The sequence below is a fragment of the Fundulus heteroclitus genome, chromosome 19 (genome assembly GCF_011125445.2).
Source record: "Fundulus heteroclitus isolate FHET01 chromosome 19, MU-UCD_Fhet_4.1, whole genome shotgun sequence".
Taxonomy (NCBI): domain Eukaryota; kingdom Metazoa; phylum Chordata; class Actinopteri; order Cyprinodontiformes; family Fundulidae; genus Fundulus; species Fundulus heteroclitus.
This window is the reverse complement of record NC_046379.1, coordinates 11,850,736-11,922,824: the sequence shown is the minus strand read 5'-3', so window position 1 is coordinate 11,922,824 and position 72,089 is coordinate 11,850,736. Positions and strand designations below refer to the sequence as shown.

Below are 72,089 nucleotides of genomic sequence, written 5' to 3'. Positions count from 1 at the left end.
GACTTCCAGGTGCTGGATCCCTGATCATACAATCCACAGAGGAGTGAACATTGGTTACTATAGCATTGTGTTCATCTTCACGTTAACCATATTCATAGTGACTGTCGTGCAGATCACACACTTTACTTCCAAGAAAGGAAAAACCCAGGACAAAAGCTCCACCAAGAAAAGGTTTTTTTCTCTTTTGGGTCTTTTCAGCCTTTTGGGCATCACCTGGGGATTTGCATTTTTTAGCTACGGCCCCCTACTCCTTCCCTCCTACTACATCTTCACCATCCTCAACTCCTTTCAAGGTAAGACTGAAACCTGACTGTTTACATGTTGGATTTCAACATGGAAAAATAGAAAATAATCAACCAAGTCCATTTTGTGTTTTCAGGATTTTTCCTATTCGTCTACTACTACTTTTCAAGCAGGATAGTTGCTGAAGACAAAAAACAACCTGTAAACAGCAGCAGCAGCGGTACCACAGAGAATGTGTACACTTCATCTCCCTATGGATAAGTTACTTATTCCACATCCTCAGTTTGTCTCACCAACTTGGACTTGTTGCATATAGGGAATGTGAGATATAGTTAGAACATTTAAAGAGAGCTTGTTGAATCAGTGGGATTTAATCATCTCTAAAGTATAGAGGTAAAAGTAATGGTTGTGTAGGTTGAATTGATCGACTTAACTGAGACAGATGAGGACTAGGATTTAGATACCGTAGATGGCCAACAAATAAGTATCTGTACCATTCAATAAGAGCCAAATGCAATCAGCTTCAACATAAATAATAGACCTGATTAGTTTTTAAGAAGCCTTTCCCAGTATGCTGAAAAGAGGCTTAGCATGCCTCTAAGATTACATTAACAGCAGTTATTGAAATTAGCCAGGATTTAAAAGACATGGTTCACCGAGTTGATTTAGGCAAAAGAGAAGTTTTTTTCATAACAAAGTTATGAACCTACAATTTTGTTCACAAAAGATTTAGATTCCTTTGGGTATGAAAAGCCAACATACTATTGTTAAAAAGCCAAGACTGTGGTGTAAAAAACACTTTAATCTAACACATATTCTTTTCAGCTCAATTACAAATCTTTACAGAGAAAAACAAAACCCAAATAATATGGTTGTATAAATGTGTACACCCTTATATAACTGGGGCTGTGGCTGTGTTCAGAAATTACAAGCATATCCAAATTATTGTTAAGTAGGAGTCAATACACACCTGACTTTATTTACCACAGCAAAATGTTTTAGCTGTTCTACTTGACTTTTCATGGCATTTTCCTGCTATCATTTCTGTCCAGAACTTTGAAGCATAGTGGTGGCAGCGTCATGCTTTACCAAGAAACCTTTGAATATCCTTTTATAGCACAGCAATGACCACAGCATGTTTTCAAAAATAGCACAACACTAGGCTCAATAAAAGGAGGAGAAGGTTTTGGAATGGCCCAGGCCAGAACTACATCTGACAGAAAATGTATGGGTTGATCTGAAAAGAGTTGTGAGCAGGAGACGCTTTGAAAATTTGGCTGATTTAGGGCATTTTGGCAAAGAAGAACGAGCAAATATTTCCAATTCAAGATGTGCCATACTGATAGACTTATGCCTTAAAAGACCGCCAGATCTGCAAGCCATTCAAAGGTTTTCCCAGAAGGGTCTGGATCTGGAGCAAGCCCCGTCGCTCAGCTGCATAGCCATGCTGATGGCCCCACCTGTGTCCCTTAGCAGCCGGATCTGAGGAGCAAGTGGTCCAGTCAGGATTTGCTAACCTCCCTGGCACATGACAAAGCCAATTGGAGTCATAGCTCATTGCCCATCGGACAGCCTCCTGTCATCAGAACAGAGCACGTTATAGGATGAGGTTCGCCAGAAGTAGGGCAAGTTAGTTTGGGATGAAACAATTTGGGTATTGTTCATACTGTTGTGTTTTGATATGTTTTACTGTACTTTGGGTTAAATCTGAAACCTCGTTCTAACAGGTCACTGAGCTACTTGCTAGCAATCTTTTGAGCCTGATGTTAATGTGTGGTGGGTTGTGTGTATAATGTTACAACAATATTTAAATCAATAAGAGTTTAAACACTGATGGGACCTTAATGTAATGTGTTTTTCTGATACACTTATTACACACAAATTCTAAAATAGTCTACATAGTCCTGGGAACCTGCTCCGTCGTCTCTGTTAGCCACTATCGCTAAATAGCTTGCTATTAGTTAAACCTGTTACAACATAGCTTTTTTTTTTTTTTTTTTTCGGTCCGGTATACAAACGTCAGATTAGGCATGACTAGCAATTGTATAAATATCAATAGTAACATTAATGCTGAAGATTGGTATTTGAATAACTTAAAGGAAGTTATTAAGTTAATTGCTTTGTTGTTAGTTACCAGTAACCAAGAAGTGCTCCAACACACTTCCGGTTGTTGACCGTGGCGTGCGTCCCCTGGCGTATATAGAGGAGGTTTACCCTGCCATTTTCAGTTTTTGACTAAGTTTTGAATCAGTCATCTAAAGGCAATTTGAAAAATCATTCTTTAAAATATTATCTTTCAAAATAATGTTTTATCTACCTCTTTGATTTTCATTGTGAATGAATGTGCACACATACCAACTATTGTTCCAAATTAGTTTAAGTTAATTTGATCATTTTCCAAATTGTTCAAGTTAAAATTTGGTCTCAAACCTAAACATCCACACTGAACTGTGATATTTTTGCATATTTGTTTGGTAACAGTTTTCAAACATGTTTTGTGTTTTGTTCTTTCATGTGCAGTTTATTAGTTTTCTTTAATCATATTAATCTTGCTTAGTCCTTTTAGTTAAATTGCACTAGCCTATTCAAAAAGTTGTTGATTGAGATATGTTTAACTTGAAGTTAATTTATTTCTGTTAATAAAATCCAATATTTTGAAAAGAAGTTGTCACAATTTTTCCCATATGTGTTCAGTTTGCTGTTTGAGAATGCCGGATCTCAAATCATCTCTTTCACCTCTTGTCCAAATATCATCACCAAATTGTCCTGGTATTCACAGGACAGTACTTGACATACCAAAATTTATTTGATTAAATTTATTAAAGCAACACCGAGTAACTTCTAGCCACTAGTAGCGCTTGAGCTGTAACTTCCAGGTTTAGTCCCCCAAAAGGCCATTGTCGCAAATTTTAAAATTCTCTGTGTTTTGGAAGCTGATAGCAAACCACTTTAGACCAGCAGACTGAGAAGTCATCGAGTTACTTGTAAAGACAAGACCACGTTCACCCCTGTAGATTAAATCCTACATCTGAGAAGCAAAAATAGGTCTCATCAGGTAATTGACATATTTGTTTTGTTTTGTTTTGTTGTTATAGCAATATGAGCTCAGACTGCAATAACCCAGAATGGGTCATGTGACCTAGAGCACCGCTGTAGGTCACATGACCCATTCAGCAACAGATTTGACCCTTTCAAGTTACATTGTCGAGTTTTTCAGAAGGGCAGCCTGCACAGAGCATCGATATGCGGCAAGTGCTGTATACTGACATGAAAAATAATTTTATATATCTCAAATTAAGCCAGTACTTGGGTCAAAACCTATATGGCGCTGCTTTAAATAACTTAAATGCATTTAATTGCACAACTTGCTTAAATATCATTATTTTTTTGGTAAAATTCCTATTAAGTGTTATATTTCACTCTATGCCTCTGGAATGCTTAATATCACTCCAGAAATTTCTTTAATAGTATTTTTTTCTTTGTGCCCATTTTGATTTGCTCGCGTCCTGTCACAAAATGACCCAGACTTGCTGTGATAAGATTTTCTGACTCAGTTGGGCTGAGAAACCCAACATATTCCTTTGATAAAATAAGTTTATGGTTCTGGCAAAAACCCAGTATATGAAAATGTTTGCTCCCCCCTTTTAAATATTTTATATATATTTTTTTACATAAGTTAAACCTTTTCTCAGCTTAGAGAAGATCTTGAACGTCTATTTCTTCTTATTTGGTTGCAGATTGTTGAATTTGTGTTTTTGTTTTTCTTTCACTTAAATCAGTAGAAAATGTACTATGCGTAATTCATTTCATTGAAATAAATACATTTTGATTTTGATAAAGACCCAGAATCTTTTTGCTTCCTTTAAAATGAAAAGATAGATTGCTTGCTTGGGAAGAAGCATTTATCAATATTTTGCTATAAACTTTTTTTTAACAGATCATGAGACTAATTCTCTTCAAATCTAAAACAGGTGATGTTAAATGACAGGAAAAATCATAATTAAATAGTAAATTTCCTTTGATTGTGGTGCTTGTTATGTGCCTGTGATCCAGCCAATCTGCTCCAAGTCACCAATCAATCTCACCAATCATCCTTCAAGTCTTTACTTATAAAGCCCTCCATAAATGGACTCTCTTGATCTTGAGCTGAACTTTGACCCACCTCCACCGTATCTCCTACTTCACACTCACATACTTCACCTGGCTTCCTTATCTCCTCTGGCCACCACCACCACCAGTCTCCAGACTTCTGGCTGGTTTAATTGATGTGTGGATGAATTTTAACTCTTCCAGAAAACACTTTTGATTTTTCTCTTCCCTGCACATATTTCTTTCAAAGACTTATATTTTATGTTAAAATTTGAGACATATTGATTGCAATATTGGATCTTTCAGATGTACACTTAAAATTACACTTAGATATAAAGGTCTGGAAAATGTTGCCTAACAGTCTCCAGAATGACCAACAATGTGGAAAGTTGTTAGGAAAGAGTTGGATGACTTTTTGGAATAATATAAGAAGGTAAACATATCACAGAGTGTTTGATGGGATGCTGCAACACGAGCCTTAGGGGAAATTAAGAGACAAGGGGGAAACAGGAGAATATGGTAGATATTTAAAAGACAAATTACTTTCAGAAGGTCTGAGTTAATTAATAAATAGATGGAAGTGAAACTCAAATTTATCAAACAAAATTGTTATGAGATTGAACCTTGAGCAAAACTAAGATATTGGTGTAAAACCACAATAACAACATATCATAAAAGCAATCCAATAAAATATTAGCCTGAAAATATACAATAAGATCTACATTGGCTTTGTAAGAAGCTATATGCCCAAACATGCCAAATCACTGGCTTCTATGAAAATGGAAAGTTAGATTGTTACGTTGTCAGATCTGTCATCAAAAGGTGAGGAGCATATGAGGTATTACAAGAGAACAATGAAGATCCATAAATAGAAATATATCTTCCATGTATGTCCTGGAATACATGGGTTGGACAAAAAGGGCTAAGAAAAAGAAAAATCAAGAAAAAAAAAAGTCAAACTACTGCTGGTCGATGGATCTTCCTAATCAATGTAACATGATTTTGCTCTATATCCCCATTTTCCTTTTTATAAATATAGATGTGTAGTTCTGTCATGATATATGTCTGTCTAGTTTATTTTTCTTGGGGCCCAGGTGTCTTTTGTTGGTCTGGATGGTATTGTGGTTCTCCTTTAAATTAATCATTTGAAATATATAGTATTAAATGCTGGTAGATATATACTCTCTTCTACAGCCTTGTGTCTGTATGTTTTTCTGTATTTGTGGGGAGATTCCTACGGAAGCGTATTGCTGCCACTGGACAAAATATTTTTTTTGTTGCTTATCTTGTATAAACATGATAATTATCTTGTATAAACGTGATCTTATCTTGTATAAACATGATAATTATCTTGTATAAACATGATAATTATCTTGTATAAACGTGATAATTATCTTGTATAAACGTGATAATTATCTTGTATAAACGTGATAAATATCTTGTATAAACGTGATAATTATCTTGTATAAACGTGATAAATATCTTGTATAAACATGATAATTATCTTGTATAAACGTGAAAATTATCTTGTAAAAACGTGTTAATTTATCCAGATGGTGGCGCTAGTATGCTTTTAGTCTAACTCATTTAAGACGAAGAAAAAGCATGAGCGTCATCTACTCGAGAACTAAAATGGCAAATTTATGGGAATGGATCAAGTTTTACTTTATGCTCGCTGGTATCACCTTATTTTCAACAGAAATACGGAGACAGTGAGCGGCGGTTTTCCGTGCGAGACGTCCGATACGTCACTTCCTGTTACTGGCGAGTCAGCTGGACAGCGACTCGCGCAGTTACCAAATTACTCGTCTTTATGATTTCATGGAAGGCCGGGATCGTTTGTCCGGTTAGAGGCTGTCATAACGGGTGTAAACGAAAGGTTTATGTGGAGCAGGAGTGTTTTAATCATCGACCGCGTACAAGAGCTGTAGATACCAGGCGCCCTACTTTCTTCACCCCCAGCCGAAGAATGAGATATCCTTCCGCCTGTGGCTAAAAGTTGTAAATTTGAAGAAACCACCGAAACAATGGTATGTTTGTTCTTTTAATTTCGTGGACAAAAGACCGACAGAAGACTACACGGTGCCAGAAAAGTGGCCGGGCTACGAAGTTCCATTAAAATCTCCGTGGAGACGTCAAGAGGGCAGCAGACAGGTAAGCTTGGGAAGTGTACAGTGTTTACGTTTGTGTCACTCTTGATAAAACATATGCTTTCACATTAAGACAGCCGTGTTTTAGCTTTGTTTTGGCTGTCAATTATTATCTGAATATTTCTCATCTCTGCTCGAGGTTTTTGGGGTTCCGTTTGTAAAGTTATACAATGAGAGATTTACAGCAAAATATTTAGCCTGTCATATGACATAAAAGGCAGGGTTCATTATTCATATTTTTGTTATTCATAAATCTATAAATAAGTCACAGTTCCCAGTTTAATATTTAAATAACAAGCTTAATATTTAGCTCCAAAATAAACGTCTAGTTTGTAAGCTAAACATTTAATTTGGAGTTCAATATTTCATTTGAAAACTAAATGCTTGGTTTGCATCTTAATATATAGTTTACAATCTAAACATTTAGCTGTGTAATTAAATATTTAGTTTGGAACGGTGACATTTATAAAATGTATAAAACCCATTTTTTCCTCTTATAGAACCCAAACTATTGCTGTTATATCTTGACTGTGTAACCTTACCAATGGTATCTCAGGTACTAGCATAGGCTGTTTTTAAAAACTAGAAGGAATGTGTGATATGAATATTTGAATGAGTATGAGTTATGATGCAGGTGGTGCTCTATTAGCTTGGTGTTAACATTGTTTTAAGTAGTCTTGATATGTTTTATGCTGTTTGCTAAACTGATTGTGGTCTTGTTTTTAAAAGATGACTGCCGCTGTGATGAGGCTGACTGGACCGCTCTTAATCAGAGTCACCTTTGCAGAAAGATGCTGATACTACAGGCACCGAAGGATCACACCTAGGAGAAGAGAAGAACAGTGTATGTGTACTCCTCTGGCATACCAGAGGAGTGTCTCTGACACATGGAAGAACACATAATGTATTTGCCGGCCACTCATATTTCAGATATATTACCTGTCCAGGTGTACCCTGCCTCTTGCCATTGACTGCTGGAGATAGGCACCAGCACCCCTCGCCATCCCAACAAGGATAAGGGTGTAGGAAAATGGATGGTAATAAATTAGTACAAAAAGTATGAATAATGTTTTTATTTTTCTAATCAACAGATTGTGCAGCTTTGTAAGATAAAAGTCTGATCTTTTGTTCATTGATGCTGTTTAAGGTCATTCAAGTTTGGGTAATGTTCTGTCAAAACACCACCTCTTCCTGTCTGTGGATGTGAGCACACCATTCTATAACAGTCTAATCTTGAATGGCAAGTTGGATAAGTACATCAGGAAGATAAGTAGAAAAATATGGACGGTTTATAGTTGTCACTACAAACTATCCATATTTTATATAAATATGATGACACCAAGTACTGTAATATAAATAAAAAAATAACTGTTCCTTTAACTTTGTTAAAAGGTGCATTTTGCCGTGGCCAAAGGTCTGACTGGATTGTCCTGAACAGATGAGCTGTGCCGTCCCCAAAAGGCTGAATGATGGATGTTTCCTGCACCACAAGAATTAAACGGCCTACAAATATGCCATAAGTGAAATGTACTACATTTAATGTAAACAAGTTGCATTAATTAAATAAATGAAATACTCTTATCTTTTTGTCAGTTTATGTACATAAGATACACTTTAGTTCTTTACATATGCTTAGGACAACATCCACTTGATCTAAATATGAATGAATGCAAATTACATTAGCAAGTGAAATAGATTGGAAACTTTAATAATACACATTTAGTTGGACACAATTTATGTATATGTAAACATTTAAATGGTCTAAAACTAAGGATATACAATACTTGAAAAGTTTTGAAAAATTAAAAGTAATTCCAAAATGTAAAACCTCAAGGTGCTACACAAAGAAATATTTAAAAGCAGAAATCCAAAACACATTCTAGTGTATTATAATTGCACTGATTTACAGTAGAATATAACTAATCAGGATATTTTTGACATGTAAACTTCTCCGCTCAATCAGCATCCTCGTGGATGATCTCCTGCATGTTCTAAGGGGCTGCACGGATGAAAGATTTTGTCCATTTTATTTACCAAGTTGAGAGTTACAGTCTGGGGGATTATTGTCAAAACTCTGAACCCCCTGATAACTCTTTCCACATGTATGTGGACATCTGCAATCCTCCTTGCTGCAGTTACATCCTCATCAGACAACTGCCCTCCTTTTATGGGTGAATGCTGGTAGAACAAGGTTAAATCTCCTCTCAAACAGCAGGTAAAGCCTCTCTCTGCCATCACTTCATCACCAGGACAAAGGCACTCGAGAAGTCAGTGTTTTCCCTGCCACATGCACTGTTCTTCTCTTCTCCTAGGTGTGATCCTTTGGTGCCTGTAGTATCAGCATCTTTCTGCAAAGGTGACTCTGATTATGAGCGGTCCAGTCAGCCTCTGCATCACAGCGGCAGTCATCTGTCAAAAACAAGACCACAATCAGTTTAGCAAACAGCATAAAACATATCAAGACTACTTAAAACAATGTTAACACCAAGCTAATAGAGCACCACCTGCATCATTACTCATACTCATTCAAATATTCATATCACACATTCCTTCTAGTTTTTAAAAACAGCCTATGCTAGTACCTGAGATACCATTGGTAAGGTTACACAGTCAAGATATAACAGCAATAGTTTGGGTTCTATAAGAGGAAAAAATGGGTTTTATACATTTTATAAATGTCACCGTTCCAAACTAAATATTTAATTACACAGCTAAATGTTTAGATTGTAAACTATATATTAAGATGCAAACCAAGCATTTAGTTTTCAAATGAAATATTGAACTCCAAATTAAATGTTTAGCTTACAAACTAGACGTTTATTTTGGAACTAAATATTAAGCTTGTTATTTAAATATTAAACTGGGAACTGTGACTTATTTATAGATTTATGAATAACAAAAATATGAATAATGAACCCTGCCTTTTATGTCATATGACAGGCTAAATATTTTGCTGTAAATCTCTCATTGTATAACTTTACAAACGGAACCCCAAAAACCTCGAGCAGAGATGAGAAATATTCAGATAATAATTGACAGCCAGAACAAAGCTAAAACACGGCTGTCTTAATGTGAAAGCATATGTTTTATCAAGAGTGACACAAACGTAAACACTGTACACTTCCCATGCTTACCTGTCTGCTGCCCTCTTGACGTCTCCACGGAGATTTTAATGGAACTTCGTAGCCCGGCCACTTTTCTGGCACCATGTAGTCTTCTGTCGGTCTTTTGTCCACGAAATTAAAAGAACAAACATACCATTGTTTCGGTGGTTTCTTCAAATTTACAACTTTTAGCCACAGGCGGAGGGATATCTCATTCTTCGGCTGGGGGTGAAGAAAGTAGGGCGCCTGGTATCTACAGCTCTTGTACGCGGTCGATGATTAAAACACTCCTGCTCCACATAAACCTTTCGTTTACACCCGTTATGACAGCCTCTAACCGGACAAACGATCCCGGCCTTCCATGAAATCATAAAGACGAGTAATTTGGTAACTGCGCGAGTCGCTGTCCAGCTGACTCGCCAGTAACAGGAAGTGACTTATCCGGACGTCTCGCACAGAAAACCGCCGCTCACTGTCTCCGTATTTCTGTTGAAAATAAGGTGATACCAGCGAGCATAAAGTAAAACTTGATCCATTCCCATAAATTTGCCATTTTAGTTCTCGAGTAGATGACGCATATGCTTCTTCTTCGTCTTAAATGAGTCAGACTAAAAGCATACTAGCGCCACCATCTGGATAAGTTATCACGTTTTTACAAGATAATTTTCACGTTTATACATGATAATTATCATGTTTATACAAGATATTTATCACGTTTATACAAGATAATTTTCACGTTTATACAAGATAATTATCACGTTTATACAAGATATTTATCACGTTTTTACAAGATAATTATCATGTTTATACAAGATAATTATCACGTTTTTACAAGATAATTATCATGTTTATACAAGATAAGATCACGTTTATACAAGATAATTATCATGTTTATACAAGATAAGCAACAAAAAAAATATTTTGTCCAGTGGCAGCAATACTCTTCCGTAGATTCCTCCTGTTTCTATTCCAGTTACTGATTGGCTGGCTCCCTCTATTGGTGGACTCCCAGAAAGGCCTTCAGAGCCTATAGCCGTTTCTCAATTCACGAGAACGCGAGTCCGTACTCGCGTTCTCGTCAAGTCTGTTCTCGGTAAGAACACAGGAAGATCGGACTTGACGAGAACGCGAGCACGCAGCACGTATTGTGCATTGGAACAGAAGTATACTCGTGACGTCATCACACCCACAGCGCTTGAGCATTCCTTTAACGTTCAAAACTATTTATACACTACACCATCATATCTTATTAAAAACGTTTTTTATTTAAATTAATTTCTAAAAAGTATAAAAAATATCTAAAATAATTACAGAACTGTGGGTATAAAACCAGCAATAGCGGGAATTTCTTTGTGGGGAGTTGTAATTGTTCTAGTTATAGAGGCGATTGAATCTTCTTTAAAAATCAGCACTTTGTAGAAGCAAAATGAGCGATACGAGCAATGTTGCTGTTGCTTCGGTCGTTGGTCAGCTTTACCAGCAGGCTGAAGAGGAAGTGATGCAGTTGAGGAGGCAAATCCAAACAAGGAGAAGATTGATGCGGCAGAGGAGGCTCAGAAGGCAGGCTTTGCTCACCCATCTATTGCCAACTGGTAGGCATTTTAAGATTGACAGCCTATTTCCTACTTTTAAAAAACCCATTGATGATGATATTAAAAACGTGGTCAGTTTGAAATTGTGACTATTTTTCCTATATTAATAAAAATGAAGACCCAGTTTTAACATTAATAACAGTAGGGTTAAGCTACTTTATTGCACCTCCTGACCTTCACAGCATTGATCATTAAGAAAGGAAAAAAAACAACATTTTTATGTCTGTCCACCTTTACAGTGATTAATCTATAAATTATGTGCAGTTAGTTCAGCCCATTTTTTCAGTGAAATGGTAAAAATACCAGAGAAGGGAAGCCATTTGTTATATTTACTATACTTGACTAGTTTTACAACACTATGCATTTTATCTTTTCTTTCTTGAGAACTATAATAATCTGCATGTTAAACAGGTATAGTTTTATGCATAGAAAACGTGACAAAAAACAATTAACATTTGGCATTTTTTATTTACAGGAAGAAACAGAAACAGAATATGTGAGGATAAACACTTCTGTGCCAATCCTCCAAATATTTTTTAATGAAGGGGACCTGAAACCAGCCTTCAGGCTAAACAGGGCCACCATCGTCCTCCTCCTTCAGCTGCTGCCCATCCAGAAGGTCCATGGATGGCCACAGGAGATAGAGGTGCTGGTGACCCTCTACTGGCTGGCCTGTGGTGCATCCTATAGGGAAACAGCTTGCCAGTAAGATCTCTTACCTTCTTGTCCTTAAATAGAGCTAGCAATGACACACAATTGATAGATGATATTAATTGGATAGAAGATTAAGACAGATCAGCATATTACCTAAATTACAAGTTAATTTTATATTTGGTACAGGTCAAGTGGAGGCACGCTACAACAGGCACCAGGCCAAGGCTGATAAACATCATTGAGCGTGTCTTTGGTGGTCTGAAGACACGGTGGCTTTCCATCTTCTTCAGGGTGCTGGAGGTCCGCCTCACGTTTGCCCCAAAAGTAATCACCGCCTGCTGCATCCTTCACAATATTAGTATAGCAGCAGGTGACCAGCTGGACGTGGAGGATGAGGAGGTTGATCCAGAGGAGGACGAGGAGGTTGATCCAGAGGAGCATGACAATCCAGCGGCTGAAGACAAGGAGCTGCTCCAGCTGGATGCATGTTTAAGTGAACATGACTACACCTGACCTAATGTAGATCAGTTGGAGTCTTGTTCACATGCTGCTTCATTTCTTTTGTTTTCACCACCTGGAAAAATACATAAAATAATGCGTAAATTAATTTCCATTCCACCAACTATTTTTAATTGTAAGTTTATAGGCATTGTCTGTTTCATATACTATTATTACTATTATTTTCTTTCCCTCTTTCTCCTCTCAATTATTCGTGTCCTGACTCAGAATAAACTCACTTAGATAGGAAAAACATTTATAGAATGTATTTATTTATTTATTTTATATGCTGCTGCCGTCCTAGGGAGACATTTACAATTTATTCCAGCAAGTATTGAGTTAATAAAGCAACACACAGCAGTCAGATAAACACAAAACAAATAAATCATAACCAGCGGTATTATGCACACTACTTTTTTTAAATTACGCACTAACTCTGTAAACAGGCCACATAGAGAAAACTTAAAAGTATGATGTTCTCGCCTCAAACGATCTTAAAACGTACTTTTGAACAACAACAGCAGCAGAAAAGGGAATTTTTAACTTACCGCTCTGAGCTCTGTTTGCGCTGTCTCAAATCAAGCTGCGGCCGCGGTGCATTCTGGGCAAGCGGTCAGTCTGAAGAACGCACAAGTCTGCTCTGATGCATGCTCGATAAAGAGGGCGGGCGAGAACAACATCCGGGGAATTCGGCGCGTTCTCGATTTGGCGTTCTCAGCATTGGAACAGTGCTTGGGCTGAGGCTGATGACGTGTCACGAGCACACGAGCACACAAGAACGCTCAAGAACGCATATTGAGAAACGGCCTATATGTCCAAAGATGGTTGGCTAGAGGCTGGCTGGACTGTATCAGAGCGATATAGCTGGAATGTATCACTCACCCAGAAACAGCATCCAATGGTGGATGAGAAGGAGATTTAAAATCTGGCCTTACTCTTCAAACAGGACTGCTGTACTTGTGCAGTGAAGTATTGCTATTGTTTGCTTGTCTGCTTGGGGTTGCTTCACTTTAGTAACTTTGTGACTTTTGCAGTCAAGAGATCTGTTTGAGAAACTGTTACATTCTTGTGGTTTAAGCCACTGACTTCAGTTTCTGCTTTTTGCTACTTTGACTTTGCATATTGTGTTCTTTTGAATATTTTAATCAACCAGTCAGTTTACTCTCAAGAAGACAAATTTAGATTCTTTTTGAAGAAAACCTTGATTATTTCTGTATTTTGTTTTGTTGCTTTGCACATACACCCTGAAAATAAACAATAGTTAAATGTTTTCAAAACCAGTCTTTGGGATTTTGTCATTTATGTTGTGTCCATAGCGAGCTGAAACTTAACACCATTCATGACGACACTGCTGAAACTGCTGCCTGAATGTTTGGTCACTGACCACTAGGGGCTCTCCTAGAGCGCTCTTTTTTTCTTTCTTTGTTTCCCTTCTGCTTTGCTGCCACAGCTGACGTGTTACAGCTTGTCAGCCATAAAGAGTGCCCTATTCGTGCCCTCTTTCCAGGGCCTTGAACTGCTGTAATCTTGTCTGTAACTGTCCTACACTTGTGCGGCTTGGTGTGATTTCTGTGTGAGTAAATGTGTACATCTAAAAGGCAAGTGTTTTGGTTCCCAGTGAAAGCAGATACAGGTTCTCTGCCATTTTTGCTCCAGCCCTTCTCCTGTTTTGTGGGTATAAAGGGAGTTCAGTCAATGTACCCCTTTTCTATAGATAGAACTAGCATAGTTAGAAAGGCATAATTTGTTGTTTTGCCCCTGGTAACCCTGAAGCCTAATGCCAACTTATGTTTGTTTGTTTTTGTCCTGTAATTGGTTTGTTGACCTTTTTAAAACAAATACTTGTTTTCTTCTGACATTAACTATTCAGTGGTTAGCAGTTTTGTGTGTGTGTGTGTGTGTGTGTGTGTGTGTGTGTGTGTGTGTGTGTGTGTGGCACACCTTTTGCAAGGCAGCATCTTTGCTGTTTAGAGGGCTTTAATAGGTTAGTTGGACACTATAGGACAGAATGGCATTTTGTTCAAGTAGGTATCTAAAACAGTTTTTAAAAGTCTTCATTATTCCAGATTTTCAGACAAAAAGTTTTGGGTTCTGACATCATTAGCTTCCCTCCAATTAAATGTAACTCTCTCTTGAAAGTCAATAGAGTGGACAATTTGTATATATTTTTCCTAAAGGATGTTACTCTACACTTTGCATTCTTTTGCATGTCTTAAGCCTTGTGGATACATGGGGAGTAAGATACATTTCTAATAAAATATTATGACCAAAGAAGAAATTATATTTATTAAAATTACTTTTGGATCATAAAGTTGTAGGTGTATGCATACAAATGTGAAACAGGAACAGCAGACTAAACTAATAGATTGTGATACATATTAGAAATTGGTGTTATATTCAACCAGACTGTTAATCAGCTGACAACAGCTTAAAGCTATAGTTGGTAAGACCAACTATAGGGTAGTTCATTGTTATTGTTTTGATGCGGGTTTATCGCGCATGCGCGCCGGACTGGTAGGCAAAAGGTGAACACAATGGCGGACGCAAACAGAGAAACTGACGAGTTCTCCATGTATTCTTCTTCTTTAGATAACGTATTACAAGATCGTTTTAAGAGTAAGTTGATGGTTGATGGTGTCAGATTGCCAGATCCACACAGCAAAAGCCTGAAGGGACGGAGCGAGTCTTTGAAATGCTGGCCAAATGTTCCGTACTGCGACATACAACTGCCTTATAAACACAGCAGGCCAGTACACACGAGAGAGCATGAAAGCCATGAAACCACTGGACGGCTACAGTTATTTTATATCAGGAAAAAGGCGCCAGCAACGCCGGCGACGCCATGAGGGATTAAGAGGGTCAGAAAATGGATGGATGTTCAGACATGTTTGTGTAACAGCACAAAGCAGCGTCACACAGGCCGCGTCTCAGCAGAGAGGAAGACCCGCCCGGTAGGTTAAAAAAAACCCATTTTTCACTACAGATTATTTAGGTGTTTTTTTTGTCTTATTAAAATGGGTGGCGGTGTCGGCGACATTGCAGCGTAAACACAGAAGTACTAGCGCCCGTGAACGGGGGCGTAATAGCGGCAACAGATGCTGTAGCTGCTGCTAGTTGCTGTAGCCGCTGCTGCTGCTAGCTGCTGCTGCTAGCAACAGCATCTAGCAGCAGCAGCAGCGGCTTCTCCGGCCCGTGTAGTGTTTACGCAGCAGCCGCTGGCTTCTGCTGCCGCAGCCCGTGAACAGGCGGAGCAGGCTGCTGCTGCCGCTGTCTGAAGCAGCAGCAGTCGCTGCTGCTTCAGACAGCGGCTGCTGCTGCTACCGCTTCTCCGGCCCGTGTAGCGATTGCCACCTCCCCTCCGCCGCTATTTAAGTAGAACAATGACTAGAGCAGAATTAAGTTGTATTTACCGGAGATGAAGTGTAGACTGCAAATTCTGTCGTAGTGTGATGGCTCCCCCAGTTCATTGGGAGTGTCTGCCTGCGCTCTTTTCATTGAAAATATCCATTTCTTTCTTCGTCCTTCCTCCTTCGGTAAACGACAGAAACGTACATCCAACGATTTGGAATGCCTCTGTGTGCAACCGGGAGCACAACAAGTCGTAGGCATTGTTTAGATTCCAAAAATAAACTAACTAAAAGTACGCTCTAAATCACCCGTTTTGTCATGTAGTAGACGAGAACAGTACTGTTTTTGCCTACCCGCGGGACCTGGATGTAGCGCTGACGTCACGCGGGAACTACCCTATGCAAGACCGAATGGCTGGTATTTGTCAGAGTTTTGGTCCTACTCTCACCTGCCCCCTGTCCCTCACGTTCTGGGGGTATCGCCTCATCTGTTTGTCGTTCCACATGCCAATCATTCTGACGCGCTCACATAACGGCACTGTGCATGCTTGCTCCTTGTCAGCTTCTGCTTGCATGCGCACTTCTAGTGTTTATGTATCCAGTTATCTCAGCGGCTAAGTTAGTTGTTAGCTTAGTGGTTAGCCATTCATTGTAGCTCCGATGCTCTCACTGTAGACTTTGAACATGGCTGAGAGTCACAAGAAGCGACATGTTTATGTTTATGAGAAGCCTAGGAAAACCCCAGTAGAAAGAAATAGGATCAGAGAGATTTTTTTCACTTGATCCCCTTTAAGAGTGGAAGAGCAAGATAAGACGGTCTTGTACATGTGCAGTTAATTAAAAAGAGACTTGGGCAAACTTCGCAGACCCTAGTTTTAAGACCGCTATATCCTTAAAATGTTAAAGGTGTATGACTCTGGGTTTCATGTAATTTTCTTCTTAGGGATTCAGTTTCTCATCCCTTGATGGTAAGCGCACAAATTTTGTCTCTAAACATGGAAGGACTCCTGATATGCAAAACCAAGGCCTCTGCTCTGGTCCATTACTGCACAGATTTGAAGCAGAAAGAAATACATTCTAATGGTGTGTACACACAAAATGCAATTCCAGCGAAATTTCTGGCTGGTTTGCGTGCTGTCGGCAGTTTGACATTTTGCCAGCAATTCATGTGTCCAACAGGGACATCGCTCTATTTGCTTCAATTGTTTCACCGTGTCATCATACAGGAGGAGCTTATATCTTCTTGGCTGTTGTCTGATCGACTCAACAGGGTGGACTGGGATTTTCACAGTCACTGTGCTATATCTAATGTGGAAAGCCGAACAATGGTGCCAGTGTCCCTGGGTCAGATTATCCACAGATGCTCTAAGTTCAGGGAGTCCAGGAACTATGGCTGGATGAGAGTTGCTTTTTTAGGTACTTCCATCTGCCCAGGATCCAAAACTGTTATCCCCCTTTGGGGACAGATTACCCATACAACAGAGGTAAGACAAGAAGGTGTTCTGGAGCTTGGGGAGGACGGCGGGAGATCAGAGCAAGAGGCCAGGCAGAAGCGACGGCTGGGTGGGACCAACTCCGGAGCTACAAGAGGAGGCTGAATGATTCAACAGTCATTTTAAGGGCTAAATTAAAACAGATTTTTTTCAAAGCCACCCACAAACTTCTCTGCCTGTAGGTCAGAGCATTCCTTACTTCGTCCCATGTCAACATTAAGCTGTGTATCTGTGCTCCTTCACCATATGTCACAACCATTGCTTTGCATGATGCAAATTGACAAAAAAGTTCTGATAGTTGAACTCCTGCAAAAGTCATTGTGGGTTATGCTTCCCTCGTTTTGCCCTAATCACACTGATCATATATCGTGCCGCCGTCTTTTGCATAGGGATAATATGTATATCACCCGCTCAAGTTGCCTCATTCGCATTTGGTTTGAATGCACCACAAGTGTAATAAACATTCCTGAATGGGTTGGGGCAAAAGCATTCTAATTGTAGACAACAAATTATCTCCCCTGTGCTGGACCAGGTAATCTATTGGACTGTTCCTGAAAACACAGGCTGATCAATGACCCAAATTAAGGCCCTTGATGATGCTGACTGTACACTGTTTCAGAAAAGAAAAAAACCCTCCGACAAAATGAACTTGCCTGTTTGGTCTTTGCACAAGAGCAAAGAACATGAGACTCATAAAAGTGAAGGAAAGCTTTATTTTCACAAGGAAAAAAATCTAGATTATCCTGATTGCTTCCAATGTTACAAGCACGACAAGGAAATCTACTAGTGACATTGTTGACAAGCACCTTGAAGGTGGGGGTCCGTCAGGATACAAGGATTGTTTTTTCATTCAGTGGAGCAATGGAACTTCAGGTTGTGCAGAAGTGTGAAACCCGGCAGGCTACAAGTACATGTCAAAACTAGGCACTTATCCTGACTGACGACCCTTATCTGTGCTGTGAAACTGAGTTCTTAAACTGGACCAAGCTGGACACCAGTCTGACATAACTCCTTCAATGAGTTCTTTTCCTGAATGTTCTCCTAATATAAATCCCACTGAAAGCAGATTAAAAAAAAGCAGACATCAGTATTATTTAATACAAGATATATACAGGACTGTCTCAGAAAATTAGAATATTGTGATAAAGTGTTTTATTTTCTGTAATGCAATTAAAAAACATGAAATGTCATACATTCTGGATTCATTACAAATCAACTGAAATATCGCAAGCCTTTTATTGTTTTAATATCGCTGATTATGGCTTACAGCTTAAGAAACCCAAATATCCCATCTCAAAATATTAGAATATTGTGAAAAAGTATACTAGTAGGCTATTCAACTAATCACTTGAATCGTCTAATTAACTCGAAACACTGCAGGGTTTCCTGAGCCTTGAAAAAACTCAGCTTGGTTCAGTAAACTAAATCACAAGTATGGTAGTGGTTAAGAGACGACATAAGATTCTCACAGTAACTGGTGTACTGACCATGGCATTACTGTCCTTGATTGGCCTGCCAATTCCCCTGACCTGAACCCCATAGAGAATTTGTGGGGTATTGTGAAGAAGAAGCTGAAAGACACCAGACCCAACTGCAAATGAGCTAAAGGCCGCTATTGAAGCATCCTGGGCATCAATAACACCTCAGCAATGCCACAGGCTGATTGCCTCCATGCCACGCCGCATTGATGCAGTAATCTGTGCAAAAGGATTCCCAACCAAGTACTGAGTGCATTAATGGACATTTTCAAATGTTTGATTTTGTTTTGCTGTTATAAATTTTTTTTACTTGGTCTGAGGAAGTATTCTAATATTTTGAGATAGGATTTTTGAGTTTTCTTCAGCTGTAAGCCATAATCAGCGATATTAAAACAATAAAAGGCTTGCGATATTTCAGTTGATTTGTAATGAATCCAGAATGTAAGACATTTCATGTTTTTCAATTGCATTACAGAAAATAAAGAACTTTATCACAATATTCTAATTTTCTGAGACAGCCCTGTATATATCTTGTATTAAATAATACTGTATATTCTTCAGTGATGGTATCAAAGCCTTGGTATTTTTGTACCAGTAATCCTTTATCAGTTGGTTTTGCTGCTCTTTTTATATATTTCTTTGCAGGTGAAGAAGCAGACTAAGAGGATGTTATAGTGCTCTCTCTCTTTCCTCTCCCCTTTGTCTTTCTCCCTTTTAGCATTTTGTCTCATCTGTTTCTCTCCTTTTTTTTCCTCTTTTATCGTCCCATTTCAGTGTCAGTGTCCATTGAATATGAAATAGTCCTAGCATAAAATATAAGAATGTTTCTTGCATATATAAATCAAGCGGAGCACTATGGCGAAAGCAGTAAGGCTCCACTTGTGAAAGTAAAATCTGCTGGGATCTTTTTGGCATTAAGACAACAATTATTATTGCCACATTGCCAAACAGGACACACACACACAAATGCAATCTTTGTGAGTATACTATTTTGCGAATGCATCTTGCTGTATGCATTATAAATAACAAAACAGCCTTAAGAAACATTACTCATGCAAAAAGTCCACAGAAAGGAATTATGCTCCTGGGAACATTCCCTGTATATTGTATGTCAGTAGAATCAAATATGTGCTGGATATACTCTACACAGATGTACATGTAAAATGAGGCTTTCCGGATTGTATGATGTAGATAATAAAAGTGTCAGGATATAATTTTAATGACTTATGTAACTGAAAAAGCAGGAGTTCTTATGAAGCTTTTTTGTGCGATATCAAATGTCAACCACACAATTTAACCTACGATGAAGCATTTAACCTCCTTTGGCAGAGGTGCATTATTTATGAGACAATTTTAAAGGACTTTCACAGCAGTCCCCGTGTAGCACAAAACACAAACGGACAACTGTTGACGTCATGAATAAAGTCCTTTTATTCAGCGAGATCCAAATGCAAACAGGGTTTCTGAACTGTGGCAGCTATTTGTTTACTTCAGTTTTATCACACCACTGTTTAAGGAAGAAGGGAATGTCTGACCACGTCAGCCTTTAGCAAGTTTAAACATAACAGACATGAAACATTCCCACAGTCAAAATGGAATAAACTGGAAACTGTGGATCATACATAATTTGCTTAATTTTACAAATTTATGTAAACCAGTAGGCAGCGTGACTGTGTGGCTTTGAAAATGTAACTACATGCTGTTTTGACTATTTCAGGTCAGCCAGTCCTAAAAGAAACACTCAGCTGCCACTTTTTTAGGTGCACGTACATCACCGAAGTGTTGATTTTTTTATTCTTCTTGCCACTCTCTTAGGTTCCTGGGCCAGAACCTCCTGAAGCTCCCTAAGATGATGATGATGATGATAATAAAAATAATAATAATAATAAATTTTATTTAACAGCGCCTTTCTGGACACTCAAGGTCACATTACAGAGAATAAAAATGAAAATACAAAAAGGAACATAAAAACAGTTATGGGTAGGGACAAGAGCAGTGTATTTACAAATAAGCGAGCTGGAACAGATGGGTTTTGAGTTTGGTTTTAAACAAGGGGAGAGAGTCAATACTGCAGAGGTCAGGAGGGAGTGAGTTCCAGAGCTGGGGAGCAGAGCGGCTGAAGGTTCTGCTCCCCATGGTGACAAGTCGAGCTGGGGGTACACTGAGGTGGATGGTGGAGGAGGATCTAAGGGAGCGGGAGGAGGTGGCAATATGAATGAGGTCTGACAAATATGGAGGAGCAAGGTTATGGATGGCTTTGAAAGTATATAGAGGGATTTTAAATTGTATTCTGAATTGAACTGGGAGTCAATGGAGTTGGTGAAGGACAGGGGTTATATGATGAAAAGAGGGGGTTCTGGTGATGACACGAGCTGCTGAGCTCTGAAGAAGTTGGAGTTTATGGAGGGATTTGTGAGGGAGGCCGAAAAGAAGAGAATTACAATAATCATGTCTGGAGGTGATGAGGCTGTGGATAAGGACAGAGGCAGTGCGCGTGGTGAGGGAGGAAATGGAGGCGGTTAATGTTATTTATGTGTAACTGAAAGGATAGGGAGGAGTCGAGGATGACACCCAGACTCTTGACTTGAGGGGAGGGGGAGACCAAAGAGTTGTCAATGGGTAGTGAGTAACTATTGATTTTGGATAGGGTGGATTTGGTGGCGACCAGGAGGAGTTCGGTTTTATCACTGTTTAGTTTAGGGAAGATTGAGGTGAACCAGTCTTTAATTTCAAGTAAGCAGTTAGTAAGGGGCAAAGGGGGGAGTGAGGAAGTGGGTTTACTGGATAAGTAAAGCTGGGTGTCATCCGCGTAACAATGAAAATGAATGTTGAATTTGCGGAAAAATAGAGATCTGTTTGAAAACTCTGGGTTACCTGTGTTTTCCGGCTGTGGAACACCCTGCCCTTGTCTCTGATTGTGGCCAACTCTGTGGATTCCTTTAAAAAATATCTTAAGACTGGGAGAACCAGGCAAGTCAGTGTTTCCCGCAGGAATTAGCTTATGCGAGGCGGGTGGGGGGAGGTTGGGGGGGTGGACGACACGTTTTCCGCGGACAGACTCGCGGAGCGGGGGGGGGGGGGGAGGTGGGAGCTCGCGTCTTAACGTCACTTTTTTTTTTTTTTTTTTTTTTTTTTTTTTGGGAATGTTGGCGTGGCGGTAGCGTGACTTTGGCGTGGCGGCCGCCACGCCAAGATAGCGCTGCGGGAAACACTGCAAGTGAAGGGAGGTCACAGGCAGTAGCCCAGAATTCATAGATCAACAGGACCATCCTGCAAGCCCCCACTGTCCAAACATTATCAACCTAAATCCCTTAAATCCCAAACCCTCCCAAGAATTATGTCCCACCAATGCCCTCACTACTCCTGCTCACCAAGCCCTAGCCACCACGTCCTCCAGTCCACGCATCAGGCCAGGGATGCACCCCTCACACAGCACATAGGTGCATACTCCATTGGGAGCCAGCTCAGGGCCCAAGAGACCCAACACAGAACCTTCTGCCACCAGTCAGAAGCAACAGCAGGCCAGACAGGCAGACACAGCGGTCTATGGCCCAGCCCCACTTCAGTGCCGGCAGCCGCAGCAACCCTACCCCACCACAACACTTCCATGTCAGGTGCCTCCCCAGTGCTAGCATCCCCACAACCTTCGGCCCCTGAGGCCGAGCCGAGCAATGCTCAAACCCTCTATACCACTAAGTGATGTATTTGATTGCTAGAGACCAAACTAATTCAATTAAAACATGTTTGGTACTTTTAAGGCAGAGAATAAAACACTAACATACCATAGTGTGACATGAAGGGTAAGACAATATGGTAACAGACACTAACAACTGGTAATAACACACACAAAACAAAAAACATCAGATTTTATTTTTATTTTTTCTTTGTCCAGCCATCCATCCACTGTCTAGACCTGCTTATCGGTGCAGGGTTGCCAGGGGCTGGCGCCCATCTCTGGCTGTCATTGGATGAGAAGTGGGATACACACTGGACAGGTTACCATGCCATCGTAAGGTGTCCATAAATCCATACAGTATATATTTCTAATGAGGTAAATGTTGTCTTATTAATAAAAACAAATTAAGCTAATGATGTCCTTTGCATGCTAGGTTAAATGCTAAAAGATTAAAAGATAACCAATCAATGTTAATGTGTTAAATTGGGTCTACAGACAAATACTTCATGATTTGAACTGTGGTATTATTGCAAAAGCACGCAGCATGCTCTTCTTAGAGAAAAGTATATTTGAGTCATTAAAGTTCAGATATATTTTTGGAAAACTAACCTGCTAACATCACTAGTAAATAAACACAAGTCTGATTAATAATAATAATAATAATAATAATCTTTGAATAATTAATCTGATTGATAAAAAAAATTAAATATTTTTTATAGGATATATGAAGATTTAATGAGACTGATTGTTTACGTGCATAAGAATAGTTTAAAGCACACTATTAATCTGCTACAGTGTACAAGATTTAAGCACTGCGATGAGCATAACCCTCCAATTCGTAATAAAATACCACATGTTTTCTACGTATCTGATAATGTGTCACAACGAAGATAAAGATCTCTTCTGGAAGGTCTAATGCTGAACATTTCTCTAGCAACAACCTATTTGCTTAACATAAACTGGACTGCCTTCAGTATGCATCTGTTTCCTTTTAAAAGTGTTTTTTTCTTTACATGGTCAACAGACAAGTAAAACGAGAATAAACAGAACTACACACTTTCCATTATTTTTTAAGCATTAATTTGAAAAAAAAAAAATAGAATTTAATGATATATAAATTTAAACTTAAGTACTTAATGACTGTAAAAGTCAATAGGAATTGTATGGAGGAAGTAGACTTTATTCACTCTGTAACTAAAAGGCCTCTCTGTTAAATGGCTTCCACTGTGTGGTCTTATTTGCAAGTTAAATAAGGCAAAATGGTAATGATGCCACAGAAGATGTGTTGTGGTAAGGAGGAACAATTCAGAGTCCATCTGGAAGCAGATGCAAACCCAAGTGTGGCTCAAACATACCTTTTATTTCAAGGTGTGATCTATTTGAATTCTCCTGTCTTCTTACTCACGCCTTGGAAAATGCTACTGCCGCTAAGAAACCATCACTGGATGTTGATTTTGAAGATATGCGTTCTACTCTTTGGGGTTTTGCTTCTGAATAACGTTTGTGAAGCTTCAGGTAAGTAACAATTTTTTTTTTATGTTCATTTGTTCAGTATTTATTCATTTAAAACAATGAAAACCTTGTGTTTTTACAGGCACTCGGAAAAAACACAGGCTCAAAAACATTCTTTTTCTTAGTGCTCAAGAAACAATTGATCCTGTTTTTCCATCAGGTGAGCGTGGCTTCAATGTGAAAAATAACTTCTGTCATGAAAATGTATAAGTGAAAACAGAGTAAATCTAGTTCTTTTGGCATTTTTCTTTTCCCTGTTCACTGCTTTTCTGTTTCTGTTTATCTTTTGTTTATGGATTTCTATTTTTCAGATGTTGTCATTGAAGCAGAAAATGAAACTCGACTTTGTTTCAACACCCAGGCCAACATTAATGCGACCCTGTCAAATGCAGGTACTATTCTCTGATATCTGGCCTATGATCAGCTTCCTGGATGTAGCTCATTTTCCATTTTGACCACTGAATGATTATAACTTTTTTTTTTTCAAGCATGTTGCAATGGTGAAGATTTCTTCTGCACCAACAAAATAACCCAACTCAACAGCAGCACTTACAGCCTTACTGTGAACGAATGGATTCTACTCAAGCACGACATTGTGGTGTTATTAAACCCAATAATCAATTCATCATGCACACTATCCCAACTCCGCAACTCAGAAGGTACCAATGATGGCTCTACTATGAAAAGAAAGTAGACACTTGGTCCCCTATTGGTTAAAGTTTCACATATGCCTCATTTCCACATACACCAAATGCACAATCTTCTAATTTATTTTGTTTGCATGTTTTATTCTTTAGATTTTATACTTGACCTTCACAACTGCTTAAGGCCAGGTAACTAAATCCTCCCGCTACATCTGTAATTTTATGAAAGCATAGCTCTGAACAAGGTTCCTTGTTTTATTCTGTTTTCAGGTGGCAGGAATATTAGAATGAGCTTGGATTATCAATGTTCAACAAATTATGACGATGTACAGACTTATCAGGGTATTCTACATTTTAAATTTCAAATCAATATTTTTTTGACAAATTGTGTTCACTTATGTTCATGTTTGTGCTTTTATTCTAATTTGCAGGTCCAATTAAGTACACATTCAAGTTTGGATCTAAAATAACATCTTGTGTAAAAAATGCCAAATTGCTGACCCTAACTTTTCAGCGCTCAAGCAATGTGATGACTCTACAGGAAGCAGTGTAAATTATCTGTTATTATCGGAAAAATTGCAATGGTGACACAAGCACAAGGCCTCTTTGCATTGGTGCAGTGTGAGTAATGTGATTGTTTACTGAGTGCCGTCCTAATCAATTTAGTTTTTTATTACAGCAATATCATGAATAATATCAGTTTCTACAAGGACCAGATGGGACATTTTAAGAGAGCATTTATTAAAATGGGTGATGTCACTGGAGCGATCGCTAAACTGACACCAGAAGAGCCACACCAAATTAAATTGAACTTGGGCTTCACGCCCAGTGGAGATGTCAAAGTATGCAGCTTCTGTTGACTTGAAAACCAAGTAGGGATAATAAGAGTTAATATTTAGATGGAGTTTTTGTTGATACTGAGCTCTCCTTGTCCAATATTGTAAAGGAAAACAATAATACAGAGGTGGAAATTGTCCTACAAATTAAAATTTCCAAAATTGCCGGTGAAACGGTAGTAAACGGAAAGGACAAATACATTGGAGTTCTGCAATTTCCAGGAATGCCCAAAGTAGGAACAAATTTGATTTTAGATTTTTTTGTGAAGAGCAATGTAATAATTAAACATTAATCATGTTTCTATGTTGCCACAGTTAAAGTCAAATACCTACTTTTTGAACAATAAAATGCTGGGGATTGAAATGGAAGAAGGCATATCCAGTCTTTCACAAACCATAGACATTCAATACAATAATGTGAACATGGTAAATAAATGTTTTCCTAATAATGTAATTTAGACAGGAGACATGTGTCATTTGCTATTTATCTCATTCATTTTTCAAATTATTTATTCCAGAATGAAAGCAGTGCTTCCTGTATGTCATGGGATGGCAATGGTAAGAAACTCTGATTAGAAGTGTTTGAAAAACCTTTTTGAATTCAGGCTGAAGAAAAACATTGTAAAGTTGCTGTCACTCTGTTTCTTTTCTCACAATCTTACTTTCAAGCACTCTGCGTGCTGAGTTGAGTGAATCTTCATCAGTGTATTGACAATGTGGTTGCATCAATTTGGTAGCATTAAAGTATACGTGCAGTGTACCATGTATGAACGCTATGGTGGTCATGGGGGAGAGGTTTGGGCGTGTAAATCCGGCATTAAATTCTAACTTTGTGGCTGCTTCTAGGATACAAAAATCCACAAAACTATCTCAGGTGTAAAGAAATAATTTCTTTAGATGTGTTGTTTGCACTTAACAAAAGAAGCACTCAGATAGGCAGGACAAATCTTACTATATTTAAGAATGAATACAGAAATAAATGTGTAACTTCTGTGGCACCAAGACACTTGAACAACTGAGATTCTGGTTTCCTTTAAAGCTGCAGTAGGTAACTTCGTATACATTAATTTACGCATTTGTGAAAACTGTCACTATATCCTGACAATAAAATATTAGATAGATAATGTGAAAAAAAATAAGCTCCATTATTTTGAAACAATCCCAAAATAATATCCAATGAAGCTTTTTCAGTACGTATTGATCGGAGCACTATAGCCAAAGCAGTAATGTGCTACTTGTGAAAGTAAATCTGTTGGGGTCTCTTTGGCACCAAAAACAAACCAAAAAAAAAATTTGCCCTTAGTGTGTGTGTGTGTGTGTGTGTGTGTGCATAGTTGTTTATCCTGTGTGTCTCTGTGTTGCCCTGTGGTAAACTGGGGACCTGCCAGGATGTACCACAACTTCTGCCCTCCTTTACCCTGTAAGGATAAGCGTCACAGTCGATGTATGGGTTTATGTACTGACTTTAAATCAGCAGGTGTGTCTGATCTGCAGCAAAGTTCCCTTTTTGTCACATTTTATTGACAGTATAGGGAGGTTAGAGCAACAGCTAGTTAAATTGTCACGGTTCAAGAGTCATCCAAATCCCTATTTTACAGCTCTAGTAAGAGCCACCTGCTACTTTAAAGTTTCCTTTCCATATGATGCAAGTTGATCTTGAGAACAACTTTTAAACACTGATCGGCCATGTGTGTAGACCAACCACACAAGAAAAATGTGGTAAAGGTATTGCTTATATAACTATTTCTCACTAGTTTGATTCTGTGTCTAGTTTTATTGTATCATCTTCTGTTACTCCTGTCCACTAGGCGATAATCAAACCTGGACGTCAGATTATTGCCAAACAAATCAGACACATGGCCACCTTACCTGCCAATGCTCGAATCATACATTATTTGCAGTTGTCATGGTAAGGTCACTTTGGTTATTTTTTAATTATTAAGACCACTGGTGATATTTTGTGCAAGAGATCTAAATATACTATATTGTTTCAAACCAAAGACTCCGTTTAAACCAGAGCTGACTTTTGAAAACACCTCAAGCAGTCGTTTAAACCCAAAGCAAGCGGTGTAAGTATTTCATATTTAATATCTATCTTAAGAACTACGGTATATATGTCAATGATTGCTATGCTTTGTTTAATATATATGTCAGGAAATTTGAAGGCTTAAACTGATTTTTTTTTCTGCTGCAGAAATATCATGAGAGACCTGAGTTACTTTACTAAGAAGATGGACAGTGCTAACACAGCAGCCATAAAAATAGGCAATGTCACTGGAGTGATTGCTAAACTACATTCAAATTCTGCTGGCATGAACTTTGGCTTCACATCAAGCGGAGATGTAAATGTATGTAGCATCAGTTAATAAAAAGACAGATATAAAAAATTATTTTACACACGTTTTTTGACATTTTCTATTTGCACTAGGTTCTTGGGAATAACGGCAATAGTGAGCAGTCATTTGCCAGACAAATTCACCTTCCAAAAGAAGCCTTGAATATGGCACAAAAAAATAAACAAAATTACATCAAAGTTCTCATTTTTCCAGATATGCTTGAGGTAAGATTGAGTTAAAGTTGCTTTTAACGTTTATTTTTTTCTTGTTTTGGTGGAGGGGTGTTAACTGTTGTAAACATCACGATCATATTTTATTCTCAACAGAATGATTTGAATATTTCCCTTTTCAACAATGAAATGTTGGGAATTGAGATGGGAGCAAACATTTCTGGACTGAAGGACACCATTGACATTGAGTACAATGATTCTAAAATAGAAACGGTAAAGAGATGGTAACACATTTCATAAAAATTAGTTAGACAGAATAAGTATTAATATCGCTCTTTTTTATCCTAATACAGACTGAATCTACAGCCGAATGCGTATCATGGGATGGTACAGGTAAGTTGGTTTGGAGTGGCCAAAGGGGTCGGGTGCCTTGTGTAATGGGCGGCAGTCGAGGGCGGGGACCTTGGCGTTCGGATCCTCGGCTGAAGAAGCTGGCGTCCAAAACCCCTGCTGTCCCTGTGTTGTGCACACAGAAATAAGATGTGCTGTATGTTTTATTTATTTATACCAACAGGAGTAGATTAGAGTCGAGCCTTGTGGTAAGAAATAGGGTTGGGAAGATGTAAAACGGGCTTAGGGGATGTAACATCATCAGTTGCATGGTCTTCATTGCTCTTTCTCTGGAACCCGGATGAGTGGCAGGATATGAATACAACTTCTCTGCCTTTGTTTGACCACTGTCTTCTTGCCACCCACTAGATTGGTACTGTAGTTTTTTCTCCACACAACTTCCCCATACGTCATCAAGCTGTTTTAAATAAATGGCCCTTAGCAAATGGAAACATGACAGACCTTCCCTTAGGGAAAGGGGCTAATGACTTGGTCAAACGTCATAATTTGATTCACTGTGTTTCAGCAGTATATTTGACCAATTAGATGAACTCTAATTTCAATCAGTGTTATTGATATTACATATTTCCTGAAATGATACTGACTGCTTTAGAGACCAGCTGAGGGTACACAGCTGGTACACGAATGAGTCAATGAATGAAGCTCTGTCATTGTTAACTTTTGTCTAAGACCTTTGTACAGGTAAGTAGGCTACAGTCAATCTAACAGCACACAGGTCTTTAATTCACATGTTTTTTGTCAGCTGGTATCTTTTTAAAAAAAATGTGGATCTTTAATCAACAAGAAACACCAATCTAACAGTGCAGTCAGGGTGGCATGCTAAAAAGAGAAAAATGTATGAATAAAATCACTAAGCAAGTTTTCCATTAAAATTTTAGGCTCAGTTTGCTTTCCAACAGTGAAATGAACAACTTTCTGTTGCTAATTGGAAATCTTATTATGTGAAAATAACAACTCTTCTCAATTATGTTTCACTTATTAATGTGATTAATCTCATTTTCATCTTCTGGCTTTGTGTTTCTGCTGTGAACTAGGAACTCTTCCAAACTGGACCAGAGAGGGCTGCAAAACAACTCATACCAATCATAAAGTCACTTGTAAATGCTCTCATCTCACATTCTTTGGCGTTACGATTGTAAGATAAATTAAAAATTTATTGCACTATAATGCCCTACTATGCAACTGACATTTCATATTCTGAGCTAAAAAAACATCCTTTTTTGTTTAAACCAGTCAGTTAAACAACCTGGCAACAAGGATGAGCCAACACCCATACGTTTCCCAGATCCAGATCGTCCTCTGAACTCACAGCAAGCAGCGTAAATATCAAATATTTATGGCATTAATGACAAAAATGTCCTTGTAGTTTACTAAAATAACTTTCCATTGCAGAGATTTCATGAAGAATATGAGTTCCATATTAGAATTGATGGGCAATGCCAGCGTCGCTACCATCAAAATGGGCAACATTACTGGGGTCATTTCTAAACTGCCACAGCAAAATCAGACAATCATGGACTTTGGCTTTAAATCAAGCGGGAATGTACAGGTAGACAGGTTTATTGTAGACCAATAAAATCACATTAAAATAAATGTACATCACCTGAGTTTTCTAACTTTCTGATTTTGTAGATTCTCAAGGCAAACAAAAGTGTGATGACAGACATCAAGCAAACTATTCACTTTCCTAAAGAATCCAGTGAACTGGCTATAGAAAGAAATGGCACATATGCAGCGGTTTTGCTGTTTCCAGAAATTGAGAGGGTAAAGCCAGTATATTATTTCATTTTTTTTGCAAAACATAGAAATGATTAATAGTTTCCTTGCTCTTAACAGCTCAACAAAACCAGTTCCTTTTTCAACAATGAAATGCTGGGGATTGAAATGGGAGCAAAGATATCCAACCTCTCAGAAACCATCGACATTCACTTCAAGGACGTGAATACGGTAAAACAGATGCTAAATGCTTTTGTGATCACATTCAGTTTAAATTCTGTAATTGTGACGTTATCTTTTCCATCTCAATACAGACTGAAGTTAATGCCACTTGTGTATCATGGGATGGCACAAGTAAAGAAGGTAGTTTTTTTATATTTCTATTTACATTGTCCTTTTTTGAAAGACTTCTTTAGTCTAAATGCACAGTTAAGAATGTCACTGCAAGATATGAGCGGCTTTAATTAATTAGGGCAGTGTTTAGGAGGATAATTCTTCAATAAAACTGTGCTTTCTATTTAAAATGAAGATAAAACAAGGTTCTGCAAATTTGGGGAAACATAGTCTCCTCTAATAAATGAGCTCCTAGGATTTTCTTTCCTTCTTTCCCACACTGAAGTAAGAAAGTCATGTCTCAACGTTTTTGTGATATAACTGTCCACCAGGTGGCAAAGAAAAATGGATCCCAGATGGCTGCCTGACAAATGAAGCCAACGGCAGCATCACATGCCAATGCTCTCATCTTACATTTTTCGCTATTCTCATGGTAACAAACATTTATGCAGTTTTTTTAAACAACTTTTGAAAGGTTTATTAAATGCTTTCTTCCTGTTTGAAACCAGTCATCAGATGAAAAGATCAGCTCTTCTGACTTGAAAATCCTGACTCAAATCACAAAAGCTGGCTGTGGCATGTCCATGTTCTTCCTAGGTGTGGCCCTCTTCATGCATTTTCTCATGAGGTAAAAAAAACAAATGAAAAGGTTTACTTTTGATTTTAATATGTTTTCTCTGGGCAGCTTGAGATAGGCACCAGCAACCCTCGCAACCCCATCAGGGACAAGCGTGACGAAAAAAAGGATGAATGGATGTTTTCTCTGAAGCATTTTTGTTAACATAAACTAATTTTTCTTGCAGGAAAACTAAAGCCAGCCAAGCTGGAAAGATCCTGATGAATCTCTTCGTCGCCCTGTTTATCCTGAACTTTTGCTTCTTGATAAATGAGTCAATCGCTGACCTGAAGATCTTTGTAGCATGTGTGGCGATGGCAGCAGTTCTACACTACAGCATGCTGGCCACATTCACATGGTTCTTCATGCAGGCTTTGCACCTGTACTTCAATCTGCATAAAATCTCCACAGATGTTAAGTTTTACATGCACAAGATTTGCATCACAGGATGGGGTAAGAGAGCTAAGTCAAAAAATATGAATTAAATTTTCTTCAAACTAATGACTAAACAAAATGTTGTTCAGGTATTCCAATGGTGGTAGTTGTTGGACTTCTCGCTTCAAGCAAATATAATTACATTGAAGTCTCTGATGATAATGGAACCTCAGTAAATATGTAAGTAAATATTAAAGATATTTTTTATTTTAAATTTGATGGGCATTCTTTAAAATATCTGCATTATTGATGACTTTCAGGTGCTGGATCCCTGATTCTACAATCCACTTAGGAGTGAACATTGGTTACTATAGCATTGTGTTCATGTTCACTGTAACCATATTCATCGTAACCGTCGTGCAGATCACGCACTTTCCCTCCAAAAAAGCAAAAACCCAGGACTCCACCAAGAAGAGGGTTTTCTCTCTTCTGGGTCTTTTCAGCCTTCTGGGCATCACCTGGGGGTTTGCTTTTTTTAGCTACGGCCCTCTGCTCCTTCCTTCTTACTACATCTTCACCATCCTCAACTCCTTTCAAGGTAAGACTGAAACCTACAACAACTATCCTGTTGGATTTCAAACCAAAAGCCTGAAAAGTAACAGAAAAAAATAACCAATGCATTCTATGTTTGCAGGATTCTTCCTGTTCATTTACTACTACTTCTCCAGTAGGATCATTCCAGAGGACACAGATCAAACCAAGAGCAGCAGCCAAGACACAAAGAATGTGTGCACATCTCCTTATGGATAAGTTACTCATTACCTCCTCCCTATTTCATCCAACCAAAGTGGACTTACTTTAGGTTCAATAAATGAAGTGAAACAAGTTGGACAATAAATGGATTTAGTCATGTTCTGAAAAGAACCTGAAAAACCTTTGCTTGTGGAACTATATATCCTTTTCATGTCTAATGTAAGAGAGACTATTCTCTGAGACTGTATGGTCACTATATGACATAATTTAAATTCATTCTGAAGTTTCTATAATGTTCTAAAGAGTTTTCCCTCTCAGCTAGACTCCAAAAACTTTCCTGAATCCTCTGCTGCTCTTGACCTGAAATCTGGTTTATCTTCCCAAAGATGAGGAGATGGAGCCCTCTCTAGGAGGTTGTTATTGTATATAAGTATATATACATACAGGTATTTATAAAAAAGTAAAAAAAAAAAAGGTGTCACTCCTGTCAGTAGTGAAAATCTGATTTATTCCACATAGTGAAATATTTCAAGTCAATATAACTTATAGTTTGATTATTATGGCTTACAGATAGTGAAAATCCAAAATTCGGTCAGAATATTTGACTTACAACAAGATCAATAAAATTGTATATTTTAAGTACAAATATAAACTCGTCAAACGTATTTTTATTTCTATGCAGTCAGTACTTTGTCTCCTTTTGCATAAATGAGCATTCATCAATGCAACATCTGATGAAGGCAAACAGCCTGTGGCTAAGCTGAAGTGAATGGGAAGCCCCTGGCTTTAATAGCAGCCTTCAAGTCATTTGCATTTTTTGATCTGCCGTCTCTAATGTTCATTTTTGGAATACTCCATAGATTCTTTATGAAGTTGAGGTCAGATCAATTTGTTAGCCAGTCAAGCACAGTAACACCATTTGGAATCTTTGGCATTGCGGGAAGGTAGCAAGTTATACTTTAAAATGAAATCAGCATCAACCATAAAAGCTTACCTACAGAAGGAAGCATGAAGTGGTCTAAAATCTGCTGGTAGATGGCTGCGTTGACTGCGGACTTCAGAAAACACAGTGGCCTAATACCATCAGATGACATAACACCTAAACCACCAATGACTGTGGGAATGTCACACTGGACTTGAGACAGTATGGATTATGTGCCTCTCCACTCTTCCTCCAGACTCCGAGGCCCTGATATCCAGATGAAATGTAAATGTTACTTTCATCTGAAAGGAGAACTTTGGATCACTGAGCAACAGTCCATTTCTTTTTCTGCTTGGCCCAGGCAAGACGCTTGTAGCACATGTCACATATTTCTGTACGTGGTGCCTTCTGATGCTCTGACTACAACTTCAGTCCACTTCTTTTGAAGCACCCCCAAATTCTTCAGTTGATTTTGCTTGGGAGTCATTTTAAGGCTGTGGTCCCTGTTGCTTGTGCATATATTCCCACCATATATTTTCTATTAAAATGCTTGGATACAGCACTCTTAAGCAAACAGCCTCTTTAGCAGCCAGGCGGTGAATAACTGGGTGCTCACAGTAGCTGGTGACAGACAGGTTGGCAGAGGCTCAAGTCAGAACCTTGAGGCATTTGTGGGTCATTGAAAGGAGGACTGGCAGGCGGTCAGATTTGATGGGGTAGGTAAGATTCAAGGTAAAAAGTCAGTCCAGGTCGTGTACAGAAAACAGAAAACAAACAAGTCCTCTCTTGAACTAAATTAAGTTCAGGCTAAAGTTGAGAAGCCATTAATCAGGACACTAATGATGTGTTTTAAAAACTTAACTCCAAAGTGTTCACAAAAATCTTCATCAATTATTTCAGCCAGATGAGTTAAGATCATAACCACATGTTGGATGCGTTTATTTTTGCGACTGTGCTAGGAATTTCAAGCACAATGTAAAGACCGCATCAACCTTTCAATGTCAATTGAGTGAGTTTATCATAAATTGACCCTGCTGACCATATATTGATGGGTGTACTTTTCTTCAATTGATCATGTCTCTACTTATTTAAATGAAATTAAAAATTACCAAAACCGCAATAGCGTTGTGATTTTTCAAGCTGTTAAATTTTCAATTCCACATAGTTGATATATATATATATATATATATATATATATATATATATATATATATATATATATTTACAGATCTAAAATATAGTGAATATTGTATATATTCATCTATGTTGAATGGCGCCCTTGGGGATAAACCTCATTTCACACTCATGTCAAGCCTAATTGATTATACCTTATGTATGTAAACAACTGCAAGTAAGTTTAAATACCTGCTGTAGGCTGAGAGTCTTATTTTACTCCAGAAGATTAAATAGCATGGTGAAATTTTAAAATACACCTGTCTTGATTCTAATATTCCTTTGTTTAAACCATGTTAAATACAAATTCTGCCCAGAAACTGAAGAAATTGAGATCTCTGTTTTAGACATGCATTGTAAGATTGTAAAATTACTTGTTCTAATGTATTATTCCATATTCAACCAGCATAAAAAATAGAATAAAATAAACAAAAAATTTAAAAGAGCACAATTACTAAGGGGCAACACTACTGATTTTTTTTTTTTAAATGACAAAAACAACACAGTAGGAAGAAATGGGTGAACAGATTTCTTGTATTACGACTCTTGAAATTAAGTGCGAGCTGAACTGCTTTTACTATTGTTACTTGTGTTGATCCACATCATGATGTATGACAAACCTGCCACCATTAAAAAGTGTAAGGAGTAATTCAACATTTTGGAATGAGTGTGACTTAATGGTATGATACAAAAGACAGCTGCTGTGCAAGTCTGCAGGTTCCCACAGACCAGAGGCACAGCATAATCTTCCAGTATAAGTATGTTTGGATACAGACAATTACATGTTGAGAATGATGCAAAACAATGTTCCTGGTATTTATTGCACTTCATCTTGTTCATCTCATCTGCACTTGTTCATCTCACAGATTGTTCAGGATAACACTGCTAGTTGTAGGTCAAACACTTTTGGTTCTGTAATCACATAACTCTAAAAACACAGTGTTCATGATCTCAGCAGATCATTCTGTGTGATATGAAAGGAAAAGGTCGTCTGTAATGTGAGGCATTGTGTGTTTGTTACGCAATTATGATCTGAAAGAGTCTCTAGAGAGTAGACATCTATTTTCAAAACCCCTAGTTCTGCTCACATCCTGCCTTGTAGTGACATTGTCTGCATGTACTTTTATATTTTTATTTATTTACTGGTTTGAATAACTATCTTAATTATGCAGGGGTTTAGTGCATTAAATTATGAATTTACCATTCTGTCAAATGTAGCTGTTTTTTGTCATCAAATGTAAATTGCTGAGCTGCATTTTGTTTGTACCTTTGCATTCATTTTCATTCTTTCTAAGCAAATAAATGCATAATAAATTACAACTCATCTGCAACTTTTTAGATACAGGTGTTATATGGATAAATGTTTCTGTGGCATTGTCCTTAAAGGTGTGTTTTCTTATGATTTCCCTTTGGCTAAATGAGTAATTGGAAATTATGCTTTTAAAGGTAACAAAAAAGCGATCAGATCTGGCAACATCAGTTACAGCAAAATTATGTTATGTAGGTTAAAGCCAGGCTATAAGCGCTGAGCAGTTCTCTCCTCTTCTTTCTTTGCCATGTAAAGCGAGCCTGCTCTGCGTGCACTCACACAGGCAGACAGGCAGGCAGACAGACAGACAGACAGACAGACAGACAGACAGAGAGGGGCAAAACAGTTTAAAATTAACTCAAAATGGCGAAAACATCCAGCCAATGTAACAATAGGAACTATTGCTTTATGTGTGTTTCACCAAGACGTGTTACTGTGTAGGAATGGGGAATAGCAGTGGTATCCAGAACAAGAAACCCAGAGTATGTATCAATCCCATACCCTTGAACAACGCACTAAAGCGCAAAGCGAGGCAGACACTTTGCTTTTCTCTGCTCTCTTCATCTCTTTTTCCCCTCTCTCTCCCCCGTTTCCCTGCCTGCTTCTATCAATCTTTTTGTAGCCTCTTTTTACATATCTTCCAAACTATAAATTATGGATCTGGTCAGCTGGACTCTCAACGCAATTGATACAATTTTCTCAACAAGAAGACTGGGCGAAGGAGATTCCCTGTGCCCAATGAGACATGTGCTGGACACACAGTGAGGGGAAGATCGTGTGTCTGTCCATTTTGTCATCAAGGATGTTAAAAACCTGTTCAAAATTGGAATTATTTAAACGGATTTCTGCTTTTTGGAGCTGCCAGTTACCTGGATTATAGAGAAATTGTGAAAACGTCAGCAGCTGTTTTGTCCATGTCAAGGCTGCCTGAACACACTGAAATGCTGTGTAAGCAGACCTGCAGGTCAGCGCTGCAGTTTCTGAACTTGCTGGCAGGACGAGAACGATCTTGGGGAAAGCTGGAAGTTGGACCCTGGCAGAATGACCACAATTTTGGCTGTTTTGGAATCCCCATTGAGATGTACCAGTAAGACTTTATGGCTAGACAGAAAAAAAGTCTGCTTGCCCAAAACAAATGTTATCCAAATTGGCTTGCCTACAATCTTCATTTCTCCTGGATGTTATATAAACAAGACTGAACTGATGATGTTCAATTGTTGTGACACCCATGTATCACCCTGGGAGACACCGCCGCTCCCACACAGTGTGACCTGGCCAGCAATCAAAGAAGGGTCATCTACAGACACGCCGGCGACAGGCATCGAGCCAGGCAACCTCGGGAACGCTTTGAAGGCGTCTCTGATAAGTTCTTTTGGGCACTTGCCAGACTACATGGCAGGTGGAGGTGAATGAAAAAGTTGCCAAACAACAGGAGCGGTGAGGTGGAAAGATGGAAAGAATGCGAACCAGAACCGGGAGATATGCCAGCACTCGAAGCACAGCTGAAGCTCAGTCGAAGCTAAGCTGGGGAGCAGGAGAATCCATTGATGAAGCGCCTTATAAACAGATCTCGTGCGATGATAAGATGAGGATCTGACGCAGATTGGCTGACCCATGGCCAGGTGATCAGTGGAAACAGGTACACAAGGGCTGTGTCTTCCAGCTTGAACTTTCACCTAAACTCCATTTTATAAAGCTGCATAGAAAATTGCAGCGGTAGGTGGGGTTTCAAATTCAGCAACATTGATAAACATTATAGAATTAACAGGGTTAGAACACAGAAAAAACAACTCAAGGAAAGTGTTACATGCACAAACAGTAAGTGAATTGACCAAATTATTTGTATTTTGTTTTCTTACAGAACAGGAATACAGGGTGTATATTTATTCAAATAATATCATTTTAACTTTGAACACGGAATCTCTCCTGAAATGTTTTATTTTGCAATAAAGAAATGTGTGTCTTTTTTGGTCAGCCTGTATTGATTGACATGAAGTTTAGTTGATAAAGCAGATTCATTATTTATACACGTATTGCGTAACATGGCTAATAGGCTGCCTTTAATGCTCTATGTGCCCTGAACACATCCAAAACATAAACATACTATATGCCAACTCTGGGAAAGGATGATAGGTCCATATAGGGAGGGTTTGCTAATCTGCTGTAGCCATGCTGCTGTCATCACTTGGCTGGCTGACTCCAGTTACACTGACCTTGGCCCCTCCAAGAAAACGTTGGTTAATTTTGAGCAGTGGCTGCACCCTGCACATACTTTCTCTACACCACCATCTCTTTTCTGCTTTCTTTTTAGCATCTTTGCTAATTTAACCCACTCCTGTTTCTTTCTTTCCTACTTGTTCAATTTGGGAGGGTGGTTAATATCGTCCCTCAGTATGAAAATATCAGACTGAAACTGTCTGATGGTTTTCTGTGCCCACTGTGGCTGCGAGGGTGGTTACATGTGTGCAGGGTAGAAAAAAAAAACAGACCAGTCTGGCCTGAAACAGAAAAAAAATATATAATTTTAAACATTTCTGGACTGTGCACAAGATTCCTGTGCAAGAGTGTTTAGAAATCTAAGGCTAGTGCAGATAAATTGCCAAAGGCTTATTTTTATTGCTTACTTTTGCAAAACATTTTTTTAGAATTGGCTAATATGACAGACGGACGACAAACATGCAAAACTGATATTTTCATATGGGGAGATCTCAGGTTTCAAGGGGTGAAGAGGGTAAACGAAGTACACTTTTGCTGTAACCTTTTTTTTTATTGGTGTGTTAATATTGTTTCTCTCCAAGAACTAAACCACAGAGAAAAACATTCAAAACAAGACATTCACACAGGCTGGGTGCACTCCCACAGCACGCTCTCAATCCAACCTGTCCCTGGCTGTGATTCACTTGTCAGGCCGTATGTGTCTGGTTTTAAAATATTTTATGTTTTGTTGTAAATTTGTGTTCATATACTGCAATTTGGCAATGCTGTATTGTCAACAAAATAACTTTTAATTGAACATTGTATTGAGAAATGTTCTAATGTGCGTCTGTACGCTGGACGCTTTCAGGAGAAATCTAACAATGTAGAGGTTCGTTCTGATGAACCCGAACTCAGCCACACACAGAGCTTAGTGTTGAGAGTTTTATTGTAGGTAGATGGGTCGTTGAAGATGAAACCAACAGTCTTTACCAGGCAGGAGGAGATGATGGAGATGGTGGCACGGGTGAACTGGGGAGCGCTGGAGGACTGTGGGTGCATGTACTGAGAATCACAGGCAGGCAGGCAGGCTGACACAGAGGAAGCTCGAGGGCAGCAGGCTTGAGGCGGCGAGAACAATGACGAGGGCGGGAGGCTGGTGCATGCAGGAAGTGACATGAGGAGCTCTAGGGTGATTGTGAGCAGACAATCCGGCGGGGAAGAGCTGACTGAGGTGAGTCTTTATAGTAGTGCTGACAGGTGGATTGAGTCCCGGTTGATTAGTGAGAGCAGGTGGCAGGAATCAACGGTGAGTGGAGAAATGGGCTAGATGAATGATGGAAGGATCTAGAATAGTCCAGGTAAAGGCAGATAAAACTGAACCCTGACAAATAATGGAACATCCCTTTTGTTAATGTGTAAACACTGCAATAACAATGCACTCACAGTGTAGTCCATCCCACAGAGAAATTAACCCTTTTAAGACAAACTCTTCCAGGTAATACTACAAAAGAGAGCATTTATTTTCCAGAATTACACAGTAAATGTCATGTGGGTGAAATCTTACAGATGCTATTCTAAAGTCCCGTTCTCCTGAAGGCAACACAAAGCTGTGCCACAAGAAGCTGACTGAAACCTTGAAGAGAAGAGTTAGATCGATACAGTTGCAATGCCATGCATGTTTTAATGTTGCAAACCATAATTTTTCTCATGTAGTTCAATGTTTAAATTGATATTGTTGTGATCTTTATTGTAACTTCACCTTCAAGGTAAAGCCCCCACCATGAATCCCAACGACCCCCTTTCATAAATATTGCCCCCACCACCCACTGTCATGTTTAGACAGAGCTTTACACAAAAATTAAATCAGTCAAAAAAAAAAAACACAAAAAAAACCTGTATACTTGTCCAAGCAATGTAGTAGCTCAGCAGCGGTGTATAGACAAGCAAATGTGTTGTTCAACACTGTTACAAAGACCACTTTTTGATCTGGGGTTTAGCTTTTCAGTTGTGTCCCTCACTTTCCTCTAAGAGAAACACATACTATTTGCCCCAACATCAAAACAATTTGAGCATATCTAAAGATATCAGGTATGTTGCTTGATATCACATTGTCGTATCTCATTTCCTCAAATGCAATGATCAACTTGACAGGCACAAAGCATGGTGACAAGATTCAGGTATAACAGGTAGGGTTGAAATAGGCCTAAAGGTGAAGTGGTTGCACTGAGAAACATCAGTGCAAAATTCGTCAGTTTTTTTAAACATGTTTTGTAGCCTTCAAATGATGAAAACACATAGGGAATGTAGATCACACCACTCATATCAAAAAAGTTACCCAGGTGATTTTTTATAAACTCAGTACAACAGGTTGTGAAAAATAACACTGTTGTTCTAAGGCACTTGGAGATGTTACAGTTGCAGAAACCATTATCCCCTCAGTCTAAAGAGAGAAAACAGCACATGAGTGCCTTTATCTACATGACTCATCCAAAGGACACTACTTTGTAAGCCCTGTGAAAAGGAAATGGTAGCTCTGCCACAACAGGAAATGTAGGATTAGGAATTTGTTTGCATGTCAAACAAGGTTTTTGTGTGTTGTGAGGAAATGCAAATTAAGCAGCCATATTTTGTTTTTAGTTTACAGTTTCTGCCCTTGCATGTATTGGCAAGGGCAGAAACTGTGGCAGTTGCAAAAAATTCCAAAAACATTCAGATAAAGTCCTGTAATATATTATATTGTGGTGAGCTATACCAGATTCTTCTGCTTTTAATTTATTTATTTTTGTCGCAATTGAACGAAGTAAAACAGAATTATCAGGAAACATTCTAAACATAAAAATCAGTTTTTAAATAATGAAACAAATAAAAGTATAAGAAATGAAGAATAACCAAAGTTTTTTGGAAAGCCAAGTTCAAATTATGAGTCCAGATACTTTCTGATAAACTTGTAGAACTCAAATAGAAGCTCCATGACAACATAGGGTTTGCTAAAAGATCTGAAGAAGCAATGCTGTCATGCAAAAACAAATATTAGTCTAGGAAGAGTTACACAGCTTTTAAGGCTTTGGGACTCCACCAAACTACCAAATGAAACCAAAAGTAGAACAGTGGTGAACCTATCTAGTAGTGGCTGCCTTACAACAAAATGTATGATGCCATATGGTTGCTTTGATGCTTCAAGACACGGACGACTTGCTAAAATTGATGGAAGCATGAACTCTCCTCTTTACCAGGAAATCCTGAATGAAAAAGTCCAGCCAACATTTAATAACCTTAAACCTGAGTGCACTTGGGTTAATCTGAAGCCCATCAGTAAAGTCCATCTCTGAATGGCCCAGAATAGAAAAACAAAATTAAAGTTTTGTTGTTCTACCAAAGTCAGATCTTAAATCCTTTGGTATGCTGTGGCATGACCTTAAAAACAACATGCATCTTTAAAAAACCTAAAATATGGCTGAATCAAAACTGCCTTCAAGAATGGGACAAAATTAATGAACTGCACAATACTGACTGCCTCCATTTATCACCAATGCTTGATGGCAACTGTTGCTGCCTAGAATGGCACAACCATGGGGCCACTATCATTTTCCACATAGACCCAGTTAGGATTGGATAGTTTTACACTCTGAACGAATGCAACCATAATTTCAAACCTTTCATTTTATTTACTCATAGTCCTCTGTTCCTAATATAAAACTTTTTCTGATGATATGACCAAAACACAAAATTGTAATGAAACAAAAATCTGTATAAAACTACTTATTCATGGCCAAGTTGATTATATAATTATTATAAAGTTATGTGATGACTTCTCACACCTTTGAAGTATTTACCATGTTATTTAGCTGAAGAAAAATGTTTGGAAAATGTTTTGCTTTTTCTAAACACTTTTGTAAGCATTTTGAAGATTCCATGGTAACGCAGAGCTCAACATGGAAAACTGCCACCATGTTCAGTCATGAATTAAGCCTCTCTCTTCAGTGAGAGCCAGCATTATTAATTACATCATTTGCATTGCCCCACTTTCTTAGAAACACTGAATATTTTATTATGTAAAGCTTAAAGGCATACTATGCAACATTTTTCAGTTAATTAATATGTTCCATACTGTTTTGGATGATTAAATGAGTCATTTCAGGTTGAACTAAGGTTTTCTCGGCCGCCCTGGTGGTCTGTGGGGGAAATACCGCACTTGCAATTGCAGGAGCAGTCGGCCCGCACTCACAGGCTCAGTAGTCTCGTGTGCATCGCGAGAGTCGGTCTTGCTTTACGGCGAGAACTGCTACACGCCCGCAGTGAAAGGTGTGCTCGTTGGTAGCGCAGTGGCGATATTTGTGCAGTTATCATGGCGGAACCAGTGAGAAAACAGCGAAAGCCCATGTTGGAGCAGGCAAGAAAGAGGAAAAGGGTTCTGGACAGAGAGAGGAGTCGTACACGGGTGAACATAGAAGGCTGCAAGGCTGACGCGGACCTCGCGTTTCTGCTGATGCGATTGTAAGTAACATTGTAGGGTTTCCCTCACGCTACCGCCTCGCCGACATTCCAAAAAAATAATAATAAAAAAATAAAACTAACTCGATATGCGCGCCGCTCCGCTCAGCCGGTCAGTGGTGCAAAGTTTGTCTCCCCCCCGCTCCGCCGGTCGTCCCAAATTCCTAGGGGAAACACTGCATTGGAATGGTTTCTCTCTCTCTTTGTGTGCATGTTCATACTTTCACTGTGTTAGTCATTGTTTGTACTGCCGTTTTTTCGACTTTTGTATTCGTTGTGTTCGCCTGTCTGCTATGCTAAGCTCAAAACAACCGCGCCTGGCTTGACGGACAAACCAGGAGAACAGCTGAGCATATTTACGACAGTGCACTTTTACTTTCGCCCTCTGGGGGGAGCCTCGCTGGAAAATCAACCCCGGTTGCATAGTATACCTTTAAGCATGACACAGATATGTCTATCTATCTATCTATCTATCTATCTATCTATCTATCTCTCTCTCTCTCTCTCTCTCTCTCTCTCTCTCTCTCTCTATATATATATATATATATATATATATATATATATATATATTGTGGATGTTCAGAAAATATATATGGACCTTGGCCATGGTTTCCCTGATCTGGCTTTAAAACATTAGAAATGCATCTAGATTGAGATTGCTGGTTTTAGTCTTTGTTTAAAAATAAACCTTTATGGAATTATAAAATGTAAAATTAGTAGGTTGGACAAATGTTTTAGTTGCATCACCTCTTTTGTTTGGCAAACCTTTCTCTTTTAAAATCTTAAAAGCTGTGTGGCCTGCAGAAAAACAAATCTAATACAATCAATATAGTGACCACTACCGTAAAAACATTTATTTGATCTTTAGGAAAACATATTTGTTTTCAAAGAATAATTGCCTAATAGTTTGTTTTAGACACATATTTCAGGTGACCAGCATGGATGACAGTTTGCAAAAGATCTGGGAGATGGTTTGTACAACTTGTGGCTGGTGCACCACTGCAAACCAAATTTTAGAGACCAGAATGCAATCTGGTAAAAAATAAAAGGAAACATATTTTCCTGTTAACTTTATTGTTTTTACAGCAAAAGATCCATGAATATTCACACAGAGCTTCTGCCTCAATGGTCTGCCTACACTGTAATTCTAATGGTTGAAACGACACGTTTGATGACTAAAAGACTTGCAAAATCCTCCTCCTCCTCTCAGCTGAAACGCGAAAAAAAAAAAACCCAGAAAAACCCAGACGTACTCTGTAGTCATGCTATATTTGCTAGTTAAATCAGACATTAGAATTGATACCAGATAATGGGAACTGCAAATAATTCGTATCTGATCTGAACCATGTAACAGAAGCAGCGGCACACTGCAGTGACACTTCAAACTCATAGATGCTCAAGTTGTGATCAAGCTATTTGCTCTTGTGATCTTCCTAACTACTTTTAATGATGACACGGCCAGCTGTAAACTGGATGTTTGCTGTGGTGAAATATATTTTGCTGTATGCAATGTTGCTCCTGAACCACTTTTGTGAAGCATCAAGTGAGTAATATAAATTTTTATTTTATTATGCATTTTTCAAAATATTGTAAAAAAAAAAAAAAAAAAATAATCTATCGGCACTTTTTATCTATTTGGTAAATTATATTTGTCTTTGATGTTTCTTAACAGACACATGGGAAGCGGTCAAAGTTAAAACTATACTGTGTATTACCTCTCAAGAAAATTTACAAAACACTTTAACAGGTGAGCTTGAATTTGCAGAGACTACAGTGTCTTACAAGAATGGATACAATGAAAAACTGGGACTTTTCTATATTGCAGGACATGGAGATAAGTGTTGCTTCAACATTCCTGCAGAAAATCCAGGTACAGTAGATGAGCACAATCCGTTCCTCAGATACTATCAGAACGTTTCTGTAGTCCTACGTAAAGGATTGTGTTTGCTGGTGTTGGATCTGAACATGTCATTAAGTGGAGCTCAATTTTTTTGAGAACTTTTAACTGACTGCTGTTTTTAAGATGTTTAACTTGAATTGAGGGACCTGTTATTTGTTGTTCCCTTGCTTTAAACTTGAATGTCCAGACTCGATTTGAAAATAATATTTACTGAGGGCTTATACCTAAGCCATCATAAATAATAGATTTAAACAAGATGTTAAGCACCCCAGTCTTATTGTTTATGGGTGGGTGAAACAGTAAACATAAGAATAAAGAAGCTACATACCGCTTTCTTTTGTACTTATAATTAAAATGTCTTCACTGAGAACAAAGTAAAACTGATGTCAGATTTCTTGCTTGTATCAGAAACGTTGAGATTAGAGCTGATTTTGATTCTGAGGCTGGACTGGCACAGCACTGGTGACTTTATTGTTGTTATTATGCTTTCAGGGCATTGCAATGCTAACAATTTTGACAGCAACACCAAATTCAATTTGGTTGAGGATTTTCACAGCCTGACTGCAAATGAAATGGGTCTTTGCAAGAAGGACATTCTTGTGTTGCTGAACCCATCGTATAATTCATCATGTTTGCTATCAAAGTTTGACAACCCATCAGGTACTGCCAATTATGCTGTTTTGATCTAAAGCATAGAGAGTTTGTCAAAATAATTTAAAGCCTATCCTCTCCTCACACTGTCAATGTTTTCTGCTTTATCCAAAGTTTCTGTCAATCTGTTGCTTTGTTTCAGGTTTAATCCGAAAAGTCTACAGCTGCTTGGAAATAGGTAAATTCACTACTAACAAACTGCCATAAATATTGCATAAAAAGTATTCATACCTCTTGAATGGTTTCACATTTCTTTCATGTTACAAACATAAACTTGAGAGTATCTGATAGGCTGATTAAAAATAAAGCAGAAAACTGTGGGATTAAAGTGATGCATGGTAATTACTTTTTTTAAATACAAGTGTTACGTTCAGGGCAATTAGAGCAAAAAAACACTTTAGGTATATCAACTTTGTTTAACTTGATACTGATGTTTTGACTAATATTATTATTATTTGGCACACTTTAAATCCTTAATTTTCCTCAAAAATTGATGGTGCGCCTCATAACCGGTCTGCCTTATATATATGATTACTCACCAATTTTATGTGGTACAATGCACTCAAAAATCTTTTAAAATGTGTAAGTACGACTTTAGTAAGCAATGAAGTCGCTCCATTCAATGGATATTCGGAGCATTATGGCGCACTGTGTCACTACCTGATTGGACCCCTGAGAAGTTTACAAGACTGCCTGACTGTAATGTCAAAACTAGAAGTGCATTCATGTAAAGGCCCCCACATACTCAGGTGTACTTCACACCGTGGAGGTCTGCGTGTACTCAATGCAGACCCTGCGCGGACTCCGCTCATACAGATACATGCAGAGCTCAATTTTTATGACCACGTACGCGGTATCACACTATAAACTTCTCGGCCACAAGAATTCTTTACATCAAACTGTTTTATATGTGACACCGAGCTTGATACACTGAGCTGCTCCAAGCAGGCGGTCGCAAGGATGGGCGACGTCACAGTCCCTCTCTGTTCTCACTGACAGGTGTGCGGTGGGAGCCTGCTAGAAAAGAAACGGCTCTAGGTGCTCAGCTAGCTAATCACATGTTTTACCATCTGTTAGCTCACAGTATGCGCACAGTACACCCAAGTATGTGGGAGCAGGCCAGCTGGCAGCTTTGCTAGGGCCCGGGACAACGCAGTCTTTTTGCCCCCCCCCCCCCCCCCTCCCTACACCTGCCGCCGCCACACACACACACACACCAAAAAAAAGTCAACTTAACTGTATACTTCATGCCCTGGAAATCTCTGTATTTTATATTGGATATATTTTCAACCCATCTATTGAATTTAGTGCAGTAGTTGATCTTTTCTTCATAAGAGAACAGCATGCACAGCAGCCAAAATATGGCCTTTTTTGACCTGCTGTATATTAGCCAGTCCCTAAAAAAATTTTTCCCTTCCATTGCAGGAAGTAGAATATGTTAGATACTTTGGGAATTCTCTGCCCACTGAAAAGCTGAGAAAGGCTTCCTTTTTGGCATTAAACGCACAACATTCACGGATACTTTTGACATTTAAGCTTGATGTATCATGAAACTGTTGACCTTTCGGGTTTTGTGATTTTTATTTTAATATTACAATTATATAATAACAATGATTTTATGTTCTGGTTTTTTTCTTCCTAATCCATCTCTTATATCTTTCAATCCCTATGTAATTTTGTCTGTATTGTGTGCACCTGCCTGTTGCTTTAATCCTATAAATTTCCCCGTCGTGAGATAAATAAAGGATTAGCTAAATAGCGGTTTTTAATAGGATATATGTGCTGGGTTCTTTCAAGGTCTTAATTACATTTTCTGTGTGGGCTCCAGTAACATGATAGATAACATCTACTTTGAAAGTTAACATGAACTGCTGCTCTTATCTACCTGGATGTTCTCTGGAGGACTGAAACGCCTCAGTCTGTGACATCAGTCTGTGGGTCTGGTCTGTCGGGGCAATGAGAGAAGTTTCGTCTCCTTTTGATAAATTTGTTGTGTTTCCACTGAATTTAACTGGCTTATTTTTTTACAAAACATACAGCTTGGTTTAATTTACGTTATTAAAATAAAGCCAAACGGCGTTCTTTCTCTCTTCATGTTTTTCCGCTTCAGCGGGCTCCCTCTCTTCGAGTCTGAGCAGCAGCCACGTGGTTGTTTGTGTTGAGTGAAGAGAAGCTGAGTGGGTGGGGCAGGCTGAGCCTGCGTGCTGATTGACTGGCGCCGCTGAGCCATGTACGGGAGGGGAGGGGGAGCAGTAAAGTGCCGTGACACATACTGCTGCTGCAGTTAGCGCACGCTCTGACTGACACTAACCATTTTAATGATCAGAGTGTCAGTTCTGGGCCCCCCCCCCCCCCCCCCCTCTGTCCTGGGCCCGGGACAACTGATCCGTTTGTCCCCCCCTGTCGGCGGGCGAGTGTGGGAGCCTTAAGGCAGCCCCGCGCACGGAGTACGTGCTAGCAACAACAGACCAAGTAAGTTAGTTCAATATAAAATTTACGTTTATTTTGGCCTTATGTTAGAAACAGGGCAGTGTAGTCCAACTATTATAACCGTAAAAACACATCAGCAAAGCTTGGTTTTCATAATGCTAGCAGAAGCTTTGTCTGTTAGCTCCAGGGCTTTTTACTAAGTAAAACCTTAAAACAAAACAGTATAAAGAATTTTAAATAAACCATTTGACTTTCCCTGCCTAACTCTGCCAAACCTTTGTGCCTCTGTGTCAGTTTGGTTCACTTTGGGGCATCCAGTTGGAAGCAGTTGAAGCGGGGTGGCTTGCTCAAAGCAGGGCTGTGAGGAGATGGCTTCGGGTCTCAGGCCGTATGAAGCTCAGTGCTGCAGGGCTGCAGCATGTGGATCTCTGCATGGCAGAGGTGTGACTCGCTCCCGGGTCAGCTTTTCTTCTGCACAGTTTAGAAAGATCATAAACAGTCTGTTTCATGGCAGCTGTCTGTTCAATTTCTGATGTTGGGAAAGGGCAGGGATGTACTCAGCTTGACTGACCTTGCATGTTTACATGTCTCTCCAGTGTGAATGTCCCTCCAATGCTGCTGTTGAAGAACAGCATGCGAAGAGCGTTTGTCCGTGGACTGGAGGGTTTATACAATTTATACAAAGTTGTTTGTAACTCAGTCTGATTTTATTACACATGGCTTGACTACACAAGAGTGTGGGCAAAGATACACATTCGTTTAATTCATGGTGTGCCTTTTAATCTGGTACACCTTTATGATCTGAAAAAAATACGATAAATACAAGCTTGCGCTTAGTCAGATGAAACACATCATTCTTGTTTTAGATTCTAAATTACATTTTGGATTACAGTGTGGATTTTGACTGAGATATTCCTATAGATGAATATGCTTTAAACAAAACCATTCCATTGTAACCCCAACCTCTATTTTTACGGTTATTGCTCTGTTGAAAGGTGAACTATTATCACAGTTTTAAGTCTTTTCCAACTTCTAAAATGTTTTCTTCCAGGATTACCCTGTATTTAGATTGTGCAAGTCCACAGGGTGTGTTTGTGTTTGGTGTATGTGTGTGTAAGGGGTAGGGGGCAATGACCACAGTATACTTTTCACCTGCTCTGTCTGTCTGTAATACTGACAGCAACTTGGCAAGATCCCATTACGGCTGTTGTTGCGCAACATGTAGGCATAGTTTACATTCTTAAAATGGTAAAATTGGGGACATATCTGGGTAGATTTTAAATGGAGACAGATCTTTCAAAACTAGAACTGTCCCCATTAATTGGGGACGTGTAGTCATGCTAGAATAGCAGCTCCACAAGTTATCCATAAGTCCAAGAGAGATTTTTTCTCTCCATCCCTCATTGTTCCAATATGGGCGCCCTAACTTATCCGTCCATTCATGTACCTGCTTGTCTGTGCAGGTTTGCACATGGGCTGGTGCATATGTCCAACTCTCCAAGCACTGTTATTTGTTATTATTTTGTTTTGGGGCTCTCTTGGTTTGCATGTTTTGGCTCATGTGGCTGTTGTGAAGTGTTAGAGAAGGTAAATCCAGTAGTTTAGAGATTAATCTAGCTGTAAGTCTGACCAAACAATTTTTTTGTTAACACTTTAAGACACTTAAAGTATACTATAAAAAATATTGTCAATTGTTATTAATGTTATTCCATCCAGCCATCCATCCATTTGTTTTCTCTACCTGCTTAAGCCTGCAGGGTTGCGGAAGGGCTGGTGCCTACCTCCAGCGGTGACTGTGCGAAAGGCGGTGTCCACCCTGGACAGATCTATTTATGTTATTATGTTTTTTTAAAGAATAGTTATATTACATACAAGAATCTGAGGAAGGTTTTCAATCAGTGGGGGCTGGAGAAGCTCCGCTCTGCTGTCAACATTTTACATGGCCACCGTCACTGATACACGTAGCAGTAGAATAATGATAAACGGGGACAAATCTGATTTGTCATAATATTTTCTTATTTAACTCAGACATAAAATACAAGTTTTTTACTTTTATGTTATTTTTTAGTTTTTCAGTTTTGTGCATCCTGGGTGTCTGGAGAGATAATGCAAAGAATTTGATCTTCCTCTTTCTTTTTCAGCAACTCCAAAACTGCCAGTAGTGCACACAATTTACTAATTTAAATAGGGCGGACCAAATCCGTTTTGCACATTTTACGCTCACTCGTTGCTTTTTTTTTTTCTGCCCAAAGCACTTTAGCAGGCCTTATTAGGAATCTTTGTTGATCAGGCCTGTCACTTTGTAGCAGGACAATGTTCAAGGGGGATCCTCTTGCAAGGCACTGTCTCCATTTAAATTTGCATGCTAATCCTTTTGCATGGTTGTAATTTTATTTTTTTAAGGTGGAGAGAGCCTTATGCTGAGCGAAAGTGGAGAAACTCTACTGAATGAGGAAAAGATATGTAAAGGTATTTTATACCAGTGCCATCAAAGAATGTCCTGGTAAAATTGTATCAATGAAAATGTTTTGACTTGCATATATATTTGTGTTTTCATATAAATAGATGCATGGCCAGATATTATTATTTGTTATACATCGTCTGGAAACAATAACGAAACCACTTCATCAGCTTTCTACAACTCAGGTTGTTTTGTTTCTCAAACAAGAAACACGGTAAGGTGATTTCTATTTTTTTTGCTTTTGAAGGACAACTAAGATTTCACTCAACAAAGATAAATGTAATCTTTTATAAACTAGACACAACAACCTACAAACAGCACGTCAGCAGAGACTGCAGGGCCAGAAAGTCCATTTCTAACCTCAACTTTCAGCACTTCAAACATTTCAGTTTCTCAAACAACTGATGTGGTAGGATAATTTGTGTAATTTATTTTAAGATACAGATGACAATTCACACATGTAAACAAAATACAAACTTTTGTTTCAAACCAGACATCTCAGCCTGTGAAAACAAATACTACATCGGAGACTACAACTCAAGATGCAGAAACTGCAACACAAACTTCTGCTGCATCAATTCATTCTATTTCTCAAACAAAAAATGAGGTAGGGTGATTCTTAATTTTTGCTTTTAGAAGACAACTAATATTTCATTCATCAAAAATAAATTCAAGCGTTTATAAATTAGACATCCCGGCCTACAAACAACAGTATGTCAACAGGGACAGCAGGACCAAAAAGTCAAGTTACAACCTCGACTTTCAGCACCCGATGTAGTTCTGTATCCCAAACAAATAATTTGGTAGGAATATTTGTGTAATTTATTTTAAGATAGAACTGACATTTCACACTATCCATCTGTAGTCATCCAAATATCTGAGACCATGTGTCGAGGGCAACAGGTCCAACAGAGAAACCCAGACATTCCTCTCCCCAGCGACGTCCTCCAGCTCATTCTGGGGGGACCCCAAGGCATTCCTTTGCCAGATGGGATATGTAGTCCCTCCCAGGGTCACATACCAATGGGACATGCTTCGAAACCCCAAAATGGATGCACCCAGGGGGCATCCTGATCAGAAGCCCAAACCACTTCAACTAGCTTCATTCGATGCGGAGAAGCGGTGGCTCTCTAAGGCTGAGCCTGCGTACTCTCCGGAGGAAGCTCATTTTGTCAGTTTGTACCTGGGATCTCATTCTTTAAGTCATGATCCATACCATAGTTGAGGGTCGGAACAAAGATGTTATGTTTTACTTCAGGTGAAACCGATATTCAGCCGGACACAGAGATATCTTCAAAAAAGGTTTATTGGAAGGGTGAAGCATGCAAGCAGTGACAGTCTTACTGTAACTGATGAGTCGTGGTTAAATTTAGGCAAGCAGTGACAGTCTTAGTAGATGAGTCTTGGCTTGGTAGGAGAGTGTAGGCAGACGGTACAGGCAGGAAGAGGTGAGGAGAAGACCAGATGAGATAGGTAGGGAGAGACCAGACAGAGCGATGTAGGCCGGAAAAACACCAGAACTGGCAGAACAAAGCACTGGAACTCACAGGAAACAGGCAGAACTGCAGCCGGCAGACACAGGCAACCTTAGCAGGAGAGTCCAGCTGGCAGAGCGCACATGGGGCGGTCTGACATGTGAAGAGAGGGAGACGTTCTGGCAAGGGTGAGTAGGCTGAGGCAGGTAAATATGGGCTGGTGAACAGGTGACGAGAGTTGCATCTAATTGCTGTCAGCAGGTGGAGAGAAGTGGGCTAATTGACTTGGGCAAAGCTGACAGCATAGTGGCTGATAAGTGACAGTAAAAGTCCGGAGAGGTCCAAAAGCAAAGTAAACCAAAACCTAAATCATAACAGAACCCCCCGCCCCCTCAAGGGCGGGGACCTCCAGATCAATACGCGCTCCCAACACAGGGGCTGTAGTTTCTTGTCGGGAGAACTGACACGACACCTGCTGACATCTGGGTTCATGTGAGCCGCTTAATTAAACACACGTTCAGTCAGACCATCCACAGCAAAGCTCATAAAGTCTGGAATTACATCAATGTTTTCAAATCAAGTTGCTAAATGCCTGAGCTCAATGATAACCTGGGTAGCCGCTGTGACAGTGGTCGGAAGCGGCAGCCTTTGACGGCAGCAGGGTGTTCCATCTAGGGAAGATGGATGCTAATCAACCAATAGGTTAAGACTGCCCCCTCCTCATTCTAACAATGAGGCAGATGTGCATACAGAAATTAAAAAAGGACAGGCATGAATAATTAGTGTTGAAGAAATAAATGGGGTAAAAATATAGAAAGAACGAATTAAACAGAAAAAAAATAAAAACAGACAGAGATAAATACATTTAAAACTAAGTAATTAATAAATAAAGTTTACAATTATAATGAAAAATAAACAAATTAGATGATTATTAAAAAGAGGAATAAATAAATAGGCAAATTATTACAAATATTTACATTTATGTCTCATTCTATAATTTAATTACAGCTTACATTTATGACTTTGGGACACAACTAATGTTTCACTCACTAAAAATAAATGATGTCTTTTGTAAACTAGGCATCCCATCCAGCAAACAGCCCAGCAACAACAACTGCGGAGCCAAAAAGCCCATTTCCAACTTTGACTTTGAGCACCTCAAGTAGTTCTGTTTCTCAAACAAGTTATTTGGTAAAAGGAAGTCAGAAATGTATTTTAACATACAACTGTCATTTCACTATTGTAAACTAAATGAAAACCTTTGTTTTAAACCAGACATCTCAACCTGCGAGATCAAATACTTCATCAGGGACTACAACCCAAAAAGCAGAAACCACAATCCAACCTTCTGCTGCATCAAGCAATACTGTTTCTCAAACAAGTTATTTGGTAAAGTGATTTTTTATTGTTACTTCATGGAGAAAACTAATATTTCGTACATCAATACAATAACTACAATATTTTATAAACTAGACATCCCAAACTACAAGCAACAGGCACAGCACATCAACAAGGACTGCAGTGCCAGAAAGTGAATATCCAACCTCGACTTTTAGCATATCAAGCAATCCTGTTTCTCAAACAAGTAATGTGGTAAGGTGACTTGTGTAATTTATTTTGACATACAACTGACATTTCACACTTGTAAACAAAAATAAAAACATTTGTTTTAAACCAGACATCGCTACCTGTGAAAACAAATACTACATCTGGGACTACAACTCAGAAAGCAGAAACCACATCTCGAACTTCTGCTGCATCAAGAAATCCTGATTCTCAAACAACAAATGTGGTAAGGTGACTATAATTTAAGATTTTGGGACACAACTAATATTTCACTCACTAAAAATAAATTATTTCTTTTGTAAACTAGGCATCCCAACCAACATCGGGGACTTTTCAAACAACTACATCGGGTTTCATACAGCCAGATAAATCTCTCATCTTTACTTCTGTTGGACCTGCAAGCACAGAGAATTCAGCGTAAGTTACTCTGTCATTAAATTCAATGATCCAAACACACCACGAATGTTAGTTAATGCTTGTGAAGTTACTTTGCGAGGATTGTGAAATTGTCAGAAAATTGGATTTTAGCTCGTTTAAAATGTTCATGTTCACTTTACAGAAATATCATGAATAACGTTAGCCATATCTTGGGATTGATGGGTAATGCAAGCACAGCCAGCATCAAAATTGGCCAAATCAATGGAGTGATTGCTAAACTGCCACAACAAAATCAGAGGAGCAGCATCTTTGCCTTCACATCAAATATGGAATTAGAGGTATATTACTTTACTGACATGAGGAAAAAACAGATCATTAAAAATTCCGTATCACATTTGTGTTTCAAATGTCTGTTTTTAATAGATTATCAAGGAAAGCACCTATTTGGCAAAAGACTACGCTCTAACAGTTCACCTTCCTAAAGAAGCCAGTGAAATGGCTGTGAAAAGAAACGCCTCATATGTTGGAATTCTACTTTTTCCAGGAATCCATCGGGTAAAAAAAACACAAAAGATTATCTTTTTTTAAAAACATGATTATCATTCCTAACATTATTTCACTCTTAACAGATTAACGCAACTAGTTTCCTTTTTAACAATCAAATTCTGGGGATTGAAATGGGAGTCAACATAGCAAACCTGTCAGAAACCATCAACATTAACTTCAGAAAAGTGAATAGGGTAAAATAAATCCTAATAACTTTCATAATAACTGTAACATTAACTAAATCCTTTTGGACATAATAGGTATTCAGTTTGTCTGTCCCACTACAGGCTGGATTTAATGTTTCTTGCGTATCATGGGATGGGAGAACTAAACACGGTAGGTCGGTTCTGATATTTTCTTTAAGTAGGCTTAAAAATGTGTGTAGCTACTAAGATGGTGTTTGGAAATTCAAATGTAACATTTCAGTGAAAGCTTGCCATTATATTGTAATGAGATTTTTGATGTTAGTGTGATATTTAATTCTTATATTTAAGTAATTTTATTCATTAAGATGCCTTCAATTTTTCTGGTTGGAAGACTGAGGTCAGATCTATGAGGGGCAGAGCAGAACTCTTCATGTTTTTACAGACTTGACTAGGATTTTTTATTTATTTTTTTACAATATTACATTTAGATTTGTGAGATTCTAAAAAACATACACTTTTTAACCTATATCCAGCCATCCATTTTCCCAAAAAATACTTTTTCATAAAAGTGTAAACATAAAAAACAAGAGTAACATAAACTGTTATCATTAAAAATACTTCATTTAATTTCAAACATAGTTTCAACAACCTAAAACCTTACCATAAAGTTTTTTTTTCCTTTAAATTGGATGTGTTATGTCATATGCATGAGTTCACAGTATAAGATTATGTGAGATCTATTTTACATGTGCATGGTCCTCGTTCAGTGCACTGGTTCCACACCCTTCTGCACTGTGGGATCAAGAAACACTCCCTGGTTATTCTGCAGGACCCTGGCTCTTCTTGCTCTCCCTCCTTCAGAAACATTTGGTGACGTTGCAATGAGAGATAAGAGAGAGAGGAGCGAGCAGCTGGTGGATTACCCACAAGATCTAAAGATAGTTTTGCCATAGCCTGATTTTGTATTGTTGTACAGAGCCAACTTTGTAAACTGCAGACTTATTCCACCACACAAGAGATGGCATTTTGAAGTTGGTCATATCAACTTGTCTAGTAATCGTAATCTGGGCTTTGTGCTTCTTCTTTCTGCTTCTAACACATCCACTTTGATGACACATTTTTTCACTTACTGCTTAATACATCCTACTCACATTAGGTGCAGTGAGAAAAAGGTGTTGTTCATAATGTTATGCTTGCTTTTTATTACTGAATGGCCACTGTCAGACAGCACTGAGTTTTCTTCTATTAAAAACAGTTTAGTTCAACTGTTTTTAATGTTCTATTTTCGTTTCTACATTTTATTCCTACTTGCTTTTATTCTTTTTTTTATTTTTCCTATATTTTAATCATGTAAAGCACTTTGCTTTGTCTCTGTACTGAATTGTGCTATACAAATAAATTTGCCTTGCCTTGCCATGTCTTTCTCAGTCATTTATATGAGAAAGTTCAGTCTCATCTCATCGCTTTTGTTCCTACTGACCACCAGATGGCGCAGACAACTGGATCACAGATGGCTGCAAAACAAAAGAGGACAATGGCAGCATCATATGCCAATGCTCTCACCTTACTTTTTTTGCGGTTCTCATGGTAAGACGTTTTTATGCAGTTTTGAAAACCATTGTGATATTTTTCATGTTTACTAAACACATGTTCCTGTTTAAACCAGACATCATCCGGAACTACAGATATCAGCTCATCTGACTTGAAAACCCTGACCGAAATCACAAAAGCCGGCTGTGGCATGTCCTTGTTCTTCTTGGGTGTGGCTCTCTTCATGCATTTTCTCATAAGGTATCAAAAAGGTCTGTTTTTGATATTAATCATTGTTCCCCATAGAGATTTGCTAACACAAACCAAACAAATTTTCCTTATAGGAAAAATAAAGCAAGTGAAGCTGTAAAGATCCTGATGAATCTCTTCATCGCCCTGTTCATCCTGAACCTTTGCTTCTTGATAAATGAGTCAGTCGCTAACCTGAAGATCTTTGCAGCATGTGTGGCGATAGCAGCGGCTCTGCACTACAGCATGCTGGCCACATTCACATGGTTCTTCATGCAGGCTTTACACCTGTATTTTAATCTGTACAAAATCCGCACAGATATCAAATATTATTTGTGCAAGATTTGCATCACCGGATGGGGTAAGAGATCTGAATCAACGACTTCTGTGATCTATTTGGCTACAGACCATAACCAATAAAGAAAAATATAAATTTTCTCTGTTCAGTCATTCCAGCTGTGGTGGTAGTTGGACTTCTTGCCTCCAATAAATATGGTGACATGGAAATTTCTGCCGATAATGTGACTTCAGGAAATATGTAAGGAGCCAATGAATCAAATTCAAAATCAGAATATTTGAACTACAGGCAATGAAACAATAACATTTCTTTCATGACTTTCAGGTGCTGGATCCCTGATTATTCATTGCACTTAGGGGTGAACACTGGTTATTATGGCATTGTGTTCATCTTTACTTTAACCATATTTATTGCAACTGTAGTGCAGATCACTCAGTTTTCATCTAAAGCAAAGAAGAACGAAATGTCTACCAAGAAAAGGCTTTTCTCTCTCTTGGGGCTTTTCAGTCTTCTGGGCATCACCTGGGGATTTGCTTTTTTTAGCTACGGCCCTCTGCTCCTTCCCTCCTACTACATCTTCACCATCCTCAACTCCTTTCAAGGTAAGTTTAAAACTGACAACCAGTTGGATTTCAGACTGAATGTAACTGAAAAATTAACCAATGCATTCTCTGTTTTTAGGATTCTTCCTGTTCGTTTACTACTACTTCTCCAGCAGGATCATTCCAGAGGACAAAAATCAACTCAAGAGCAACAGCCACTCCACAGAGCATGTGTGCACCACATCTTCCTATGCATAAGTTCCTCATTCCTCCATCTTTAGTTTCTTATACCAATGTGGGTATGCAGGATATGGAAATGTAAGTTGTGGCAAAACTGAAAACTAATACCAGAAACACTCCAATTTAAGACTTTGGGATTCCAATCTGATCGAAAAGCTGATTTTATTTTCTGCTGATACCAATACTTTTCCTTTACCAAAACCAGATGTTTTACTCCTTCTGATTATAAATGAACCACGTGCAGAATTTCACACAAAATGCTGCATTTAAGATACATTTCCATAAGTTATATTCATGCTTAAGATATATGATTGATGATTACATATTAGGCCTTAAAATGATACTTACATACTTATATTTCTATACTTGCCAACTAAGCCTTCTATGTTCCCTATTTGGTGCTTTCACATTGTCTTTATTCATAGGAGCCATCAACATCAACCATCATTTTGATGGTGGTTTTCAGCTATTTTATTTTGTCCTTTTGTTCTTCGGTGTATACATAGTTCCTTCGCTTCTTTTTATCCTAATTTTGCTCAGTGGTTTTAGTTAAGTCTCACTAGCCTAGTATTGAGAATTTGTTGATTGACATATAGTGTTAATTCAGATAAACAGCATTCTATAGTAATGTTCTCTGGATGTTCATTTATTTCTGTTAATAAATTCTTGTAGAAAAGTTGTCACTCCTTTATTCTAAATGCATGCAGTTTGCTGTTAGAAGAATGCCAATGCTCAAATCACCCCTTCAGCTATTGTCCTAATATCAGCTCTTTGGGCTGATTCCCTCGGACAATACCCGATGGACCGAGAGTCATTTATTAAACATTGAATAACTTAAAAACATGCATAATATCACGTCCCCATAGCTGCCTGTTGCCAGATTATTTGAAAGCCCAATAATGAGAAGATGTCCATCATTCTTCTTGTCTTGCCTATTTTCGACCTAGTTCTCATCTCTGTGTTTGTCCTGTCTCGCCTTGCCCTTGCTTGGACACCTCATTGGCTTCTGTTCTCTGGGCACAACCTGGACTGTTTCTTGACCACGGCTCTTGCTAAGTGACTATGGATCTGTCAGCTATCTTCTGCCTTCTTCGCTGTGCATGTCAATGTCTCTCTGTCAACAGTCAGCCCTGCCAGATCCTGCTTTTGTGTTGCAGATTTACCTGCACCAGTTTCTGTTTAATTGTTCAATAAACCTTTTTAAACAGAACACTGTCTTCAGCTTGAATATCTGGTTCTCTAATTTCCTGAGCATTAGAGAGACAATATGCTGCAGCAATCTGTTGACACATGGAGCCAGTTCTTAAAGATCTCAAGATGAAATATCCACAGGGTAGTATTGTCCTCTTTTGGACTGATGGCAATATAAGAACAAGAAGATTTTTTTTCTCATGTCTCACCTACACTGGGTTTTGAAAAACCAACATGCAACTTATTACCATTTTCCATGGCAAGGGTGTCCCAGATAGGATTGGGGGAACAGTGGTAAGAACAGCTGACAACCTGGTTTTGAGAGAAATTTATGTGGCAGATGGAAACAATTTGTTTGTAAAGGTCTCTGACAGATTAAAGGGTGTTCAGCTGTTCAGCATCGCAGAGGAAGAAATGGAAATATTTGACACCCTAATCACACAACTTCTACAACGGGCTCCCTCAACAAGGAAAATAATTGAATAAATCATCCCATGTGAGAGCAGGATTTACATCAGACAACTTTTTTTGCTTTTGCAGCAAGATGTTGGTTTACCAGTTCTGAAACCATCTTTTTACAGGGCTGCCCAGAACAACAGCATAGTAATGCAAAAAGGGCAAGGAAGAAAAGACATTTTGCTATGTTGTTCAAGGAGATGGAAAATGAATGGATACAGGAAGAGTTGGTTGAGGAGCCCCAAAAAGGTCCCGAGGGTACCATAAAAGCCATTCCTCTTAGCAGCCTTAAAAATGAAGATAGAAGAAAAAAAGGGGAAAAAAAAGGCTAGCAGAGGACTATGATGACCACTGGGGGCTAGCTAAGACCATTGCTGTGGACACTGGGCACCAAGATGTGAAAGTGAAATTTCTGCATTACCATGGTCAGTTAAACCTAAATAGAACAGGAAACAAAATCTTAATTTCAATTTAAAAATAAAAAAAACTGAAAATGCAAGCATTTTCAAAACTGGGTTTTCAGAATTGTGGTAAATCATGAAATATTCTTTTTATTTTGTATTTCATTACATGCTACAGAAAGCCAAAGTTAAACCATCATATTTCAGGACTTTAAATTCATGCTGGACTGAAAAAAATTAAACTGAAAATGTGTCACTTTATTTTTATTGTGTCCATCAGACACAATAAAAATAAACCTGCTTCTTTACAGTGGCACTTCTAGACCAAATTTACCAGGGGGGCAGGGCAGATCAAGTGTTTTTGTCAAGGGGCACAGAGCAAAAAAAAAATAAACAAAGGAAACAGAGCAATATTCCATCCATCCATCCATTTTCTGTCACACTTATCCCTCATGGGGTCGCGAGGGGTGCTGGTGCCTATCCAGGGCAATATTTAATCATTTAATATATTTAGTTAGCCACAGAACCAAAGAGCCACTTACAGCTCTGGAATTGCAGGTTGCAGACCCCTGATCTAGTAGATAAAAACTGATGTTACGTATTATGAGATTATAGTGGCTGGGGCTGCAAAGAGCAGTTACCAGGGAAATAGCAGATAACGCACAAAGCACAGGACCTGTGGTATGTATAAACAAATCTTTTATAACAGGGCAAAATGGACACGTGGATATCCCTGGAGCCAATCTCTTTCATTCTAATGGTGAAATGGATCCCGGAAGACAACATGGGGAGAATTGACCAATCCTAAGCAGGTTTTTGCAGATCTATATAAGCTGACATAACCAAGAGGTGGACGCTCTCTCTCTCACGTGTCCGGAAATCTACCCGTCTCACATTATTTTGTGTATGAGAGTCCAGCACTGAAGCTGTAAACCTCCCTATGTCTTTTTAGATTACATATGTTAAAGTATAGTTTCTATTTCAGGAAGCCTACGACTCCAGAAGTCTACAATAGAGGACGCCACATCTTTCAGGCAAATAACCTGGGGGGACTGCAACTAGGTGCAGTTGAAGCTGAAAGTGCACCTTCATTTTTAAATTATTGTTCATGTAAAACTGTAAAGGAAAAAACTTTAATTGGTCCAAGGGATCAATCAGTTACGGCTTGTGTGCCAGAGCAAATCATCATAAGAAATTGATTACTGTTATGTTTTCAGTACAGGGGCCATAACAGGGACCAGGTCAAGTTCTACAGGAGCACTGGCCTTGTTGGCCCCTGTCTAAAACTGCCCATGTACTGTTACATGGTTAGTCATATCTTTACACACACATTTTATGTGTCGAAGCATTGTTTAAAAATATATAAACATTGATGCGTCTCTTAATATTCACTCAGTGGTAGACAGTTTAAAATCACATGCAGTTCACTAAAGCAGCTGCAGAGGGCATAGCACCAGTTCCCCGTTGAGCTAAAGGCACCCCATCACATGACTGCAGCTCCAAGCAGTAATGGCTGAAAACAGAGGCAGAGAGATTACACTTTCTTTGATACAACATGAACTTTTAGAATGATGTTAATCGAGAATGGCTGGGTAAAGCTGAGATATCTGCTTGCTTTATCAAAATATGGCTTATTTGTTAAATCACTCCAATGTCTTCTTTGCATTGTTTTGTCCATTCTCTCTGCTAGAACTAGCCGATCGCTGAGCAGGCAATCAAGCTCCTCAGACAGGGAGAAGGCTGGTTTATACTTGATGCATGTGCGCACCGCACAGAAATTAGACATGCCGACAGCAGCACTATTTTCCTAGACTCAACAGGACAGTGTTGTGCTCCTATGCCAAGCGTACTACACCCAACGACAAGTAAAAGTAGAAAACACAGTTGTTTCCAACAATTTAAAGCCTCTTCCTTTCTTCCAAGAGTGACAGTGATTTCTGTCCTAGAATTCACATAACCAGCCACAAACTGGCATGTTTGCACATGTGTGCCGACACCTTGTCCGTCCGTATATATAATACAAAACATGTAATAACAATGGTGCACTATAGAGTTGCAGTTATTTTTCAGACACTACAGTTTATTGTGGATTTTACATTAACACATTTTTGCTCCTCTACACTATGTTTTTCTCTCATGCATTTGCTACATGCTCTTCTTTCTTCTTATTCCTTCTTTACTTCTCTGACAGCATTATCCTGCCACTCAAAAGCTCCAAATCTTTCTGTGTGGATGTAGCCTAAAGGGAGCCATGCTTCTTCCACAGGATCCTACTTTGTAAGCCATTTGGAAAGCCAGCCAAATCAGTAAGTTTATGATAAGGAATTTGTATTTCGAACAAAGTGTTTGTGTGCTGTGAGCAAATGCAAATTAAGTGGCCGTGTTGTGTTTGTGCTTTCAGTTTCTGATCTTGTCAACTACCTGACAGAGAAAGCTGCAAAAAAAGTCCTCACAAACATGCAGGTGAAGTTGTGTAATATATATTATGCTATGGTGACCTATAACGGATTTCTTCTGTGTTTAATTTTGTTTAATCACGCTTAATGTGTCCGATCATAAAACAGACAAAGATATATTCATAAAAGCAGTTACTTGAATGATGAAATGAATAGCAGCATGACCAAAGGTTTGGGAAAATATGAAGTTGTCATGCTGTTGAGAACTTTGGAGATTTAGCCTTGCTTCTTTGCTGGATTGTGGTTCTTTTACTTTTCATGCCTCGCATGGCCAACTTTGTGTTTCTACCCTTTGTCCATCCCTCATAATCCTTGTGATTCTCTGTAAGTTTTGTTTATTTTTTTCATTCAATATTTCTATTCAATATTTCTATTCACCGGCAAGGAGGCATTATGGTCTAGCTACAACTTTAGATCATCACAGATATAGGCTAAAAGATCTGGAAAAAGCTACCTTGTCGTGCAAAACCATGTATCATTCTGGGAAGGGTAACACAGCTTTAACAGCTTTGGTACTCAAACAAACCATCATGAGAGCCATTAATACCAAATATCAAAAATATAGAACAGTGGTGAACCTATCTAGTAGTTGCTGCCTCACAAATATGATGCTGTATGGCTGCTTTGCTACTTTAAGAGATGGACAACTTGCCCAAATTAATAAAACCGTGAATTTTACCTCATTACTAGAAAATCCTGAAATAAGAAGTTTGGCCATAATTTAATAACATTAAACCTGAGTGCACTTAGGGTTATGCAGCAGGGGCCTGTTTCAGTAAGGAGGTTCAACCAACTCTGAGTTAAAACTTGAACTCTGAGTTAACTTAGCCTGAGATGGGAAACTTTGAGTTTTGGGTTTCAGAACAGCTGAAATGAGTTAGTTCAATCAACTCTGAGTTGGCTGACTCTGAGTTAAGTGCATGCACCACAACTATAAAAAGCCATTATCAATGGAGCGCAGATATTACGAGTCACCAAGGCAACAGCGTCAGACAAAAAAAGGTGTGCATATTTCTCACCAGCAGAACTGGATGTCCTTATGCAAGCATATGCAGAATTTGAGCATGTATTTTTAAAAAAAAAGCAACACGGCTGCAGCGGCGAAGGAGAGAGAGTTAGCTTGGGTGAAAATAGCTGCTCGAGTCAGTGCTTAAGTTTACATTTTAATTACTTTTATACAGTGTTGGGTGTAATGAATTAAGTTACTAAGTCATCTAAATACTGTAATTAAATTAAAGACTATAAAACAATAGTGGATTTAATATCAACTTTTAAAAGGTATATTTTTAATTTAACTTTCTCCCTCTATAATACACTTTGGTCAATTTATGATTAATTCATGCAATTGAATATTGTTTTAATTTGAAAGCATTAGAAGTGCAGTTTCTTGTCTCTCCTTGTATTGTTCAAGTGGTTGAGGTTGATTTGGGATTTAGAAAGTAATGAATAAGTAAATAAAACAAATTAGTAAGTAGACCAATACTTTCTCGAGACAGTAATTATTACATTAATCTAATTAGACTTGTTGAAGATAAAATTTGTAGTTAGTAATTAAGAACTATTTTAGAGTAACTTACCCAACTGTTATAATATCAGAGGTGAAACTGGAAGAACAGTATTTTATTAAACCTAATTTAATTTTCATGGATAGGTGCAATCCTGCAGGCATCAAAAGAACATGGCAGCAGCTGAAAATGAAATATAAAAACATACTTCAAGCAGGTAAGCCTTGAGCACATCATAGGAGTAGAGTAGCTACCTGGCTTTACAAACATTTGACATATTAAATGACTAAATGGCATTCAGTGTAGCATTTTTGACATATGTCTAAATGTTCATTCTCATTTGACTTCTACTCAGCCAACAGAAAGAAAGCAGAGGCTCGTAAAACAGGGGGAGGACCTGCACCACCACCCCTGACAAATGCAGAAGAGATGGCCCTGAGCCTAAATGCTGGAAGGCCAATGGATGAGGAAATTCCTGGAGAGACTTCATCAGAGCCAGTCACTCCAGAAGATTTAAGTGCCTTCATAAAATGTAAGAGGTCTACCTACAGTGTTATTTTTTTATATAGACTGGATGTGATATTTCCATTTACATTACTTTGGGTTGGGTTTTTTGTTGGTCCCAACAGATTCGGATGGTAATATCTGCTTCTTGGAGCCTCCTGTCCCAACAGTACCCCATACAGTTGTCAGTAGCCTACTCCATACACCATCAATTATGATAAATAGTATTATAAAGTGTACTCTATGAAATGCTCATCTTCACAGGATGATGGGGATGAAGAAACCGTTTCTGCTGCCACAGACAGGCCTACAGAGGTAATTTTAATATTATATGTCTACACATCAAACAATCTACACATTCACATTTATATGTGGAGTAGCCTATAGAATCCAAGTTTATATCTATAAATGGTCATTCTTATCTCTACCCCCCAGAGTTATGGAAGAACGGCAGGAGGAAGGTCCATCAACTTCTGGTGGACAGATGGACACAGTTCAGTGATTTACAGTAAATGTCACATTTTCATTTTGAATTTTAGACTACATTCATGATGTAACTCTAATCTAATGTATTTTCAGTTGCCAGTTAAGGAGTTATATAGACTTCTTCTTATTAAAAAGACAGAAAAAAACAGCAAAGAACTTGTATACTTGGACCGCCAGATCCAAAAGGCAGATCTGGAAATCGACATTCTGAAACTAAAGCTAGAGGTGAGTGTATGGTCACAGGTGAATTCTAGGAAGTATTGAAACTATTTTAAAATCTTTTTTTTTGTTTTATTTTTTTTTTAGCAGATGAACAACACCATATAAATTGCTGTGATAGGATAGGGATATGACAAAAAATCCACTCTGGGCCTCAAAATCCTTTCCCGACGTAAATGTAACTCCCTACGAAGTAATACAGCCTCTTCGTCAACAGGATCATCCATAAATGGACATGTCATTTCATTCCCTTTGATGCGCTCTGCGTGACTGAAATGTGCGCAATTAATATGTCCCCAAAAAATCAATGAGGTGTTTAAACACCACTTCCTCTTTAAAAAAGGGGAGGAGACCAAAATAAACTCTGGGTTTTCTGAAGAAAACCTGCTCCCGACCAGGTTAGGTTCATGGTAACTGACTCTGAGTATAAGTTACCTCTCTTTCAGAAACGGGCTTGACTTACTCTGCTTTCTCAGGTTTAACTTACCTCCCTTTCTGAAACAGAAAACCCAAAGTTTCCCTCATTTCAGGGTTAACATACTCAGAGTTTTCACTTAACCTCCTTTCTGAAACAGGCCCCAGGACAATAATCTGACATTTTACACATCACACCAGTTTGGATTGTGTAGCTTTATACCGTAAACAACTAGAACTATTTAAAACTTGTCATAGTAGTAACTCAAATTGTCTTTTCCTCCTATAAAAACAATGTTCGATAATCTGACACATTTAAAACTGACCAAAAAGCTAAATTGAAAAGAAACACAAACCTGTTACATAAGATAAGATAAGATTAGCTTTATTGATCTCACAGTGGAGAAACTCACTTGTCACACATCGGCTCGATAATCATACACAAAACATACACTATATAAAAAGACACATTAACTTTTTCCTATTTTAGGTCTGTTAAAATTACCAAAATGATTTCTATTTGCTAAATGCCAGAATAATGAGAGAAGAATTAGTTTTGGACAATATTACTTTCTTCATATTCAGAAGCTCATATACACTAAGATCACTGGACTTTTAAACAAATTTTAAACACCCACATGGTGATTTGATGTCTTTGGATGCTTCTGGTTGGTTTATTGACAACATTTGAGTTGGTTTAAGACACACCTGTGGATGTTTTAAAGGCACACCCAAAACAATGTTTACCTCTTTGTGAAACATAAAGTCAAAAGCAATCAGCCAAGATATTTGGAAGAAAATTGTGGATTTGCACAGGTTTTGGCAATCCTTGCCTGCAATTTCTAAATGCCTGGAGGTTTCACATTAATGTGTTCAAACAATTACACAATGGGATTATCCAGCCATTATACCAATCAGGAAGGAGACCAGTTTTGTGTCCCAGAGATGAATGTGCTTTGGATTGGTTTGTGTAAACCAATCCAAAAGCAGAAAGAAAAAGACCTTGTCAGGATGCTTGTTGAAGCTGGTAACAGTGTGTCATTTTTCACAGTGAAACGAGTACTGTACCAACATGGGCTCAAATGCTGCTTTACCAGGAAGAAGCCATTACGCAACAAAAAAAAAACCCACAAGAAAACCATATCACAGTTTGCAAATGCACACAGGGACAAGGAAATACGTTTTTGGAGACATGTTGTGTGGTCTAATGGAACTAAAATTTAACTATTTGGCCATAATGACCCTCGCTACATTTGAATGAAGAAGTAGGAAGCATTCAAACTAGAGAACACCATCCCAACTGTGAAATACAAGCATGGCAGTATCATGTAGAAGTGTTGTTTTGCTGCAGAAGGAACCGGTGCACGCTATTTGGATGGCATTATGAGAAAATGTTATGTGGAAATTCTGAATCTCAAGACATCAGCATGAAAGTTGAAGCTTGGACACAAATGGGTCTCCCAAATGAACAATAACCCGAAGCATACAGCCAAACTACCAACAAAGTGGTTTAAGGATAACAAAGTCAATGTTTGGAGTGGCCATCAAAATCCCTCATTTCAATCCTATTGAAAAACATATGGGCAGAGTAGAAAAAGTGTGTGCAAGCAAGGTGGCCTACAAATTTGGCTCAGTTATACCAGTTCTGTCAGGAGGAATAGGCCAAAGTTCCTGCCAAGTTTTGTGAGAGGTTTGTGGAAGGATATCCAAAATGTTTGACCAAAGTCATACAGTTTAAGGGCAAGGGTACCAAATATTAACAAACATATATGTAAATGTCAGACTTTCAAGAAATTAATAAAACATTGTCAGAAAAAAATTATCGCTCTCATTCTGACAATTAGAAAATAGAAATATAATGTATGTAAACTTCTGGTTTCAATATCATTTATTCATGGCCCTATATTATACTATTATGTTTTGTAACAAGTGACAACAGCTTTGAGGTATTTACCATGCTTTTGGGAGCTACACAAAAAGAGGAAAAATATTGCCAGTGTTCTGAAAACTGATTCCATTGCACTTTGCATGTTACTCAAACCTCAAAATGGAAAACTGCCACCATGCTAAGTTATGAATTAAGCCTTTCTCTTCAGCAACAGCCAACATTTTATTTGCCACCCGGGACAGAAATTGTTTGCTTCATTTGCCTTGCTCCACTTTATAGGAAATGCTGAATATTTTATTATGTAAAGCTTAATCCATGGCATGGATATTCTTATCAGAGTTGGTGAATTTAGCAACTGATCTAAACCGTGTAGCAGAAGCAGCTGCACACTGCTGTGGGACTTCAAAGATATAGATGCCTAAGTTGTGATCCAGTTATTTTCTCTTGTAATCTTCCTAACTATTCTGAATGATGATGCAGCCGGCCGTAAGCTCTCAATGGATGTTTACTGAGGTGAAATTTATTCTGCTTTATGCAATGCTGCTCCTGAACCACTTTTGTGAAGCATCAAGTGAGTAATATTTTATTTGGATTATTTATGCATATTTCAAAACATTGTAAAAAAAAAATGTGTCAGTACTTCTTATGTTTCTTAACAGACACACAAGGATCTGCCAATTTCAAAACCAAACTGTGTATTACTGCTAAAGGAATTACACATTCTACTCTGTCAGGTAAATTTGGATTTGCAGACAATATTCTCTAGCAAGAACAGCTACAATATGATGAAAAACAGTATAAAAGTAGATTAATCTGGCATTTTTCTATATTGCAGAAGGCAATGGAGATAACTGTTGTTTGAACATCAATTTAAAAACTGAAGGTAAAGTGGACAAAAAACATCTATTTCTGGGCTCTTTTTTTGAGAACCTTGAATTGACTGATGCAATTTTTAACATGTCACACTTAAATTGAGGGACCCAATATCACTTGTCCCCTTGCTTTAAATTTGACTGTAGTGTCATCAATTTTGATTAAAAAATTACATTTACTGAGTGCTTTTGTCCTAACCCATCATCAATAGATAAAATCAAGTCCCTTTGCATTCCAATTGCATATGATGATGATGATGATGATGATGATGATGATGATGATTAACTTTATTGCCCCAAAGTAAATTTGCATTAGGTACAGACTCTGGCTGCCACATGGTCCAAACTATGTGTCACACTACATTCACAAATAAAAACACTACTATAGATGAGATTGTTCCTAATTTTTGTTTGAGTGGGAGTAATAGCACAAATCACATAGGCAGCTGCAGCTGACTTGTCCACAAAGCCCTGCATGTAGCCATTGCAGAGAGCAGACAAAAAACCTGCTCCACTCCATTTTCACATTGCAAATGTATAACGCATGTACAAAGATACCAGTGATTCTGCCCTGGATTCTCTCTGAAACTGTTTTAAACAGCTTCATTCACTTATTCACCTCTGATAACTTTCTTTTTGGTAAAAATTTGATGTGTGCAGTGTGGATTAAGGCAATGTATAAAAATTCAGAGAAAGTCCAGTCTCATCTCATCACCAGTCTCAGTAGTTTCCCTACTGAAGCTGCTACCCCCGCGGCCCGACCCCGGATAAGCGGAAGAAGACGGACAGACGGACGGACGGATTCACACAGTTAATTTGTAGTTACAAACATATTTGGAGTGTTTTTAATCACTTCTTGCCAAAAATATGTTCTTTCCTACAGTCTGGCTCAGAAGTTGACAAACAAATATGCAAATTAGGCAATGGTGTGATCTAGTGACTTCTAGCCCCCAACCCAGATAACCTGCCACCATGGTTTAAAAAAATCCTAGAAACCTTATCCATTCATCTATCTATCTATCTATCTATCTATCTATCTATCTATCTATCTATCTATCTATCTATCTATCTATCTATCTATCTATCTATCTATCTATCTATCTATCTATCTATCTATCTATCTATCTATCTATCTATCTATCTATCTATCTATCTATCTATCTATCTATCTATCTATCGATCGCAATGTCTAAAATGTCTTCACTGATTGTAAAGTGGAACTAAAGTCAAATTACTTGCTGGTGTCAATGGGGCTTTTCTCAGATCACATCAAATAGCTATATTTAGAACAGCCCGGCGTGCATGTGCCACGGCCATATTAGATTCAGACAAACGTTAAGTGGTAAAACTCAAGTTAAAAAAAAACCTGATAAACAAAAACACTTCTGTGTTGGTATCTGCTGGACTGACTCGCCATACAGTGATCCTATAATTTTCCTTAAACCTGGAGGATTGCCGAGAATGTCAGTTTTGGATAGACGCTTGTAAGTGAGAGGACTTTATCGTGGAGAATTTGACCAAAAACACTTGGCTTGCTTTTCTCTACAGTCGATTGCAACTTACGTGAGTCAGTGGTTGTGTTTTTTTGGGTTTGCTTTTGAACGTGAAGTTGCTTTTTTGGGCTTGGCTTTTTTCAGATGTGGATGCGTCAGTTTAGTTAAACTTCAAAAAAGTTAAATAATGCCTTTTATCAGATCGTTAGTTGTAATATTTCCCTGTTGTGCACTAAAAGGCAAAGCAGGGAATGATTATTGTATTGTGTGTTTTGTGTTAAATTAAAATGTATAGCGTCATCTTAGTGTTGGTTATGTGTCCCGCATTATCCCTTACAGCCATCCTGTTGTCCCACATTTGGTTATTTGAGATCTGGTTTTATAAGTGTTAACAAGACCTAAATACAGCAACCAGTATAAAAATATATACAGCCACAAGCAGCAGAAACCCACAAAACCAATGCAAATCATGCAAAATAACACAAAGAACTTCTCAAAATGTGGAAAAAATCCTAAACACTAATGGAATGAAGGAAAATGCCCAGCAAAAGGCTCTATATGTTAATGCAGTCAAAAACCAAATCACTGGGCATGAGTTTGCTTCAGTCGATTAATGCAGTCAATGTGGAGTCAACCTCCTCCCAAGTGGTTAAATTACATTTATATCATGTCTCACAAAGTGCAGTTCAATCTGAAAAACTCACAGAGAAAGAAAAGGCAATTAGAAGGATTTTATTGATACAATATTTTAAGTCTTTGGCGCTCAGACCTCGGCAGGAACATTAATGCTGAATTATACTTTAATATGCATAAGTAGATGTATGAGAACAGGGATGTTCCCCCCAGGTCTGAAACTGGTGGTGGAGTGGAGATAGAAGAAGTTTGTTCAGTCCATATGGTGATCTGTTTAAGATAGATGTCCAACTTGATAAACACAGGTTGCATGAACTGTCCATGATGAGCAAGCTTGAAGCGACTGTGGAGAGGAAAAACTCCCCTTTGGGAAGAAACCTCTGGCAGAACCGGGCCCAACATGGTGGTCTTCTGCCGGACCAATAACAGGCAATAGGGAGTGATGAAGACTGAAGGGAGAAAACACTCTGATGGGTTGAGGATGGAGGAACGTCTTGGAAGCTAGATGAACTCAGCTATGATGGTGGAGAAGGGGTTGGGGGTGGGTTGAATCGGACATCTGATTCGAAATCCAACATGCAATCCGTTTGCGCTTGCTGGTTAGCAGGCTGAGACGTGGATTTGAAGTTGCTTTTAAGATGAGCGTGGGATGCTGATTGGCTTCATGGAGGTGCGGTTCGTAGCTGATTGGCTCACATCAGAGGCGTATCGGACTCTGATTGAATGGAGGCAGGCGATGAGTTTCTTCAATTGAACTTGCGCCTTCAGCTTCATTTTAGAATAGACACCGGTGCAAAATGTAACACCTTGACTCAAAACTATTATCAGTCTTTAAACCACATTTAAAAGACTGCTGAGGACCTACTCAAAGCACAGGATAACGCCAGTTGCAGCAGTTGTCCTTCCACTACAGTACGGAGAGTGTAAAGGTACAGCAGAGTTAGAAATAGTGGACATAACATCTCATCTAGATCAATGACTGACGCTGAGACGTGCTATGTGCAGATTGAGAAGGAAATGCTCTCCATCGTTCATGCCTGCACAAAGTTTCACCACAACATATTTGGCAAACATGTCACAATAAACAATGACCACAAGCTGCTGGAAGACATTCACAAGAAACCATTACTGTCCACTCCAATGTGGACAGAGGATGCGCTTGAGATTACATCACAGTTAAGTTCAGAAGGTATGAGGATCTTACCCCATAAGAAGGGGGAAATACATGAAGCTGCCAAGCACAGCTGTCAGATAAGACACCAGAGGAAGGTACTCTGGAGTGTGTCTCAATGCTCAACTTTCTGTCTGGAAGTGATGAAAGGTAAACAGAACTGCAAAAATGTACTAAAGAGCAAGTGCGTTTGCTCCAGCAGGTTATATAGATTCTGTATATATATATATATATATATATATATATATATATATATATATATATATATATATATATATATATATTTATATATATCCATCAATACCAAGTCAAATTCTTTGTAAGTGCAAACCTATTTGGCAATAAACTTGATTCGGATTCGGATTTACAGCTTTAGAAAAAAAGCTGTTTTTAAGTCTTATTTTTGTAATGAGATCTATAATTTAAAACATAGACATGTAATAATATCGATTTTATTATTTATATAGGCTGTAATTGCATGCAGATTCAGAGGATTTCTTCCTTGCATTTGATCTGTTGTGCCAGAGAAGAGGGTATCCTCTCCTACCTTTCTATTAATAATGCTTTCTTTCTGCTTTCTTTCCACTCATTTTAAGGCCTCTACATTTTAACAGACGTTTAAGGTGTTCTTCACTGTGTTTCTCAATTAAAGCATGTAGAAATGAAGCTCCTGGGGCATCGTCCTCTTCCAAACGTATTGATAATGCAGTTGTTGCCATTCTAGTCTGTACTGTGCTTGTCTGAACATCCAGGAAACTCGAACTGTCTCCGGGCAAATGTGACATAATTTGAGAAAAGCTCCATTGGAACTGAGTCTGAGGATGAACACGCTGGTGACTGTGTTGTTTTACTTGCAGATTGTTCTGACAGTGAGGATTTTAACTGCTTCATCAAAGTAAATGGGATAACGAATTTTTGCAACCTGAGTTGGAATGGAATGGCTGTATGCAAGCAGGATGTTTTTGTCTTGCTGAACCCAAAATATAATTCATCGTGTAAGATAATAAAGTTCAACGAATCATCAGGTACTCTGATTATGCTGTTTTTGAACTAAAGCATGGAGCGTTTGCCTTCCATTAGTCCAGATGATTTAATTTTGTTGTCAATGTTTTTCACTTTATAGAAGAGGTTAATTCCATCTATGGGTTTGTTTCAAGTTTAGTCACGCAAAATTCCGACTGGTTGAAAAAAGGTAAGTTCACTACAGCCAATTTGTCACAAACAATGCCTTAGTAAGTATTCATGCCGCTTCATCTTTTTCACATTTTTGGATTGCATTCTGGATTTTGACTGGGATTTCCCTGTGGACGGCCATGTCCTTATATTTGTATACTGTATGACAGAGCATGACTGAACAATGCTTTGTTAGATGTTAAAAGTCTGGAATTCTATTTCATGTCCTAACAGTGCTTTCAAACTTCTCCTCCAATATTCCTTGGTCTTCATGAAGCAATTTTTTTTACTACTGTTCTCTCACAAACCTCTGAGGTCTTTCATGAACCGCTGGAACAACACTGAGACTAAACTACCGGTGGACTCTATTTACTAATTATGTGACACCTGAAGGCAGATGAATTGTGCAGGACTTTATTTAGGGATATAATAAAGGGGGCTGCATACATATGCAAACCGCTCTTTCCAGATGATTATTTCTAAAGTTTAAAACCATGTATCATTTCCTTCTTGTTAATTTCCCCTCCCTTACCTTGTAAAAAGAAATCCCAGTAAAATACATTTAGGTTTGTAGCCTGCCAGTGTTCAAAGGGCATGAATACTTATGTGAGGCACTGGATTGCCGTTTACATTTGCATGTTAGTGGTCTCTTGCATGTTTATGGTTGGTTTATTATATTGTTACTGTTGTATTTTAAG

The 72,089-nt window shown here is 38.4% G+C and overlaps 4 protein-coding genes and 2 long non-coding RNA genes across 6 annotated transcripts in view; all 6 read left to right on the top strand.

Annotated features, from left to right (window-relative positions):
- The window catches only part of LOC105938400 (adhesion G-protein coupled receptor G2-like), a 6,375-nt gene extending 3,521 nt beyond the window's left edge, over window positions 1-2,854 (top strand). The window contains exons 16-17 of the mRNA XM_036150945.1: window positions 10-293; window positions 380-2,854. Coding sequence (XP_036006838.1) covers window positions 10-293; window positions 380-504 — 409 coding nt within the window. The 3' untranslated portion in view covers window positions 505-2,854. The remainder of the gene's footprint in view (window positions 1-9; window positions 294-379) is intronic.
- A 4,402-nt stretch (window positions 2,855-7,256) lies between these two features.
- On the top strand, window positions 7,257-7,873 carry LOC118567076. Its single transcript, XR_004933459.1, has 3 exons — window positions 7,257-7,326; window positions 7,430-7,539; window positions 7,630-7,873. It is a non-coding gene; the product is annotated as an uncharacterized LOC118567076 (long non-coding RNA).
- Window positions 7,874-23,739: 15,866 nt separating this feature from the next.
- On the top strand, window positions 23,740-25,033 carry LOC105938402. The gene is made up of 7 exons (XM_021307349.2): window positions 23,740-23,839; window positions 23,919-23,996; window positions 24,148-24,228; window positions 24,325-24,495; window positions 24,634-24,669; window positions 24,751-24,822; window positions 24,912-25,033. Exons 1-7 carry the CDS (start codon window positions 23,740-23,742, stop codon window positions 25,031-25,033), a joined length of 660 nt encoding a protein of 219 aa, XP_021163024.2.
- Window positions 25,034-27,867: 2,834 nt separating this feature from the next.
- Window positions 27,868-32,483, top strand: LOC110366449 (adhesion G-protein coupled receptor G2). The gene is made up of 15 exons (XM_036150939.1): window positions 27,868-27,876; window positions 27,979-28,095; window positions 28,176-28,215; window positions 29,268-29,368; window positions 29,467-29,552; window positions 29,626-29,782; window positions 29,866-29,997; window positions 30,070-30,180; window positions 30,264-30,312; window positions 30,615-30,715; window positions 30,792-30,910; window positions 31,086-31,351; window positions 31,423-31,513; window positions 31,594-31,871; window positions 31,968-32,483. Exons 1-15 carry the CDS (start codon window positions 27,868-27,870, stop codon window positions 32,081-32,083), a joined length of 1,773 nt encoding a protein of 590 aa, XP_036006832.1. The 3' UTR covers window positions 32,084-32,483.
- Window positions 32,484-44,806: 12,323 nt separating this feature from the next.
- Window positions 44,807-49,772, top strand: LOC118567014. The gene is made up of 3 exons (XR_004933432.1): window positions 44,807-44,846; window positions 49,502-49,567; window positions 49,664-49,772. It is a non-coding gene; the product is annotated as an uncharacterized LOC118567014 (long non-coding RNA).
- A 3,160-nt stretch (window positions 49,773-52,932) lies between these two features.
- On the top strand, window positions 52,933-57,171 carry LOC105938397 (adhesion G-protein coupled receptor G2). Its single transcript, XM_036150961.1, has 11 exons — window positions 52,933-53,017; window positions 53,160-53,316; window positions 53,402-53,533; window positions 53,608-53,718; window positions 53,812-53,860; window positions 55,157-55,257; window positions 55,337-55,461; window positions 55,545-55,810; window positions 55,897-55,987; window positions 56,072-56,349; window positions 56,429-57,171. Exons 2-11 carry the CDS (start codon window positions 53,167-53,169, stop codon window positions 56,545-56,547), a joined length of 1,422 nt encoding a protein of 473 aa, XP_036006854.1. The 5' UTR covers window positions 52,933-53,017; window positions 53,160-53,166; the 3' UTR covers window positions 56,548-57,171.
- Window positions 57,172-72,089: the final 14,918 nt, after the last annotated feature.

Excerpts from the sequence above, each read along its gene's own strand:
- LOC110366449 (XM_036150939.1), top strand. Across the intron at positions 28,216-29,267 it reads CGTATCATGGGATGGTACAG|GAACTCTTCCAAACTGGACC; the intron begins GTAAGTTGGTTT and ends GCTGTGAACTAG. Across the intron at positions 29,998-30,069 it reads TGTTTCCAGAAATTGAGAGG|CTCAACAAAACCAGTTCCTT; the intron begins GTAAAGCCAGTA and ends TGCTCTTAACAG.
- LOC105938397 (XM_036150961.1), top strand. The coding sequence starts at position 53,167 with ATGAATAACGTTAGCCATATCTTGGGATTGATGGGTAATGCAAGCACA. Across the intron at positions 53,861-55,156 it reads GGATGGGAGAACTAAACACG|ATGGCGCAGACAACTGGATC; the intron begins GTAGGTCGGTTC and ends ACTGACCACCAG. Across the intron at positions 55,811-55,896 it reads GATTTGCATCACCGGATGGG|TCATTCCAGCTGTGGTGGTA; the intron begins GTAAGAGATCTG and ends TTCTCTGTTCAG.
- LOC105938402 (XM_021307349.2), top strand. The coding sequence starts at position 23,740 with ATGCTACTGCCGCTAAGAAACCATCACTGGATGTTGATTTTGAAGATA. Across the intron at positions 24,496-24,633 it reads CCAACTCCGCAACTCAGAAG|ATTTTATACTTGACCTTCAC; the intron begins GTACCAATGATG and ends TTTATTCTTTAG. Across the intron at positions 24,670-24,750 it reads TCACAACTGCTTAAGGCCAG|GTGGCAGGAATATTAGAATG; the intron begins GTAACTAAATCC and ends TTCTGTTTTCAG.